This window comes from Grampus griseus (genome assembly GCF_964374135.1).
Source record: "Grampus griseus genome assembly, chromosome: 11".
In the NCBI taxonomy this organism is placed as follows: Eukaryota; Metazoa; Chordata; class Mammalia; order Artiodactyla; family Delphinidae; genus Grampus; species Grampus griseus.
In genome coordinates, this window is record NC_139005.1 from 68,508,962 (window position 1) to 68,581,050 (window position 72,089).

At 35.9% G+C, this 72,089-nt stretch overlaps 1 protein-coding gene across 1 annotated transcript; it reads right to left on the reverse strand.

Moving 5' to 3' along the window:
- Positions 1-18,953: 18,953 nt before the first annotated feature.
- On the reverse strand, positions 18,954-45,835 carry SLC6A15 (solute carrier family 6 member 15; the record flags this gene model as incomplete). Its single annotated transcript, XM_082666378.1, has 11 exons — positions 18,954-19,334; positions 20,447-20,609; positions 24,940-25,099; positions 27,951-28,143; positions 29,037-29,229; positions 29,328-29,569; positions 32,686-32,796; positions 39,665-39,846; positions 40,880-41,006; positions 41,373-41,530; positions 45,547-45,835. The coding sequence occupies 11 exons, from the start codon at positions 45,833-45,835 to the stop codon at positions 18,954-18,956; spliced, it is 2,199 nt and encodes a 732-aa protein (XP_082522504.1).
- Between the last annotated feature and the right edge of the window lie 26,254 nt (positions 45,836-72,089).

Sequence of the window (72,089 nt, forward strand, 5' to 3'; positions counted from 1 at the left end):
CCAAAATACATACCAAATCTATCTACTTTTCATCTACATCAAAGTCGCATGGGCTAAGCAGTCAGTTTCTCCCAGGAAACTGCCTCTTCACTCCTGCTTCCGCATTTCCTCACCACCACCAATCCAATCTACACTCAGAACACACAGTGTCGTTTTTAAAACATAAATCAGGTCATGTCAATTACCTGTTTTACAACTTTCGGGACTTTTTCTTTCTTTCACAATAAAAATTAAATGCCTTTGGACAGTGAAGCCCTGCAACATACAGCTCCTGCCTCCTTTTCAAGCCTCATCTGGTGCATACACACCCCTTCCCTCACTGTGCTAAGCCACGCAGCCATTCTGTCTCTGGCCCCCTTCTCTGTTTTAGTGCCTTAGCTTTTACTGTTTTCTCTCCCTGGTACACTCTTCCCTAGTGGGGTTTTTTTTTTTTTCACTTTTGATTTTAAAATAATTTCAAACATACATAAAAGTCATTGGATAGTATTAAGAGCTCCCATGTACCCTTTTTCCAGATTAGGACACTTGCTTTCATAACCCCAGGAAAATGATCACAATCAGGAAATTACTGTTGATCAAATATTGATTAAATATTACTATCTAATCCACAAACCTCACTCAAATTTCACTGATTGACCTAATGATATGCTGTAAAAGACTAAGATCCAATACAGAACTTTATGACGCACTTAATTGATATGTTTCATTAGGCTTTTTTAATCTAGAACAGGTCCTCAGCTTCTTCTTGTCTTTAATAGGTTTCAAGAATAGATTAGTTACTTCATAGAATGTTTTACATTAACTGTGTTCTCCTCAATACATTGTATTGGAAAGTACACCATAGATAATTGCTGTATTACTGGTGATATTGACTGTCATCATTTGGTTAAGATGGTGCCAGTCTTCTTTACTGCAGTTAATTACTTAATGTATTTATTAATAATAACTTTAAAGTATTTTGTAGAAATATACTTTGACTCTTCATGTTAATATTGTCATTAGCACTCTTCAGATTTATGTTCTTCAAGAATTTATGTATCCCCCAAATCAACTACCTGAAGATTTTTTTAAAATTATAAACTTAATATAAACTTATAAATATAAACTTATAAACTTAAAATTTTTTTAAATTTAAAAATTTTTTTTAAAATTATAAACTTATCAACTTAAAAGCACTGAAAAATATTGCATACTTGTGAGCAGATTATACGAAATGTGAGTAAATTTATGTTAGTAGACTATTTCAAAAAAGTACTATTTATTTTCTTAAGTAATTCATGGAATTCTACACACACTAATACACACACATGTAAAAAATGTCTAAACAGTGATGGAAAAATGGGCTAATATATTTTAACTGTTGTTATTTTAATAAAAGAAAAATATTTTACTAAAGTCCAAAATTGTTACTGGACTATCAATATATAATTTTCTTGATAATTGCTTTAATTTAGGAAAACAAGATTTTTTTAACATCTTTATTGGAGTATAATTGCTTTACAATGGTGTGTTAGTTGCTGCTGTATAACAAAGTGAATCAGCTATACATATACATATATCCCCATATCTCCTCCCTTTTGTATCTCCCTCCCACCCTCCCTATCCTACCCCTCTAGGTGGTCACAAAGTGGTCACAAAGCACGGAGCTGATCTCCTTGTGTTATGTGGCTGCTTCCCACTAGCTATCTATTTTACATTTGGTAGCGTATATATGTCCATGCCACTCTCTCACTTCACCCCAGCTTACCCTTCCCACTCCCTGTGTCCTCTTCCTCGAGTCCATTCTCTATGTCTCTATGTCTTTATTCCTGTCCTGCCCCTAGGTTCTTCAGAACCATTTTTTTTTTTTTAAGATTCCATATATATGTTTTAGCATACGGTATTTGTTTTTCTCTTTCTGACTTACTTCACTCTGTATGACAGACTCTAAGTCCATCCACCTCACTACAAATAATTCAATTTCATTTCTTTTTATGGCTAATATTCCATTGTATATATGTGCCACATCTTCTTTATCCATTCATCTGTCAATGGACACTTAGGTTGTTTCCATGTCCTGGCTACTGCAAATAGAGCTTCATTGAACATTGTGGTACATGACTCTTTTTGAATTATGGTTTTCTCAGGGTATATGCCCAGTAGTGGCATTGCTGGGTCCTATGGTAGTTTCACCTCACACTGGTCAGAATGGCCATCATCAAAAAAATCTACAAACAATAAATGCTGGAGAGGGTGTGGAGAAAAGGGAACCCTCTTGCACTGTTGGTGGGAATCTAAATTGATACAGCCACTATGGAGAGCAGTATGGAGGTTCCTTAAAAAACTGAAAACAAGATTTTTAATGATTGTTTATCTGTATTTTGTTTTGAAGAATCAATTATGTTGGTCTTTTTATATTCTTATAAAGGTTTTATTTCTATAAATTTTTTTTAATTTACATGGTAATAGAGGTATAAAAAAGAAAGCTTTAAGGCGTAAAAACAAGATTTTAACATAAACATATGCCTTCCAAAGCACCAATTATTACTGTCAATTTACTGGAAATAATGTGAATGAAAATAGTTGAAAACCTTCTACTGATATAGAAATGTACTACTGCCCCCTTATGGAAAATACTTTAATGACACTCAGTGGTTTTACACATCTCTTTTGAAGTGGAGAGAAATAGTAACAAGATTTTTTAAATGATTCAGTTCACAAAACAACACAATTTTTTTATTTGTATAATTTTTGCCTTAAACTAACCAATGTAGAATTTCTACAAATTCCCTTCTCACATAGTGTCCTTTGAATTTGTATCAGAATGACCGTAGTAGTATATTTAATGGAAAACTGAAATATAATAATTGACCATTTAATTTGGAAGGTGGATAAAAATACTCATTTTAATATTTAAACTATTATTGGTTAACATGTCTGGTTAATCTAGATGGAAAAACTGAATAAGAAAATGTTGAAAATAATAGTTAACACTATGTAACATGTACTATTTAATATGCATTAGTCGAGGTACAGAGCATTCTACATATATTAACTCACTATGTCCTCACATCAACTTTATGAGTTAGGTACTGTTATCATCCCTCATTTACAGATGAGAAAAAGGAGGTGTGGAGAAGTATGTGAATTACTCAGTCACTTGGATACTAAGTAGCAGAGCTGGTATTTGAACCAGGCAAACTGATTCCTTGTTTTTAACTACAAAACTCTACTGGTCTCAATGATCAAGATAATTTATTAAAACATTTTATACATTTATCCATGATCCCTGAAAAAAACCTAGAAATTGCCAGCTCATTATTTGTTGGATCTTTTTAGCAAATGGTCCTATTTAGTAAAAGTGCGGGTGTTTAGATATGACCCTGTTTATTCTCCTCTAATGCTTCTTCCTCCTTCACTATCTCCTTCTCACCTATTTCTCCTTCCTTAAAAAAAGAGGTGGGGGAAGGAAGAGGAGACAGAGAAGAAGGAGAGAAAGAAGAAGAAATTGCATGTCCATTCTGTACCAAGCACTATGTTAAGCCCTGGAAATACAATTCTAAATAAAACTAAACATCTAACATTTGGGAGTGTATAAGCTAAGGTGGAAAACAGAGAATCTGAATATTGTGTGATGATGTTACTCCAAAGATGACAGAGCACATAAGCAGGGCAAACAACTCCACAAAGAAAAATACCTTCTAAACTGAGAAATGAAAGATATGTTGATTCTAGCCAAAGATAAAGAGGAAAATGGGGAGGGATGGAGAGCAATCCAGATACATAGAATGGTGTGTGGAAAGAAATGGATTAGGAGGGATTCAGAACATTTGAAGTATAAATACATCAGTTACATGTGGCTGGGGTGTAGAACGTGCCAGGAAAGAGATGAGCCAGAGGCGAGGCAGAGACGTATTGCAGAAAACCAGGTCTGTCTGCCATCGTGAGCAGTCTGAACTTTATCCTGAGGGAAATGCAGAGCCTTAGACAGATTTTTAAGAGAATAATCAGAGCAGAATTATGCTTTTAAGTGCTCTACTTATCTGCCTTTTTCTCTAGAAATGAAGGAAAGTAGTGAAGTCTATACTTTGTTATTACTCTCAGCAGCATTAGATTTATATTCACCAGGGAAGCCGAACATAAATGAACACAGCTTCAGCCTCCTTCGTTGTGGGCTGAAGTGTGTTCTCCAGAAGTGTATGTTGAAGTCCTGACGCCTGGCACCTGTGAATGTGACATCTTCTAGAAATAGGGCTTCTGCAGATCAAATTAAGTTAAGATGAGATCATATTGGACCAAGGTGGGCTCTAATCCAATAAGACTGCTGTCCTTATAAAAAAAAAAAAAGAGGGGCTTCCCTGGTGGCGCAGTGGTTGAGAGTCTGCCTGCCGATGCAGGGGACACGGGTTCGTGCCCCGGTCCGGGAAGATCCCACATGCCGCGGAGCGGGTAGGCCCGTGAGCCATGGCCGCTGAGCCTGCGTGTCCGGAGACTGTGCTCTGCAACGGGAGAGGCCACAACAGTGAGAGGCCCACGTACCGCAAAAAAAAAGAAAAAAAGAAGAGACACAGACAGGTGAAGAGAGAACACCATGTGACCATGAAGGCAGAGATTGGAGTGAGGCATCTTTGCCCAGCACCACTGGAACTAACAAAAAGGCATGGAAAAGACACTCCTCTAGAACCTTCAGAGAGAGCATGGCTTGATTTCAGACTTGTAGCTTTCAGAACTGTGAGAGAATAGATTTCTGAGGTTTTAAGCCACCCAGTCTGTGGTACTTTGTTAGGGGAGTCCTACTTAGTTCTGCCCTTAGGCCTTCATATGGGGGTCACTACAGAGCACTACAGAATCCACCAAGTGATAGGCAGTTGGCTCATGAGAAAAGGCCATCATTATATTTGGCAAGACATTTTTCCATATTTTCCTCTCTCTAACTTTTCTATATGGGTATGTCTTTAGGTAAATGCAATTGTCTAAGCACCCAAGAAGTTTCCTAAGTTAAGTGTAGTGTCTTCTCATTCACCCGCCAAGATAATAGTGCATGAAGAAATACTCCCTGGGCAGGTGATTCCCAAGATTTTATATGGATGCCATGATGGTAGTAAGAACAAATGAGTTATTGCATGTGGATGTGGTAGCAGACTGGCAGCCTGTTAGCAGAATCTGGCTCTTAGAATGTGTTATTTCATTAGAACATATGTTTCTTAATTTTTTTAACAATCATTTTGAATGAATTTAGACGAGGAGCCCAGTTTCCAACATTCCCTCCTGCTCTCTAGATTCTCAAATACGTTTAACTTGAAGGATCTGAGTTTGTCACTATACACTGTCCATCTTGCTTTGCATATATGTACCTGCCATCTGACTATATTATGCTTATAGAGGGCAAGAAGGGTCTGCACTGATCTGGTTCTTCTAAGGCAATACAACAAACCATTGCTACCCCCATATGAAGGAGATTTGGGTATCCCTGTTCACAGTCAAATTTCTGGTCCCTCAGGCTTCATTCTTTCCTTTGCTTCTTAGTTCCCATTTCTTCCCTCAGTCCCTGACTCTTGACTTTTGGGCTACATTGTCTATATTCAGCCCTGCATTCATTGGTTGTATCTTATATTTGGCTGTAATCTACAAGAGGCATAAGTTTGGTAAATATATGTGGAATAGAACAGAAGTATATAATGTCTTGGCCATTTCTAAATCAAGAAGCGTAATTTGTCTTGGCATCTCAGGGCCAGTCTTACACACAGGAAATATAGGAAGTACTTATATGTGGCTTGATTTTTGTGGGTTCTGGAAAGCCTCAAGCTGGTAAAGAATCATCTTCAGCTTCTGGAAAATGCCTGATTATAATGTCCACTTAATATGGGCCAGCAACTGTGCTGAGCATTTTATCTCATTATCTTCTTTAATTCTCATAATACCCCTATATGGTAGATACTGTTATTAATCTCACTTTACAGATAAGGAAACTGAGCTCAGATTGGCTTGATAAATTATCTAGAGTCACATAGTATTAAGCGGTAGAGCTCATATGAAGAAAAAATTAAATCCAATTCCAGGACCAAAGTCTTCTTTTATATATATCAAAGAGAATATTTGCATATAGGTTCTTATAAACTTAGACTTCATTTTTTAATAAAATGTTACCCAACCTAAAAACGGAAAAAAAAAAAAAAAAAAAAAAAAAAAAAAAAAACGGAAAAAAGTGGTGCTGCTTTAGTTGAATAGAAAGGAGGGTGGAGTAAGTAAAAACCTGAAAAAAACCTAGAAATTGCCATTAAGGGTGGATTAAGGGTGGAATGGATTTAAGGCTGCACTCTCTATTAAATGGTGGCTGCCACAGAGGGTGGAGCTAAAGCCTAAAACTCCTACTAGTCATTCATTCCTTGACTAGTGGATATGAATTAAGGAGAAAAGCACAGAAAAGAGCAGAACACTGCAGCCAGAAATGGGCAAGGAGGGAGGAAAGAGCTGAGAGAACCTCGTTGACGTAAAGCTTAAGGCTACCCAGGTAAAATTTATAAACACCTAGCTTAAAGGGTGTTAATAAAGAGCAGGGATGCAATAGATAAATTCTCTATACCTAGCTGCCCAGACCTCAGTATTGGAGCTCTTAACAGAAATGATTACATTTCACTGTTTCAAAAGTTTGGACTCTAATTTTCAGTAGCCGAGTCTCCAGATTTTCAAATCCTAAAACATACTGTGCTTCTTAAAACATGAATAATGTGCGGAAACTACTTTTCTTTTTTTTTTTTTAATTAATTAATTAATTTTTTTGGCCACACTGTGAGTCATGTGGCATCTTAGTTCCCCAACCAGGGATCAAACCCTCACCCCCTGTACTGCAAGCACAGAGTCTCAACCACTGGACCACCAGGGAAGTCCCTGGAAGCTACTTTTCTAAAATTTCCATAGTTTATGCTAAGCAATGACCCTCTCCCAATTAGTTCCTTTGTGCTTTTTAAGATGCTGTTAGGGCTACATTCTAAGGTGAGAGTTCCTAGTATTTCCTTTGTGTGAAATCAACGAGACAAATCTGAAACCTGGACAGCACAAGGTTCCAAGTCAGCCTTGAGAGGTAATCAATAAGAGCAGGTGAGGCTGCCATGCCTGGCTGATCAGTGAAGGATATCACAACCTGGGAAAGGAACACAAGGTCCCACAGTCCACTCCTCTATCTAGTGCACACAAGTAAGCTCTTTCACCAGAAACATCTCCCTATTTTTTTCTGAACAGACCAGAATTGTTTTGCTTTCTTTAATGATATTACACAGGCAATGCCTTTTTTTTTTTCTGTTAAAAGACACAAACTCATTCACATATAAATTACTTTCCTTTCTGATGACTAGAATGATGATGTAAAGCAGAGATTTAGAATTTTATTCAGACTATTGTTAAATAATTATCGTCATCATTTTCATTCAGAAATAGGATCATTTAATGACAAAAATATTTTCTCTCTATCCCAAAAGCATTCTTAATGTCCTTGACATTACCTGAAATTATTTGGTCATAGTAAAGAAATACGTATGCCTTAATCATACACAACTATTGAATTCCTATGAAACAAACTACTTGTGAAAGTTCAGGTACTTTTTCATTTAATCATGACAAAATCAAGGCAAAATCTCTGAACTAGTGCTTGTCATCACTATATGCATTATAAAGTTTAGTTTTGTAATAAGAACACCAAAAAATGATGCTTCTATCTATCACCCCCATTCTAGAGGTTATGCTCACTCATCTGCCTGAAAATAGAGAACCAGTTTTAAAAGGCTTATTTGAAAAAGTTGGAAATGTGAAAAATTAAAAACTTTGAAAAATTCAAGTGTAGGATATGGACTACTGTATTTTTAAAAGAACACAGAAAGGTGTTCTGAAAGAACACCACAAAGTGATGACAAAAAGGGTGTGTTGTTTCTGCTATTGAAATTCAGCTGTAAAATTCAACAGGAAGGTAGCTTAATGTACTTGTTGGGGTTGGGATTTGTTTGAATATAAATCTTTTATGAAGAGTGGCAAAAAAATAAAAATGAAAAACTTTTGGATGAGAAAATGCTCTCTGTTTAGTGGATATGAGCTATGATTATGAGTTGAAAAGTAAAAATAAAATAGTAAATTTCATATAATGATACTACAGTGTATACTATGTAAATAAGTAGATTTATTCTACTGAATCTAAGTCCTAGAACCAGTTTATCAGTGACCTCACTTGGCTAAAGAAATGGGGAATAGCCGTTTCTATTTAGAATGGCTAGTTGGTTGTTCATTTAGTTGTCTACATCAACATTGCTGTACTTCATACAGTAACTCAGAAAAAAGGATTGAGATGATTAAATCTCATAGGATTGTTTATAAAAGGGCTGAATAAACATAATTCTACTTAAAAGTGTATTAAGTGGGATTAGGAACCAAGATGGCAGAGTAGAAGGACGAGCTGTCACTCCCTCTTGCGAGAACACCAGAATCACAACTAGCTGCCTGACAATCATTGAGAGGAAGACACTAGAGCTCACCAAAAAACACACCCCACATCCAAAGGCAAAGGAGAACTCACAATGAGACAGTAGGAGGGGTGCAATCACAGTAAAATGAAATCCTATAACTGGTGGGTGGGTGACTCACAGACTAGAGAACACTTACACCACAGAAGTCCACCCACTGGAGTGAAGGTTCTGAGTCCCACGTCATGCTTCCCAACCTGGGGGTCCGGCAATGGGAGGAGGAATTCCTAGAGAATCAGACTTTGAAGTCTAGTGGGATTTCATTGCAGGACTTCGACAGGACTGGGGGAAATTGAAACTCCACTCTTGGAGGGCACACAAAAAGTAGTGTGAGCATCAGGACCCAGGGGAAGGAGCAGTGACCCCAGGGGAGACTGAACCAGACCAACCTGCTAGTCTTAGAGGGTCTCCTGCAGATGTGGGGGGTGGCTGTGGCTCATCCTGGGGACAACGACGCTGGCAGCAGAAGTTCTGGGAAGCACTCCTTGGCCTGAGCCCTCCCAGAGTCGGCCATTAGCCCCACAAAAGAGCCCATGTAGGCTCCAGTGTTGGGTTGTCTCAGGCCAAACAAGCAACAGGGAGGGAACACAGCCCCACCCATCACCAGTCAAGCAGATTAAAGTTTTACTGAGCACTGCCCACCAGAGAAACAGTCAGCTCTACCCACCACCAGTCCCTCCCATCAGGAAACTTGCACAAGCCTCTAAGATAGCCTCATCCACCAGAGGGCAGACAGCAGAAGCAAGACGAACTACAATCCTAGAGCCTGTGGAACAAAAACCACATTCACAGAAAGATACACAAGATAAAAAGACAGAAGGCTATGTACCAGATGAAGGAATAAGATAAAACCCAAGAAAAACAACTAAATGAAGTGGAGATAGGCAACATTCCAGAAAAAGAATTCAGAATAATGATAGTGAAGATGATCCAGGACCTTGGAAAAAGAATAGAGGCAAAGATTGAGAAGATGCAAGAAATGTTTAACAAAGACCTGGAAGAATTAAAGAACAAACAAACAGAGATGAACAATACAATAATTTTGAAATGAAAACTACACTAGAAGGAATCAATACCAGAATAACTGATGCAGAAGGACGGATAAGTGACCTGGAAGACAGAATCGTGGAATTCACTGCTGCAGAACAGAATAAAGAAAAAAGAATAAAAAGAAATGAAGACAGACTAAGAGACCTCTGGGACAACATTAAATGCAACAACATTCGCATTATAGGGGTCCCAGAAGGAGAAGAGAGAGAGAAAGGACCAGAGAAAATATTTGAAGAGATTATAGTCGAAACTTCCCTAACATGGGAAAGGAAATAGCCACCCAAGTCCAGAAAGCTCAGCGAGTCCCATACAGGATAAACCCAAGGAGAAACACACCAAGACACATAGTAATCAAATTGGCAAAAATTAAAGACAAAGAAAAATTATTGAAAGCAGCAAGGGAAAAATGACAACATACAAGGGAACTCCTGTAAGGTTAACAGCTGATTTCTCAGCAGAAACCCTACAAGCCAGAAGGGAGTGGCATGATATGCTTAAAGTGAGGAAAGGGAAGAACCTACAACCAAGATTACTCTACCTGGCAAGGATCTCATTCAGATTGGACAGAGAAATCAAAAGCTTTACAGACAAGAAAAAGCTAAGAGAATTCAGCACCACCAAACCAGCTCTACAACAAATGATAAAGGAACTTCTCTAAGTGGGAAGCACAAGAGAAGAAAAGACCTACAAAAACAAAGCCAAAACAATTAAGAAAATGGTCATAGGAACATACATATCGATAATTACCTTAAAGTGAATGGATTAAATGCTCCAACCAAAAGACACAAGCTTGCTGAACGGGTACAAAAACAAGACCCATATATATGCTGTCTACAAGAGACCCACTTCAGATCTAGGGACACATACAGACTGAAAGTGAGGGGATGGAAAAAGATATCCCATGCAAATGGAAGTCAAAAGAAAGCTGGAGTAGCAATACTCATATCAGATAAAATAGACTTTAAAATAAAGAATGTTACAAGAGACAAGGAAGGACACTAAATAATGATCAAGGGATCAATCCTAGAAGAAGATATAGCAATTATAAATATATATGCACCCAACATAGGAGCACCTCAATACATAAGGCAACTGCCACCAGCTATAAAAGAGGAAATCGTCAGTAACACAACAATACTGGGGTACTTTAACACCTCACTTACACCAATGGACAGATCATCCAAAATGAAAATAAATAAGGAAACAGAAGCTTTAAATGACACAATAGACCAGATAGATTTAATTGATATTTATAGGACATTCCATCCAAAAACAGCAGATTACACTTTCTTGTCAAGTGCACATGCAACATTCTCCAGGAGAGATCACATCTTGGGTCACAAATCAAGCCTTAGTAAATTTAAGAAAATTGAAATCATATCAAGCATCTTTTCTGACCACAACGCTATGAGATTAGAAATGAATTACAGGGAAAACAACGTAAAAAACACACACACGTGGAGGCTAAACAGTACGTTACTAAATAACCAAGAGATCACTGAAGAAATCAAAGAGGAAATCAAAAAATACCTGGAGACAAATGACAGTGAAAACACAATGATCCAAAACCTATGGGATTCAGCAAAAGCAGTTCTAAGAGGGAAGTTTGTAGCTATACAAGCCTACCTCAAGAAACAACACAAATCTCAAATAAACAATCTAGCCTTACACCTAAAGGAACTAGTGAAAGAAGAAAAAACAAAACCCAAAGTTAGCAGAAGGAAAGAAATCATAAAGATCAGAGCAGAAATAAATGATATAGAAACAAAAACAATAGCAAATCTCAATAAAACTAAAAGCTGGTTCTTTGAGAAGATAAACAATAATTGATAAGCCATTAGCCAGACTCATCAAGAAAAAGAGGGAGAGGACTCAAATCAATAAATTTAGAAATGAAAAAGGAGAAGTTAAAACAGATACCACAGAAATACAAAGCATCCTAAAAGACTACAACAAGCAACTCTATGCCAATAAAATGGACAACCTGGAAGAAATGGACAAATTCTTAGAAAGTTATAACCTTCTGAGACTGAACCAGGAAGAAATAGAAAATATGAAGACCAATCACAAGTAATGAAACTGTGATGAAAAATCTTCCAACAAACAAAAGTCCAGGCAGATAGCTTCACAGGTGAATTCTATCAAACATTTAGAGAAGAGTTAACACCCATTCTTCTCAAACTCTTCCAAAAAATTGCAGAGGAAGGAACACTCCCAAACTCATTCAATGAGGCCACCATCACCCTGTTACCAAAACCAGACAAAGAATACTACTAAAAAAGAAAACTACAGACCAATATCACTGATGGATATAGATGCAAAAATCCTCAACAAAATACTAGCAAACAGAATCCAACAACACATTAAAAGGATCATACACCATGATCAACTGGGATTTATCCCAGGGATGCAAGGATTCTTCAATATATGTAAATCAATCAATGTGATAAAACATATTAACAAACTGAAGAATAAAAACCATATGATCATCTCAATAGATGCAGAAAAAGCTTTTGACAAAATTCAACACCCATTTATGATAAAAACACTCCAAAAAGTGGGCATAGAGGGAACCTACCTCAACATAATAAAGGTCATATATGACAAACTCACAGCAAACATCATTCTCAATGGTGAAAAACTGAAAGCATTTCCTCTAAGATCAGGAACAAGACAAGGATGTCCACTCTCACCACTATTATTCAACATAGTTTTGGAAGTCCTAGCCACGGCAGTCAGAGAAGAAAAAGAAATAAAAGGAATACAAATTGGAAAAGAAGATGTAAAACTGTCACTGTTTGCAGATGACATGATACTATACAAAGAGAATCCTAAAGATGCCACCAGAAAACTACTAGAGCTAATCAATGAATTTGGTAAATTAGCAGGATACAAAATTAATGCACAGAAATCTCTCGCATTCCTATACACCAACAACAAAAAACCTGAAAGAGAAATTAAGGAAACACTCCCATTTACCACTGCAACAAAAAGAATAAAATACCTAGGAATAAACCTACCTAGGGAGACAAAAGACCTGTATGCAGAAAACTATAAGACACTGATGAAAAAAGTTAAAGATGATACCAACAGATGGAGAGATATACCATGTACTTGGATTGGAAGAATCAATATTGTGAAAATGACTATACTACCCAAAGCAATCTACAGAATCAATGCAATCCCTATCAAATTACCAATGGCATTTTTTACAGAACTAGAACAAAAAATCTTAAAATTTGTATGGAGACACAAAAGACCCCAAATAGCCAAAGGAGTCTTGAGGGGGAAAAACGGAGCTGGAGGAATCAGACTCCTTGACTTCAGACTATACTACAAAGCTACAGTAATCAAGACAGTATGGTACTGGCACAAAAACAAACATAGATCAATGGAACAAGATAGAAAGCCGGGAGATAAACCCACACACCTATGGTCAATAAACTATGACAAAAGAGGCAAGGATATACAATGGAGAAAAGATGGTCTTTTTAATAAGTGGTTGAGAAAACTGGACAACTACATGTAAAAGAATGAAATTAGATCACTCCCTAACAGCATACACAAAAATAAACTCAAAATGGATTAGAGACCTAAATGTAAGACCAGACACTATAAAACTCTTAGAGGAAAACATAGGCAGAGCACTCTTTGACATAAATCACAGCAAGATCTTTTTTGACCCACCTCCTAGAGTAATGGAAATAAACACAAAAATAAACAAATGGGACCTAATGAAACTTAAAAGCTTTTGCACAGCAAAGGAAACCATAAACAAGATGAAAAGACAACTCTCAGAATGGGAGAAAGTATTTGCAAATGAACCAATGGACAAAGGATTAATCTCCAAAATATATAAACAGCTTATGCAGGTCAATATTATAAAAGGAAACAATCCAATCTAAAAATGGGCAGAAGACCTAAACTGACATTTCTCCAAAGAAGACATACAGATGGCCAAGAAGCACATGAAAAGCTGCTCAACATCACTAATTATTAGAGAAATGCAAATCAAAACTACAATGAGGTGTCACCTCACACCAGTTAGAATGGGCATCATCAGAAAATCCAAACAAATGCTGGAGAGGGTGTGGAGAAAAGGGAACCCTCTTGCACTGTTGGTGGGAATGTAAATTGATACAGCCACAATGGAGAACAGTATGGAGGTTCCTTAAAAAACTAAAAACAGAATTATCATATGATCCAGCAATCCCACTACTGGGCACATACCCAGATAAAACCATAATTCAAAAAGACACATGCACCCCAGTGTTCATTGCAGCACTGTTTACAATAGCCAGGTCATGGAAGCAACCTAAATGCCCATCAACAGATGAATGGATAAAGGAGAAGTGGTGCATATATACAATGGAATATTACTCAGCCATTAAAAGGAACGAAATTGGGTCATTTGTAGAGACGTGGATGCACATAGAGACTGTCATACAGAGTGAAGTAAGTCAGAAAGAGAAAAACAAATATCATATATTAACGCATATATGTGGAACCTAGAAAAATGGTACAGATGAACCAGTTTGCAGGGCAGAAATTGAGACACAGATGTAGAGAACAAAGGTATGGACACCAAGAGGGGAAAGCGGCAGGGAGGTGGGGGGGGGGTGGGGGGGTGAATTGGGAGATTGGGATTGACATGTATACACTGATGTGTTTAAAACTGATGACTAATAAGGACCTGCTGTATAAAAAATAAATTAAATAAAATTCAAAAGTTAGAAAAAGAAAAAAGAAAGTATATAGTGAAAATGAAGCATACAATGAAACTACCTGTGCTGAAATTTGGGGGATATTTAGGTCCTTTAAAAAAAACAAAAAGTATTAATAATCACTGACTACATCTATGATAAAAGTGCTTATTTTGGTTTACTTAGATAATGCTGCAGCTGGTGGAAATGATAAACGTTTAAAGTGTTAACACTCTGTGAATGTATTTGATTTAAGAGAATAAACATTTTACAAAAAGAAAAGAAAAAAAGAAAGCACATAGTGAACAAACTTCTAATTGATTTATTTAGCAGAGAGATTGGGCCATCCAGATCTCCTCTTGCTCAGAGAAAATATCTTGTTTGTTCAATCCTACCAGATATTGATATAACTGATCTCAAATGATCCCCTATTAGTACTTTTAATATTTACTCAGATTCAAGCAAAGCTTTAAAATGAAAGGGAAAACAGGCATATTCCTGACAAAAGAGACAGAGAGTATTCTGGGGGAATGAATATAAGCCAGGCATCTGCATCTTTGAATTCTGCTGACCTCATCAATAATGTGGGTAAATGCCAGTGATGACCAGATCAAATAAATGCCACATTGCTACCATGCTTGAAAATTTTCAAGGTTTATTCAATCTTTTCAGATTGGAGTACAGTGCTGTGTAGTGTTCTGCTTTGTTTGCTTTTTATAAGCATTCCTTTAAAGAACAGTGAAGTGACTATTGTTGCAACTCTTTTAATGGCTTTTTCCTGAGTAAATTATATTCTCAGAAATGTAAATATCAATCTCTTCTAAAGAACCTTTATCTTCCTTACTATGCAGTTGACTATCCCCTGAAAAGTTAATAAATAGAAAAGGAATAGCAGATGAGATATCATCATTAATCTACAAGGCATGTTTTCTTTTACTTACATGGCACCAAATATAGTATTGCATAGGCACCACAGGGCATGTTTCTTTTGCTATTCATGTAGATCAAGTGTTTTTGTTGTTGTGGTGGTGGTGGTGTGTGTGTGTGTGTGTGTGTGTGTGTGTGTTGATGGTGGTGCTGGGAATGACTGTGATGTTTTAAAGTAATAGTAGAATCCAAAGGGCTTTGGATTTAGGACAAGATACTGTCCCAGTTCCTTTTCTCTTTTTAACACCACATGATAGACATTCTTAAGGCAATGTTTTAGACGAGAATTATATTAGTACAACTAGAATTTTAGCCATTTTACAGTCAGTCATTTGAGGCAAAATAACATATGAAATATTTTACATCAGTCCTAACTTATGAAGGTAAAAATATTCTATACTCAATAATGGATAGCTTAGAGGAAATGTTATTTTTAATAGTTCCAATATTTACCTAGAGGTTTTTCCCTTTTTGTCAAAACTTTTTGTCTCAAAAAACCTACAACTAAAATTTATGGAAAAATCTATGTAATGGCTATAATTGATATTGATTTTATTCATATTTAGTTGACATAGATATGTATCTATTTTGGAAGTGTTCAGAAAACACAGTGACCAGAAAAAATGTCAAAGGGATAAAGATATTTTACTTTTTAAGGAATTTTTTTAAAATTATGAATTCCAAAATCTATCTACCCAAATTATTTTCCTCCCTAGATATCACAGATACTGAACTTTAGTTTTTATTCTGTTTGATTAAAGACAATTAGAGTTCATATTTTACTTGATTTCCTCTTAATCTTCTTCATATTCATAGTTCCTAACCAAGAATGCATATTAGAATAAGTTTTAAAAGAAATACTCATGTCCTGCTTCCAATCCTAAAAGGATTCAGATTCATTAAGTTAGAAATAAGGTTACAAGTGACTCAAATTCATAATTATTGTTAAGAAGCACTATATCTTGATTTTAAACATTCTGGAATCACATACCCATTTGGAGAGCCAATGAAAAAAATAACTTCTTCTTAAAATAATGCACATAAACACAAACATATGGAAATGAAAATGTACTTTCATAACATATACCCTAAAATGTCATTTCACCAAGATATTAGACTTCCTCATTATGACTCTAATACCTAAAAGTGAGTACATTTTCTCCCTCTTCCTTTTATTCCACTCTGAACACTTTACTAGCCCTCCTGTCACACTCCCCAGACTGCTTTCCACTTGAAGATAGACAGTCTTTGGTTATGTTACGTCTAGGTGCAAGTTTAGGCCAGAGTTTACAGAAATACTGGAAAGTAATACAAAGCAAATAGCCTCAAATTTTGGAGTATAGAGAAGGATACTTCATACTACTGTTTATTGATTAACTACTACACTGCCTGGGAAAAAAGCAGGTAAGGGCACTCCCAGACAAATGTGAGAAAGTTGGGAAAAGATGAATAGTTTACGCCTTAATTACAGTAGTGTCTGGGATAAGTGCTAAGAATAAGGCAGATTCTTGGTGAATAGATGCTGAAAGAATGGGTGAATAAATGAATGAACAGCTGAAGAACTGACTGAAAAAAGCAGAAAGGAAAGATTGTTCATTCCCTTTCACTTCTGTGGCCTTAGTTTCCTCATCTGCTACATGGGCGCATTAGAAGCTGTTCAGATTCTCTTCCATCTCAGACAATTCCTGTATTCTTCATATTACTCTGTGAATGGAAGGGAGAAGACCTATTCCCTAGTGCAAGGCAGGTATCCAGACTGTAAATTAACAGCCCTCATGGCAAGAGAGGGAGTGTAGAGGGATGGTGCTATTTGGCAATGTATTATCATGTTAAGCTAAAAGCTGGCAGGTAAAGTAAGTAAGTATTTGCTACAAACTTTCTAACATTGAGTAGCTTATGGAAGAAAATACTGCTTCAATGCAAAAATAAACAAAATTTATATTACCTCAACTTCTGGAATAAAGAGGCAGATTTATGTGCCTTCGTGTGAAACATGGTCCAAAATCAATTATTCCTCGAAATAAGTAAGATTGAGGAGAGAATACCAAATGCTGTCATTATGTAATGTGTATACATGGAAATGGGTGGCTAGGAGAAATTTTGAAAGGAAAATTTAATTTACACTGAATTGGGATAATTTTTGAGTTTGTATAATGTGCATATATTGCCTATCTATAAAATATTCTTAAACTTTAAAGTACTACAAAATATAATATTAATGAAGATGCAAAAAAAAAAAAAGCCTGAAAGTTTTAGTGGAATTATATTTTAAATGCTGTGATGCAGTCTGTTTAAACGTCCATAGCAGATGAAGAACATTTGGCCAAAAATAATCAATGGATACAGAGTGTATACTACCTCTCCTATTGTGCTGCTTTATCCACCATTATTTTTAAAGTGTGGCCGATATAGTGGTAGGACAGTTAAATGAGAGCTTTTTAACTAGGTGGCACTCAGTGGAGTTCTGCTTCATCCAATGTCATATATAGACCAGTTTCATAGAAATCATAATTTTTTACACTTCAGAGACAGTACTGACCCAGCAGGCAGTACACATGGTTTCCTGGGAGACGATAAGTATTTTTCCAAGAATTCTGGGACTACATTAGAACACCATTTAACCATAATACTATCTTTTTCCTTTGTCTCTAAAGTGGTGGTAACTCTATTAATCAGTTTATTAATCCCTCTTGGAATATGACGATTAATTATTATGAAATGCCTAAGTGCTGACAGAAGTGCAAGATAATCTAGTTCAGGTGGCACAAGAAAAGTCAGTGAGAAAAACAAACATCATTTTTTAACTTTGTTTATTTGTAGCTTAAAATGTAATGCCATACAATTTTAACAGTCACTTAAAAAAGGATTTATATTTGCAGAAAACAGAAGCAAAACAGAAAGATAAGAAATAAAATGCCATCTTGCTTCAAGTTTTCAAATCAGTACTTAGAGTACTAATATACATCTATATACATTGCAAGTATATTTTACAAATATACTATGAGTAATCTTGAAACCGCAATAAATACCAAGTAGGTTTTTAGGCACACGCATAAAAAAATGCGAAATCTGCATAATTCTTGAGAGTGCTGAGTGACTCATTCTTAGATCATTTTCACACATATATTTTACACAAAATATACAGCCATCACACACATGATCCCCAGTCACCTCAGAACCTCACCTTTCATCCCAGAATTAGTGCCTTCTTATTCTTTGATACTATTGCTCTATACAGCTATTACGTAAGAAAATATTTTGCAGTTTTCTTCAACTAATTGCCTAAGAAGGTATCAATGCTACCAAAATAAGTACAGCCTATCTACACAATATGTTCATGGAAGTGTGCTGAGTGGCACCAACTTACAGAACTGGTCATTGTAACCCTGGGGGTTACCCTGAAGGCAAACTTATAAATTTTGAAGTATACCATTTTTGAGTTGCCCATACCATGACATCCAGAAATTATTAGAAACTGAGGTAACACCTGTGGTTTTTAGAGATAGGAATCCTTGAAAAAAACACCAAAGGTATTTTTGAAAATTCTGACCAACATGGACCTCAGTTATTGTACACTGTGTCTGTGGCTCTTTCTGTGCAAATGTAAACCAGAGAATCCAAAGGAATGCTCATGTTGAATTTACATACACTGCTAGGATTAAAGATCACAGCCATGGAGCACCTGAGATCGCCCTCTGATAAGCGAAGTCTATCGCTTCTCTTAGTAGAGCCAATGTTCATTGACAAAAATGAACCAGATAAAATCCCACTGATTTTTGCCCCCCAGCTACAAGTCAGATTCTGGCATATCTGGCATATCTGGCATATCTGCCATCAAGTACCCTATTCCATATCGTCCATTGGGAGCAGTATCCAGAGTTGGTGATCCACTCTGTTTTCTATAAATATTTTTACCAAAATTTGGAGAGGACATCTCGCTTGATATCTTTCCATGAATGAGGCTTGCATCATCTCCCTCTAAGTTTATAGGCTCCTTCAGAACCCGTCCTCTCTTATAGGTCACAGATGCTAAATTACCAGAACTATCATCTATAAGGTTGCAGCGACGAATGATGAAGACAATTGGGACAGGCAATATTGCCAGGACCATCAGAGAGATACAGACAACCATTCCCCACGTTGGGTAGCTCAGAAATTCCTCTGATGCCTGTTAAAGCCAAAAAATAATTATTAATAATCTTTTTCTCTGCAGGGACATGAAAAAATATATATTTGTCTCAGGTTTATAAGAAAAGAATCTGGTCTAGTCTTATGATTTTGACTAATGAATTGCTGTGGAAGTGACAGTAAGCAACTTCCAGGGCAAAGCCTTAAAGGCCTTGCTGTTTCTGCCTTTGTGTCTTAGAATGCTACCCTGAGTCCATAATGCCTGGAAGAAACCAAGAATGAAAGCTCACATAGAGCCCAGGTCTCCAAGTTTAATCAACTGTATGAGTTAGCTCACACAAGATCCAAAGAAGAACCATCCAGCTCATCCACAGAACCCTAAGAAATAATAAATCATCACTGCTTTCAGTCATTAAGTTTGGGGGTCATATGTTACTAAGCGATAGTTACCTGTTACATGTGCCACATTATCTTTCTAAAATCTGAAATTAAATTTTGAACTACATCTGGCCCCAAGGGTTTTGGTAAGGGATAACAGACTTATTTGTTTAGAATAGTCTTGAATTTAGTTGTTATTATATTGAATTACTGACCATAGGATAAAGGTCAGAGGTATCTGATAAATAAGCATTCTGATTTTCTAACTGCTAATATGCACTTTAAGATTGCATTACTATATAGCTACAGCAACATGACATCAGAAATTGAAATAGTCGTGGCTAATATAAAACAGTTATAGCAAAACTTTACTTCAGTATTTACTTAAATTATGTATACATGGCTAATGAACAGTTTCATTGTTAGAGTATCTCAGATATAAGTTAGTAAATTTATACAGGAAAAAATATTTCTGGTGGTTTGATCAATATGTTTTCTAAAGTCAAAGGCCCAATTGGTTCATCTATGGTGACATGAATAAAATTACTTTAATGAGGACCAAGTCAGTACTTTTCATGTACTAATAAAGTCCACAACATATAAAAAAATCATACATATTTGGGGCCAAAAGAACATAAAAATCTCAAGATCCTCACATAAAAGCAACACCATTCATTTAACCGCAAACTATACTGTGAAAAAAGCAAAAAACAAAAACCTCTAAAATGACATTTTATGTATATTTTTATCTACCTTCCTTATTTTGCATTTTACCTTATCTTCAATCCATGCATTATAGCCAGGAGGACTTAATCCCATATTCACAATGCTAGCAATTAGCAGTGATAATAGCATTAGAGGAGAAATATATTTCCACATATAGTAGTAATATCTGTTGGGAGCAAAGCCCAGCATATCCTTTAAGTCTTCCATGAACCTAAATAGAACGAAGGAATTTAATTATTCCTCGAGTTAATATAGCTATATTAAAATATGGTAAATTACATGTCCTTTAAAATATGCATTATATCAATGGTTTGATGGGGGTTAACCATGATACCCTATGACATTTTACACTGAGTCTAAAAGTCATATTGGAAGATGACTTATAAATTAAGAACATTTATAAAGTAAAATGGAACCAGTTTACTGTAATTTTCATTTGGAGAAAGTCCCTGTAAGTCAATTACTGGAAAGTCTCCTCCAACTGATGATTTCCACTCTATGAACACAATATTTGCAATACATTAAAATTTCCTTGTTTCTTTTTTTTTTAATTAGCCATATGTTATATCATCCAATCCAATTGGTGTTTATATTATCTGACCTCTCATTTCTTTCGGTAGTCTGTTTTTTCAACTGAAAGAAGGTCCATACATTGCAGTTGATGTATGTGTTTCTCAGACCATTTTTCATCTCTAAGTTCCTCGTACATGTCTTCATCGTTTCCTCTATTTTTTGTTGAATCAGCTGATCACTTTGTCCCACAGTCTGTATTTGGCTGATTGCATTCCCACAGTTTTGCTTCAGAAGAGCATTTGATCCTCCTATTTCCCATGAATTAACACTTAGACCTAGTAATGATTAGACTTAACATGTTCTTTTTTTTAAGAGTCAGGTTACTGAGGTACTTTTTACCCGAAGTAAAATTCACCCTTTTTAATTGTATGATGTTAACACTGTCAGGAACATGTAGCCATTTCGTACTAGTCTACATCCCTTAATGTTTATCTCGAGATAAATATTTACTGCCCACCCACCAGCCCTTGTATTAATGTTTCTGCAGACTTCTTGGTTGTCTAAACCTAGTTCTCTCGTAGATTCTTCAAAAAGAGATCGTAGTAACTATATTTCCTAATTTCTTGCATGTTTCTAATTGTTTGTCTGTGGTCACTATACCTGAATGTCAGTTCAGCTGAATTTAAAACCTGTGGCTTACGTTTTTTCCTTGAGAATCATACATATGTCTAACTACATAATATTGTTACAAAAATTTTGTTAACTATTAGATTTTTCTCTCATAAATAATCTTCTTTGCTGTGTTTTGTTTTGTATTATTTTTGCCTGGATGCCCTTTTTCTTTGTCTTGTAGTAACAAGGCTATGTTAGCTAGGCTATGTCCTCGTGTTGGCCTTTATGTCTATTTCTCCAAGTATATTGTTTGCCCTTTCAACATTCAAATTAATTATTTCAGGCAAGTTTCTTCAATTATAGTTTTTAGCATTTGTTCTGGCTACTGTTTTTAGAGGCCTTCATTGTACCTATGCTGAACCATCTTTGCTTAACTACTGTGTTTATTTATTTCTCTTAAATCCTTTGTTATTTCTCCTTGATTTTCAAAAGCATCCCTCCTTTCTAGCTTCTAATTCTTCTGAAATTAGGCACTGTGCTTATCATTTTTGTTTTCTTTTTAATTTGATCTTCGTTTCTTAAGTGTTTTTCTTTTATTTACAATTATTTCCTGAGTTCTGTCACCTCTGTTTTCAAATCTTCCTTTTCTCTAATTATTATAATTCTCAATTTTAAAATAACTGATTTCTGCTCTTCTTTGGTGGCTTCTATCATTTTTAAACATTTATTTCACCTCATTTTGAAGTATTGTTAGTTTTCCATCTATTTTGCATGTGTGCTTTTGTTGTCTGCAGAGATTTTACTCTTTTTTTAAAAAAAAAGATTTTACTCTTTTTTTTTTAAAAAAAAGAAACTTTTCTTAAGATTTGGCCACAGTTAAGTGAAATGAATTTTCCTGTGTGTTTTAGGAGGGAGGGATGGGCCTTTCCTCTCTGTTTTTGCAAAGTAATCAAAAAAGGTGGCCTCAGAATTTCTCAGTTCTGTTTACCTCTGCTCTCCTCCTCATACTGACCTGGACTTTCTTTTCCATGGACCCTACTACCTCTCTCCTACTCAACTCAGGTTTTGCTCCCACCACTTTTTCTTCAGTGAAGAGCTTTATCTTGGAAGAGAACTTTGGGTTAATCATTTCAAGAGTTTTTAGAGACCAGCACTGATGATCTTACTGTATTTTGGTCCCTCTGCACTCCGCAAAATGTGGGCAAAGATCCTATAGAATTTCTCCCAGTTTAGCTCACTGTCTTCCGATCAGCCTGCCACACATTGCAGGGAGGACCTGGGGGTGACTGGAAAGCTGTCAGAAGCCCAGCTGCATATCCTCTACCATCTCCCACACGGAAGTGATATCACACAGGTCCTGTGGCTGCCAGTGGTTTGCCCCAACCTTTCGTATTTGAGGGTTCACAGGAATATCTTCTTGCCCGTGTTTATGGGTACTTAGTTCTGCTTTCTAGTCATTCTTTTTCTCTTTCATTTTTAAAAGGAGACTCAGGAAAATACAATCTACGCAGCCATCACTTTCAGCTTTACAGGATCTTCCTTCTCGTTTCCTCTCGTTCTTATTTCTTCCTAATCCCTAACTTGCTATGCTCCAATATTTCTTTTTCTGCATTTGAATTTACTGTCTCAAAGGTTTAGGTTTTGAAAGCCTTCTTTCTCTCAACTCTGTGTCTGGAAATGTAGGTAAATGTGGCAGAAGACAGAGAAGAGCTGAGCTCATGACACTGTTGAAGGTGAACAGGAAGAATATAAGGTTGCTACGACATTTAAAGGAGGGGAAAGTAAATAAATGAGAGCATTTTAGACAGGAGAATTCTAATTCTGCTCGTAGGACAAGATACGAGCTTTAGAAACCAACAGACCTGGTTGCGAATCATAGCTCCATCATCTTTTAATGTATATCTTAGTCCTTCTGAGCTTAATTTTTGGCATTTTCGAAAAAGATAATACCTGTCTTGGAGGATTATTGTTAGACTCATAGACAACATATGCAGAGCACACTACCTCACATACAGCAGAAATTTATAGATGCAAGTATTATTAGTAGTATTATTCTTCCTGTTGTTATAATGATTATTATTTAGGAACTACTAAAAAGAAATATTTACTACTCTGCCTATTGTAAATGTTGAACTGTCTGAATGGAAATCTAAATTATGATCTTATTGATCCATAGATCAGTCCAATAACAATGTCAAATACCAACACAGTGCAGGTTAGGAGTTGGGGGTAGCTTGGTATAGAAATATCTGGTTTTGAAATTAAAGTCCTGGCTCTGCAACTAACATACTGTGTCCTGTACAAGTAGGGCCAATTTTCCATCTAGGATATGGGTAATATTAGTTACCACAGATTGTTATAATGACTAACATTAAATGCGTGTCATACAGCTATTACTACTATTGCTATATAGTACATGATCATTAAATGTAAGTTCCCCTATCTTTCCTTGCCTGGAGCTTTTGCCAGTAATAAAAACGTTCTTTAAGTTTTGTCGCAAAGCTCACTCAATACCAATAAAGTTCTTTATGTTGTTTAAGAGGACTCTGGTCCTCAATTAACTTATTCCTACTTCACAGAGACCTCTAATAAGCTTGATGGTCTTATTACCTTTAGTTAATCCATATATGTTAACTAAAGACCACAACTTTAAAAAATATTGGACAAGGCCTCCAGAAACTTTTTTTATTCTGAGACTACTCTAATGCTTCATTTCACATCAAGTATATATACTTTTCAAACCGATCAGGTATATAATTCAAAGGTTTAAGCATCTCATGAAGTCATGACTCCACATAAATAAGAAGTTTATGTACAGCAAATGGCATATATATCCTGGAGCATCATATATATATGCCACTTCCCAAAATTGGCCTGCGACATAAAACATTGTGTAACATGATAAAATAAGGCATTTTATAGCATAACAAAATAAAATTCCTCTTGTAAAACAGGTTAGCAACGTAATTAGAAGTATAGTCTTTAGAGTTAAGCAAAAATGGCTATGAATCCCAGGTCTGCCTCTGTTCAGGTGTGTGACGAGCAAGTCACTTGGTGTCTCACGAAGCCCGCATTTTCTTATCTGTAACAATAGCTCAAAACAACTGAACGAGGTTCTTGGAACTTTGCCAACATGCTCTAAACCTTGGACGTTCCTATCTGATAGCCAGAATTAAATCAAAGCTCCAAAATCCTAAACTACATTACCATCAACACCATTCTATCTAATCACCTAATAAGGGAATATACTTCATTAAAATTATCGAATGAAGAGGAGCCTGCAAAAAATTTGATTTTTGTGGCGAGGAATTTTTCCCTCTAGTCACTTCCCTCCTCTTCTAAATGAGATATATATTAACAATTGGTCTTTCCAAGAGAGAGATGAAAAATGAATGCATAAGAGAGAATATACTTACTTATCTATGCCATAAACAAAGGATACAGCAATATTCTCCAAAATGACTACAATTAGCAGAGGCAGGGTAGCAGAGTAATCATCAAACATTGTAACAAAGTAATTCCCAGAGCGCTGCACAAATATCAGGCCAATACAAAATGCCAGAAGACAACAGATAACTGGACCAAAGGAATAAATAACAAAATTAAGCCCTACTCAGAGTCAAGTCTTTTAAACTTCATTATAAGTTATTATATGCAAACAATAATTTCGTTTCCACTTTTATAAGTTGTCAATGATACAAATAGGATACCTTTCCTGATACCATGGAATATAACATATTGGGAATTAGTTACCTGGATCTAGCCCCAGATTTAATATGAATTCATTGTAAGACAGTAACTCAACTCATCTCGAGTCTGTGGAAACGTGTTTACTAAACACAGATAACAAATGAGGCAAAACTGAGGATATATTAAAAGTATAAATCTCCATGCCCTTCTTCTCATTATTAATAGCAAAGTGACCTTTCCATGTAGCAAATGTTTGTGGGTCATTTCTACTTTTAAGGATGTTTTATAGTTTTGGAAGCAATACTGAATTTTGAAATTAATAATGAGATTAGTGTAGCTTATAATAAGACTATGATAACATGTATTTTTCTATCTGATTGAAATATGGTTATTGTTAAAGCATAACTGAAAAAAATCTGATGAGACCTTGCCTTAGCAGCAATCCATAGCTCTGTCCTGATAGTGCCCAAACAGATTAGTTGGGAATACATCTGTGACAGGGTTGGGCAACCTGATTCTCCAGGTAACTAAGAAGAACCATCTAAAAGGAGTTTCTGCAGCAGTACTGAAGAAAGATGCAGAAACTTCTGACCAGCTACCCTTAATATAGAAAGTTAGAATTCTGGAATCCATATGATATTCCCATATTTTTGTTAGACTCTTTATTCTCTCTTGCATGTTGGTAGAGAAGACCTCAAAAATAAAAGATGACTGTGTTCTCTTTCTCAAACAGCTTTTAGCAGAGGTGAGTAAAAGTGAAAGAAGTGGAGCAGGTAAGGGCAGTTCAGAAGGGGAGAAAAGACATCCTGGGGGTTCCATCTGATGGGGGTTCCCTAAAAATCTCAATAAGTATGGGTTAAATTAAGCCATTTCCTCCATCTTGTAAGCGCTATGCTAGTGGTATGAGTTACATCGTACATAAGTTCATATTATATATAAACATACCATGCAGAAAAGGAAAAGTAGCATTCACTTGGAGTCTAATGCATATTGAAATATTTGAATGCTTGTCACAGCAAATTGTACTCAAAGTCTCAGGATCCAAGTAACTAACAGAGCTTGTATTTGAACCACAGCCTGTGTCCCTCTCACTCTCTCCTAATTACCTTATAGTATAAGGTAGATAGGAAGATAGTGTATTCCAGGTGGTAAAGACACTGAGAGTTTTGCTGACGATGTGAGAGGAACAGATAATGAGTAAGTCATTTATCTAAGTCCTACTGTGCTATCGGAGGAGATGAAAACATCTGACAAAGGTGATGGGGGAACATTTCATCTAAGTATATAAAACATGACTCAAAGTAGAAGTATGATCCCAGAATACAGGTAACAGGCGTAGAGAGTATATTCCTCTTTACTCTGACCTAAAGGTCTTCCACTGGGAGTTACCAAATACTCACATGTGTGTTTCTCCCTCTACACTGTTGTTTTCCCTTTAATTTTGCAAACCCTCTTACCACAGGAGGGTTGGGATATGGGGCAAAGACGAGGAAAGCAGCAAAGATGACTGTTACTTAGTCTGCATGTCAGGCAGGGTATTGATAGCCTTAAAATAAATAGAAACTGCAGAAGTAGAGACTGCCTTTCAGGAAAAGACAGAGACATTTCTCATTTATGTTCAGCTGAATCAAAGATATTTAGATGTAAATATCTCACAAACTGCTGAAATTGTTTTATACACACACACTTAGCAGAACGTTGAGTGATAAAGATATATATGTATTTGAGAGTTATTTACACATAAATTATTACTAAATCTTTCAGAGCTAAAAACAGAGCCTTGGGGAGCTTGTGTACCACTGCCCAGCATTTAAGATCATCTATGTATTTTTTCCAATTAATTATTGCATCACTTACCAACACTGTTACTGCACTCTGGTCTGGCTGGCTTCCCCGCTGCTTCCTTTGTCTCTACTTGGCTATGTTTATGAACACTATCCTCTGACCCCTGAGAAGACCCCTCCCCTTTCGAATTCAATTTCCATGCCTTTCGCTGACAGTTCCCTCATATATTTAGATGACCTCTGCTGCGTCTTAATTCGTAGAACAGGTAAAGTCCCTATCATGCTATCAGTATATTACATGGTACAAGTCTTATCTACCCACCTTGATTTTAATTATCAGTCCTATTCTTTTTAGAGGAGAGGCTCTCCTATATCTCTGTATCTCTGTTGTAATTTCTCTTATATCCTGATATCCCTCAAATGTTAGGACCACGCAACACACAACCAGTACTTTAATAACTACTTGTAGATTGGACTTTTAACAACCATCAATATTGATAAATTGTGTTATTGTCTTTCCTACCTAGATGTATTAACTTCTATCAGGCTACAATTGCTCTTTTATATGAGAACTCAGTTTAGGTTTATCAATTTCAGCTATGCACTTTTGGAAAATCCAATGACCTGAACTACTATTTTTATAATTATCTGAGTTGAATACAAAATTATACATGAACATTCTGTGACTTTGTTCTAGCGTCAGTAATTCATGATAATGACATTATTACTAATAAAGAGTAATAGAATAAATGATCACTAATAATTAATAGAATCTGTATTAAGTATGTCATTTGCATATTATATAAATAAAGCCCTAAATAACAAATACTAGTATTATTAATAAGTAGACATTAATAATAAACACTTTTCCTATTTCCATCTCCGATCTCTCACCAAGGGTAAAACAGCCCGCCACATCAGTTCAATGAAAAGTCAAATACATAAAAACTAACCAGTGAGAATTTCTTTCCTCACTTTGAATGTGTCCACAATGGGTGTGATGATCCCTTCAATGGTTCCAAACATGCTGCCAAGCCCTAGATTTACCAGCATGAGGAAGAACATCACTGACCAGAAGGGAGATGCAGGGAAATGTGTCATTGCTTCTGTAAAGGCAATAAAAGCTAAACCAGTCCCCTGAACAGCCTGTAAGATACACAAAACAGCCACGTTAATACAGAGCAATATGAAGTGCTGGCTATATATACATCAGTTGCAAAGGGCAGGAGAGCTCTGAATAATGCATGGGAGTTACTGGAGATAAACACGCTGATACCATGTTGTCTCCTAAGAAACTGTGCCTCTAAATAAAATTCAAGGTGATCATGTTATCTCATAAAAACAGCAGGTAGACCAAAATTTTAAAAGAACTTTAAGAGTAAGTTAGTAATTAAATCTTTCCTTACAGAATTCGAGATTTTTATGTTAATGATGGCTTCATCCATAATTTCCTGCACGTGATTCTTTGTTTAGTCTCAAGTACAGTTAGCTATCATAAAGCAAGTGATTAACAGCCAATTTCTCCATTATATTTTCCTTTTTGCCAATGTAAAGAGAGGGTGACAATTAATGCAAGGCTATTTATTCATGTTCACCTATGTCGTGTTTATTAAAATGTATGACAGTGGCTAGAAAAAGGACTTAATCATGACTTATTGAACACAATTATTAAGATGAACAAATATCATTCATGTGTCCAAACAACCATACAATATGTAAATGATAATTGCAATTCAAGTTTTGTATTAAATATTATACCCGGAAAGGTACCAGACTAATTTCATTTTCTGGGATGAAAATCACCTAATTTATACCCATATTTTAAATTATTGTGGCTTAATCAGTGAAACTGCTTTTCAAAGTAAAACAAACATTTTTGATTTAAGAAAATATGTTCTCTGAAATAAAGAATGTGAATTTTGAAACAGCATGATCTTCCACAGGTATTTTAAAGATCATTTTCCTAAAAGAAGTCTTCTGGGTAATGCATATTTTAAGTTAATAAGAATTATTTTATCGCATAAACATAGCCTACTAACTTTATTTAGCTCATCTTCAATTTGACAGGAATTGAGTTGAAGAGAAGGAAACTCTTCTTCTTTCACTTTTTGAATGATGTCATAAACTAAGTGATAATCTTCCGCAGTAACAGCTGAAAAGTTGATATGATGGGGAATAATATCTTGACTAATGTTGCCCATTTTCACAAGTTTGATGACCATTTCCAAATTTCTGAAAAGGAAAACAACATTAGTGAACACATGGGTTTGGGAAGGAGATTTTTTAATATAATTATGCCATCAAAAGCTAAAGGAAATCAACAACCATACTCTGCAATGCATTTCTCATTTATGACATTTGCTTTGAAGCCCAGAACTGCAAACACCACCAATGTTGCCAGGATAGAAGTAAAAAAATTGATGAAGGACACCAGGACGGCATCAAAGTGGCAGTTGTTGTCTCTCTTGTTGTAGCTTGAAAAGGCAATGACGCCACCAAATCCCAGACCTAAGGCAAAGAACACCTGAGCTGCAGCTTCTCTCCAGACCTTGGGCTCCAGCATTATTTCAAGCTGTTTAAAATTAAACAGAATATAAGTCAGCTGCAAAAAAATATTTCAGAATAATCTACAAGGAATTGGTTCTATTGTTTAAATATATCATTATGCACCCAAAGATTATTTAAAACAGGGGGATAGTCTGTTCTTAAGTAGAAAGAACAAATTTTTCACTTAGGAATAATACAAGGAATATGAATAAGAAAGGCTACAGACTATTGAAACTTTAGACGGAGATGTTACTTAAATACACAGAGAAAATACGTATATGGGAATTTTTAAATATCTTTAAGACAAATCATCAAAGGAGTATTTGGGAGAGAAATGAACTATCTTCAGTTATTCTTATTTATTATCTTTGTTTTCTTTCCAAAGTAAAATAAATCAGTTAGCCATAAAAGTTAAATAATTATTTAACAAATACCCTAAGTTTTGTGTTTTCTGAAGTCTAACAGCCAAAGCAGATAATAATTATAAGCTGGGTAGAGCTGAACTATTTGTACTTTGCATATTCAGATAGGTATTATTCATTCATTGAGTAGTTTCCTGAAAGCCTTTTCTTTGAAAACAGAAGAAATTCAACCATATCATCACTAAGACCTTTTCAGATCCAAAGTTCTAAAGTTTGGAATCTGTGCTGAACATATATTTCAAGTAACTGTGCTTCACTTCTTAAACAATTATCACTGTATATAACCAGACCTTTTAAATGGAACTATTAATATTGGCCATACCTGGCACAGACCTCAATAAACAGTTAAGTCTGATTTCAGTAGCAGTAGTGTTTAAATTGGTATTTTATCTCTTTTCACCATTGCAGTGAAATTGCCTTTATTGGGAACAATGCCAAATGTGGTTAAGAACATGAGTTACATAGACACTTTCAGATCCTGATTCTGCCATTTAATAATCTAAAAATAGTGCAACCTAGGGCAGGTGGCCTGTCCACTCTGAGTTCAAGCTTTCTCAACTGAAAGATGAGAGTAACAAGACAGGTACTACTTATCACATTGCCTGCTGCCCTCGAAGTCCTCAATAATTGCTAACATATGGACTATAGTGGCAGGCAGACTGATAAGCACTTTATATGGATGATCTCATTTAATATTCACAACAATCAATGAAATTGTGGCTAATATTATCTGCATCTTAGAAGAGTTAAGTAACCTGCCTCAGGTTACACAGCACTTCTGGGGTAGAGCTGACATATGAACACAGGTAGATTTCAAAATGTGTAAGCTCTCAAACATTAGGATATGTTGTTCAATTAATTTTAGTGATTATTACTGAAATTTATGCAATGTTATCATGAAACATAATCATGGTTATATTTATAATTTATTTTCAATTAACTAAAACATGCATACTGTTTACTGACTATCGCTGCTACATTACCATTCTACGGTTGATGCCCATCTAGTAAAATACACTCATTCAACTGTCTATCTCTACTTTGCCCACTAGATGGCAGACAACACCTATGTAATAAAGACATTCTGATTATTTCCAATTCAGGAATTAAATCTCCATTCACTGGGAATATTTCGTGTGCTTAGGTACTTTCTCCCTTACATAAATAATGTAAATTAAAAAGTTATTGACAACTTCTTATCGTTATTATATTAACTATCATCCTACAGTGGCCTAATACAGAATCTTATCAACAGTCCATGAAAAGTGAGCTGAAGAAATAATTAACTCTATTTTAATAGTTATCTCCAGTTCTGGTTTAAAATGTTAACAATGCTGCAGCTTTAAATACGGGGACCGTGTAAAAGCATCATATCAAAGTATTTAGAGTCTAAAGTATCTATTTAAATTAAATATTTAGAATTATGTCACAAACAATTGCCAACACAGGGAAAGGTGATATTCCAGGAATTCACAACAAAGCTAGTTGTTTTTAACTCAGAGAACTTTTTTTTTTGATATTGCAAATATAAATATTTTGGTCACTAAGTACGGCCCATCTGAGGCTGATTTAAATTATAATGCAGCTGAAATTCATAAATCTGAAGTAATTTTTCACTGAGGAGTTCCAACAACTCTAAATGATAAACAGAACTTTAGAACTATTCGAGAAAACCAGATCACAGTGTCAACATTTTTGCTACTCGAGAATGAACACCACGTTGGAACCAGATACACAAAGAACACAGCCTCTGTGACACAGTATCAAGGCAGCTGCCAGGAGTGACAATTCCAAGGAGGCTAAAATCTTCTGCCCACATCTCTCGGCACCATGCTTGGCTGCACAGTCATCATTCAGACAACTTCCAATTTCTGAGCTAATTTTGAAATTGTGTTTTTATAACTCGTTGTCTGCCTATGATAGAGTTAGCAAACTAATGTGAAGTGTAATGTCAGTGTATAACCAAAATATATGTACACCTCAAACTTGATTTTTCCTGTCAAATCAATATAACAAGTCCACAAGGATTAATCAAGTCAGCTCTAAGTTAAACAACGGAGTCTAAGTTCCGAGCCTTTTAGGAAACCTAATGAGAATTTTCCTAAAATGCATATGCATTTATAAAAGTTACAGAACTTCCCAAATGCACTAATGTTAAGTACTATTCTAGAAAATACAAAACTGCAAAACGAAACAAAGTAAGAAACCTTGAATTTCTCTGAGACAGGATTTAGAGGGCAATAGGGTTCTTAACCTGGGTCCATGGATTTTAGGTGATCTGTCAACCTCCTGAGACACTAAGCAAATTAATATGTACTCTATTTGCTCTGGTAAGAAGATTCCATTATCAGGTTTTTTTCAAAGGGGTCCATGTCAAAAGGTTAAGAACCACTGAAATAGAGGAGGAAGAGTAAAGACTGAAAAGTTCTAAAATATACCAGTGTAAAAATGGGAAGTTAATTTATTATAAAATAGGAATTTTTGAAGTTTAAATAGTGAAACTCACTAATGGGGCCTTTAAAATTGGAGAGAGATGGATATAATTATAGATGTCCAAAAGCTCCGGTTTTACTAGGCTGGTTAACATAACAGCTATAATTTAATAGTCTAGTGCACATAGGTTAGAACAATTATCCCTTAAATCTAACTGTGGGAACATTTTAACAATAAACATAAGGCTTTTGTGATCATAAGCCTTAACTAGAAATACAGTACATACCTCAGGGGTAAACATGTGACGGATGCCATCAATTGAACCATTTAAAAGGAGTGCTCTGATTAGGAAGCATATAAGTACCACATACGGGAACAGAGAACTAAAATACATGATCTGCAAAGTAAGAAAGATTTAAAAAAAGTGAGACATCCTAACGACTATTTTCTTTTTCATAGTTAAGATTATGTGTTCTGTTCTATACCGTGAAAGTGGCACTTTTTATAATATGATAAATAATACTTTTAATACCTTGCATAGCCATCATATCAGAGTGGCTTAATAGCCTTGATTCAATGTGACTAGTTAAGATTCTATTTGAGATATAACAAAAAATAAAATTTTCCTTATTTAAACCCCTTTTAAATAGCCCATAGGTATGGTGTAATTTGAATAGTGTTGATTCCTTACAGTTCACAAAACAAGCAATATTTAAGAGAAATGAATGGACACTAACTCATTAACAAATTTCTACTTTATTGTTTGAGGTAGCAAAAAAAAAAGTCCTTTTTTTGTTTGTTTTTAATTAAGCAAAGTTCCATTATAATTCTTTAAAGCTTCTGGAGTAGAGAGTGGTCCTGTTAAAGTTCCTACAGAACTTGAATAATAGTGTAGAGATTTTATGTTCTACTTCAGAAGTTTCATCATTAAAGTTAAGCAAATGTTTATCATAGAAAAGCAGTTGTCCTAACCAGACATGTACTGCCTCCTTGACATCTCCATGTGGTATCCAAAACTTTCCCGATTTTCCCCCAAAGCTGTCCCCACCCAACTCCATCTCCCACCACCCATCCATTTGCTAAAGTCAAACATCCAGAAGTAGTTCTGCACTATTTGTAATATTCTAGTTTCCAAGCTACCACTCAGGTTATCTCATTCCCTGCTTAACCCACTCCAGGGATCTCTAATGCAGTTGGAGTAAAAGGCAAATTTCTCCCTCTGTCCTGCAAAGCCTTAGACTAGGCTGCCTACCTGCCTGCCCCACCACTCTTCCTCCAGCTGAGCTTCAGCCCCGAGGGAAACCAAGCTCTTTAGCTTCAGGGCCAGAGCAGGCTGTGCCCTCAGTCTGAGGTATTCATTTCCCTCATCTGTCCGAGACTCGCTCCTCTTTGTTATTTTACGTCTTATCTTCATTTTCTCAAGACTACCTAGAACACCCAGAATAAGGTGATGCCTTTTTCTCATCCAGTATACCTCCATCTGCCCTCCTCTATGCCCCATGAACCTTCAATATTATTTTGTTTTGTCTTGACAGCATTTAACACTGTTGAAATTATCTTGTTTATTTGTTAATTTTCAATCTCCCCTACTGGAATATAAGCTCTGTGAGGGCAAGGACTTCTTCTCTCCTGTTCACTACCAAATCTCAAATACCTAACAGAGTTCCTAACACATAGTACGTATATAATACTTATCTGAGGAGGAAGGAATGGAGGAAGGGTAGGAAGAATGGAGAAAAAAACTGCCATAGCAGAGGATGGCTCAGGCAGGTTAGAGATATGGAATCCTATAGTAACTGTAGACAAACAATAGGTAAGTCAACACAATAATTTGCCCCTCTTCTACTGTTCTGTATACCTTATAATTATATTAAGCATTCTAAGAAAAAAATTAATATTACAAATAAAATCTCAGCATAATTAGAAACCCATATTTTTTCTAAAAATAATTATATTTTAATTAGTTGTAAAGAAATATAATTTTTTGATCATTTCAAAATGGTATAATTTTTTAAATTTTTATTTATAAAAATGGTATAATTTTTAAATTGCATCCATTCATCCACATTTCTTGATTTCTTCTTATCAGAATGCTTTTAGATGGAGTACATTTTTTTCATTCTTTCTGCCCCCTTTTAGCATTCTTTAAATTTGTGGGTCTACTATATATCTATTCAAGTAGCCTTGATCTCACTTGATTACAGCTATTCCTTTTATGATTCTTCTTTACAAATCTTGGGGCTAACCAGAAGCATGGATTCACCTTTGCACAATTGCTTTGTTTTTTTTTTTTTTAACAGAACTCAAATTTGCTGCCTTATAAATGACTTAAAGGACTTCCATTAATGCATTTATTTTAAAAATGAAAATGAAGGCTGCACACTAAAATAATCTGGATAGTTTGATTATGATTTTTTCCAATAAATACAGTGTACCCTCAGTATACTTTTAATATAATTTCAAATTAGAAGCTAAAGGAAGAAATGATTCTTCCTGTATGTGTATTTGCCCAGGCTAAACAACTCTAACACACCTGAATATGGTTCTCTTCCCCACATCCCATAACAACTGACCAACAAGTCCAATTGACTCCAAATTTCATCTGTCCCTTCGTTTTCATCCTCAGTGATGTGTCACTTTTCACTATTAGCTTCCTCCTCATTTTGCCTCTTGATTTTCCCTGCCAGCTCTCCTCTTCATCCCTGAAATTCATCACCCACACTGCTACCAGAAAGATCTTTCTAAGGATCTGATGGTGTAATGAACTGCTAAAAATCTTCAAATATTTCACACCGTTTGTTAAGTAACAGCCAGTCATTTTTACCAGTGTCCATAGATACTTTAATACCTGCAGTCAACTTACATTTCCAGCCTCATTTCCCACAAGCTTCACAAATTGTATGTAAAAGTCACACGGGGTTACTCAGCAAACTTTGGGCTTTGCACATGCTGTTTTCCATGCCTCCAATGTCCTCTCTCTGAAGTTTCTGGTGAACTCTTCTTCAACTGTCAAACTCTAGCCCAAAAGTTACCTGCTTTGTGAAGCCCTCCCCCAATTCCAGGTTAACTTCAGTGGCTGCCTCTATGCTCTATACTGTCATACACTTTTTATTTGTACATCTTACTGCATTTATTCTGCTGTCATTATTTGTCTCACCCATTAAATTATGGGTTCCATGAGGATAAAGATGGTGGCCTATTAACCTTTGCACATTCTTAGATACTCAAAAATATTGTACATTAAGAGAGAATTCATAGGAAGTTTTCCTTTCTGTACACATTCCCTAAAAAAAAAAAAAGAAACAAACAAAAAACCCTCATCTTTATTTTACAGTATTTTAAAAATTAGGTACTAATTATATGATGAGACATTTCAAATTTCATTTATTAATTCAACACATATTTGAGTTCTTAATACGCATCTGGCTTCAGTGATAAGACTCTGATAAGATAAGGATAGCTTTGTCCAAAAAGGAACAGGACAATTTCATGTTGGATGCAACATGGAGAAAAGTAACAGTCAAGATTTTAAACACTTAAAAACTTAAGTAGTAATAGGTAGTGTTCACACCTGAATTTTTTTCTTCTGTGAGCAGGTAAAGGACAAATATTTAATCATTAAATTCTGAGATTTAAAGATGTGTCTTAGGTCAGCATTTTACAGAGGTATCCATGTTGTGCTTTTAAACACAAATTCATTTTATTTAATCATATGGGTCTCATAATAATAAAATTGTCAGTTGAATAATATTATTGAAAATAGTTTAAATTCTACCTGACTATATGTAAAATGCTACCCCAAACACTTTCTCCTTATTTTATATTTTGCATTGCTACCTGATATTATTTTATGATTTGTTTATTGTCTGCCTCTGCCACTAGAATGGACATTCCATGAAGACAGGTATTTTGTCTGCCTTGTTCACCACTGTACCTCCTGAGCTAGATCAGTGCCTGGCACATAGTAGGTGCTCAATAAATATGTGTTCAGTGAGTAGATGAATGACCCTTAAGTATTATTCTTAAGAACTTGGAAGTGAAACAATGAAATATGTTTCTCTGGCTGATTTTAAGACTCCCTGGGCCTTAAAAACTGACATGCCTTTCACAGTAAGTACATTCAGTAAGAGACATAAGTTTATCAATCAAAATGTTGCATGAAAATATTTTCATTTTACTCAACTATTAAAAAAAAGAAAATATATGAAATCATTTAGTTGTTTTTCTCTCTTACATATTAAAATGTTTATTTTAAACATACCTTCAGAAAGAGTCATTCTCTTTGAGGATTTCATAGCCTAGTTCTAACTTTGCCACTTATCAGTTGTTTAATTCTGGCCAATTATTTATTTTCCCTAAGCTTAACTTTGCAGTAAAATGGGGATAAGAACATGCAAATCATCTTGCTGCTAGAAAGATTAAACAAGCTAATGTATGTAGAGTACTTACTTAGCACAGTAGTAGTACTAATGGCAAAGTAGTGCTAGTAGAAGATATTAGAGTTAGAAGAAAGCCTAGAGCTTCTCATTTCTATCTTTCCCCTGGGGGCAGGCATCCCTTGCATAGAGGCTCCAACAAAGGGACATGCAACCATACCACCTCTGTTGGACCACCTCCAGTAGTGCTGAGCTCTCTACCACTGTGCAACTGATTTCATTGTTACTAGGCTTGATTCCTGAAAGGTATTCCTTTCCTTGAAGATTTACCACCATCCCGCCACTCTGCATAATTCCAAATATTTGATCATGGTCCTGTTCTCTGTGACCACACAGAATAAGGCTTATTCCTCTTTTTATTCAACTATTGGAAGACTGTGATCACAAAGCTGAGATGGCTCTTTTCCATAACAAAGTAGTAAAGATTTCAGTAAAATCCAGTATTACAGGTGTGGTTCAACTGGCATGTGCCTACCTGACCTAAAGGAGAATGACACTGTCATACTCCTGTCTTAATTCATGCAGTTTCAAATTAGCATTGTGTGTGTGTGTGTGTGTGTGTGTGTGTGTGTGTGTGTGTGTGTGTGTTTTGGCTAGGGATATCACAAGTTGACTTTTCTTTCAGCTGCTAAATTCTCTAAGTTTTTTTTTTCACATACTACCCTTAAACTTCATTACCCTTAAACCATATATCTCTACACTGCATTTGTGTGACTGTTTATTTGGAAGCTTTTTTGTTTGGCAGGCAAACAGAGCTTTACATTTATTCCTAATAAATTTCTTATTATATTTAGCTCATTGTCTCAGAATGAGGAATTGTCACAATTTAGATGTTCATAACTTTGTTCATATTACTTACAGCTTTGTCCCCATCTGTGCCTACTAAATTTTTTCTTCAAAGTCTGCTGAAAAGCTACCCTCTCCCTGAAGCCTTCTTGTTGAAATAATAAACTACATGTAGTCTATAAATTGTATTAAATTTTTCCAGATAAAGTTATATTACACGACATAAGAAAAACATCCCCAATGTTGTGGTAAGAAAAGGATGAATAGTTCTTTAAATGATAAGACACATACTCAGACAAAGAAGAAATAAAATGTGGTGGTAAGACGCGAGCAGAGGGATTTTTGGACTTCTTTGGCTGACCATAGTTGGTTCTCTTTCTATCAAATGACATCACCTTAGGAAGCACATAAATGTGGTTAGATTTGGCTTAGGAATCTAGTCCTTTATTTATAACTTGACTGTAATGGGGCCCTGACATAGTAGAAGACACACCAAATGGAACGAATTAATTGAACTTACTTAATCACAGAATACACTAACATTCACAGAATATGGTGTTATCTACCACATTCATTTCTACAAAGGAAAAATGGTATAGAAGTTCCATCAGGAAGGTAAATGTAAAATCAGCTGTGATTAACAAGTTTAAAAAAATTGTCAAACATTTCTAATTAAATATGAAGTAACAGGAAGCAAAGATGAATTAGACAGACTTCGCCTAAAAGAGTTCACTTTTTGTGGGAAAAAATATACCACAGTGAGAGACGTTATAGTGTTGCAATTAAATAACATGGGCTTTAGATTTAGACAGAGCTGGGTTTGATCCAGGTACTAGCATTTACTAACTGTGATTCTTTGAGCAAGTTACCTGTTTTCTCAAACTTGTTCTTTTATCTGTAAAGCAGGTCTGAGAGTAGCAATTACTTCTTAGAGTTGGTTTTTGTTTTCTTTTTTTTTTTTAAGATTTAATTGAGATAAAGTATATATAGCATTTATCACAGTGCCTAGAACAAAGTAAACAGGTAATAAATTTTGCCTTCTGTTATTGTTCTTGTTCTCATCATTATCAGAATCATCTCCATCATCATCATTTATTACCACTACTACTGCTGCTGCTACTACTACTACTATTCCCACTCTTACTAGTATATCATGGTAAGTGGCAATATGTTAGCCTGGAAAGATATATGATCAGATCTATGCTTTGGAAAGAAAAAACAGTAGAGATGGGTTGTTAAAGGGCAGAGAGAAGATGAACCAAGATTAATTCTTGCTATGGTCCAAACAAAAGAAGTAGAGAGCTTTAAAACAATGGCAATAATAATGGGAAAAAAATGTAATATGGAAGCAAAATAGTGAATAACAATTACTTTCCTAATGCATCCTTTTAAAAAATTATCTGATTGACTTCCTGGGGTATCTAGAATTGACTTACTGTCTTTCTCAAGCACAGCCTTATAAAATTTTCCATTTGCCCTGGCAGGCATGCCCTTTAGTCTTTTATATTACTCTGAATTCCTTGTTGAGATATATCATAACTACCTAATGTTCATATCTTTAAGAAACACTCCACACTAGACTATTTTAAAATCTTTTATGCAACTTTTCCCTAGAGCACCTGTAGTAGAGAAAAATGAATGATATAACACAAATAACCAAATTCTTTATTCTACCACTTTTCCCAATTTCCATGATTGGAACTAATCAGAGAACTAAAAACATTAAGGTCAGCTGAATACCAGCAACGAGAAAGGACTTTTAAGTATTGACAAAAAAGCTCAAAACAGATCTTGATAAAATAGGGAAAGATTATAAACAACTTTAGATTTCATTATAAAACACTTCTATCTTTATTTATGTCCTTTCCTTGATTTAAATACATTTTTTAAAGCACTGCTTTTTACCAATCTTTAATTAACTGCCGAGAGAGTAAAGTGCTACTTGCAGTTTGCCCACACAGGTTTATAGTGGGTGGGGGAGATAGTTCCCAGGAATGGTGTTGAGGTGATTAGCAGAAGCAGGAGGGGCTCTAACATACTAACTTTTCCAGAAGACTGAATGCCTTTGATCATAGCCAAGCACACCACAACCCAGGCAGCCAGCAAGCAGACGGTCATCTTCCAGTTTAAGCCCCCACTTTCAGAAATGGAACTGGAAATATTCAGTGCTTCTCTGTACCAATAATAGGTAGTGGCAGAACTTTTTTCGCACTCTGGCTCTACGACTGTAGAAAGAAAGGTAACACAGTCATTTCAGACTATAAAGAATAATGAGGCCATTTCCCCCCCAGTAAGCCTGTAAATCAATTCTTAACTTTTCCTAGAAAAGTACTACTATTCTACAGAAGTATTTAAATCCACAATGAAACCTCAACTGTGCAAAAATGTGAAAAAGTCAACAGACATGAATCCTCTTTGACATTTGTTATTACACATTTCTAAAATAGGAATATGTGAGATTTTTATCAAGGTGATTAAAATGTATCAGGTTTATAGCCCCTTCTGCCCCCAGAATTATCTGATTGACTTCCTGGGGGCAGAGCTGTCAAAAATGCTAGCTTCTAGCCATGTGTGACTTTTGAAATGGAGCTGGTTTAGAGTGACTAGTGCTGTAAATATAAAGTACAAAGGGGCTTTTAGAGACTTAGTATGAGAAAAACAGTGTAAATTATTACGTAACTAATGTTTATATTAATTATATGTTGGAATGTTAATATTTTGGATATATTGGATTAAATAAAATATTTCACCTGTCCCTTTTTACTTTCTGTAAATATGGCTACTAGGACATCTTAGACTACATATGTGAGTTGCATTCTATATTTACTGGACAGCGCTAGGGAATTGTTCTTTATATTCTAGGATATAAAAATAAATGATAAGAAAACCATAGAAAAACAACCCAAGACATAAAAACAATTCCTTCAATCTAAACTCTTTTTGTCCTCTTTTTTATTTTAATGAAACTGTAAGGCATCAATAAAGATATACAGAATAAAATATTGTCAAAATTTACAATTGAAGGCTTATAATTGTTTACCCTTAACATCATGGGGCACAATAAAATTACTTGGAAAGAGCTAGATAAATTAAATGATGCCAGACATCTATCTTTCTGAGTATGTCAAGGAAAGTTTGTTATAGTAACAATTTTGAAAGATTTTTCCACATTATTTAAAAAAAAGAATCTTGAAAGCTCCTGCCTTTACCAACTGTATGATCTTTAGATACAAAAACACTACATGGTACATGTCTTACAAGTGTGTGAAGCATTTTTCACCAAAGGACACTGATCCCAAGGTAGAGGTTGCTGAAAAGACTGAGAAAAATAAAACAAACTCCAGCCAATGATGACATTGTAGTAGAGAGCCACAAAAAAGCATACCTGCAAAATAAAATAGTGTGATTATATTAAACCTCTCATGCCCCTTCCTTTGAAACAATGAGATGAAATGCATAAAACCCATTTAATACTTTAAAAAAAACCTCCTTATTTTATTTTTATTTGAAAAGCATTATCTTTTCTAAAACGATGACTCTCATAGACCTTAAGAACATGTGTTAACAAGATTGAACTACATTTAAATTTACAGCTTGTTTTGTGTATTAGTGCAAGCTCCAGTAGTGTTTTTTTAAAACATGATTAAAGAGTTGAGTAGAAATACACACTCAAAGGTTTCATTTAAATTCAAACTATATAATTACAAACCCTGTAAAAATTATAAGGCATATACCATACCAGGAAACTTACTACACAACTTGCAAATCCAATCCCTCCCAGTTTAGGGCTTATGTAATTCCACACACCAATGCTTCCTCGCCGAATTCTTTGACCCACAGAAAGTTCCAGGAAAAAAAGGGGAATACCTATTACCAGAAGCAGTATTAAGTATGGCAAAAGATAGGCACCTACAGAAACAAGAACAAATAAAATAGATTATATTTTCAACAGTCACAGGAGAGAATACACTAATTCTGATTATCTCACGAAAGATGATATTTAAACTTCCATATAGTATAACTACAAAGGACTTTAAAGAAAATGCAATTTCATTACTTTAAGCTTTCTGGTATTTGAAACTTGAATTTGACTGCTACAAAGAGTTTCTGATAAAAAATAATTATGAAAAAAGTAAGGATACCAATGAATAGTTTTAGTTTCATTTTATTGAAATGGTAAACCAGCTTTATTTTTTGTAAAAATAATTGCTTCCTTAAAATTAATTATTTTCTCAAATAGGTTTCACAAACTCCTGGAAATCTTATTCATACGACGTTAATGAAGTCATTTATTAAATTTTATTCAAACTCATCTAAATCATGCATTTCAAATCTGATAAATCAAAATGAGTGAGATGTTATGGTATTAAAACTGACTCTTCCTAACTAACAACAGGGAAGAAGAAATGGCTGCTTAGACTGAAAGAGAAAAAAAAAAAAGGAAAAAGAACTTCTACCACAGACAAATGTCATTTTTTCCTATATATATATATATATATATATATATATGTCATATAAAAAGTTCACTTCAGGAAACAAGTAATTTTTTGCTTTCCAAAATTCTGTTAAGGGGTAGGGAGGACTGACTAAACTGAGCTATTTAATAGCTATTGTAAAATATATGTGCTATTTTCCTTGTAGTAAAATTTTCGTACTTGAAAAATATATATCTTATTTTACAGCTAAATTTCAATTTAAGACACATGATTAGTGACTTTAAAATGTACTAAACAGCTTGACAATGTTAATATTAGACTCTGTTAATTGATAAAGTCAAATGTGAAACCTGTACTCATTTCTACATGAGAATACATATGCAAATTATTCATTAAATGACTTCTAAAATGGACTTGCTACATTCAAATTTCCTGTCTGGAGTTTTGTCCAACCAGATACTGCCAAGTGGGTCATGTAATCGATGGTACTAATTCCCTTTATAAAGTGGCCATTTATTATATTTTCTCATTTAAAAAATGTGTTTAATGGTATTGAATAGATTTTGGAAACTATTCGAATTGTTATGGTACCTATTCTGCTGAAGAAGTAAATATTAATGATTTTATTTTCAAATCATTTATCTCAGTATCTATATATCTCTGAAATAATTATGATATACAGGAATTTCCCAGGACTTCCCTGGTGGTCCAGTGGCTAAGACTCCGCGCTCCCAGTGCAGGGGGCCCAGGTTCGATCCCTGGCCAGGGAACTAGATCCCATATGCTGCAACTAAGAGATCGAATGCCACAACTAAAGATCCCGCGTGCCGCAACTAAGACCCAGCGCAGACAAATAAATAAATAAATAAATGTTTTTTTAAAAAAGAAATTGAATTAAAAAAAAAATTTCCCTTAACATGGTGGTTGGTAGAAAATCTCTACTCTCTTACAGCTGATTTTCAGTCGTTGAGACATGAGTTGATCTACAAAGAGGTATGCAATGTAAAGCATCGATGCATGAGATTATAAAACAGAATTATCAAAATTCAAATTCTAAAATGATTAATAACATTCAGGCACTAATGACCTGAACATGTTTCCTGAAGGACCGAAAGTGCATTTTAACACGTCTCAAATCCTGGGGTGTGAATTGGTTTATGTGTGTGTGAATGACTAGGATGAAAAGAGAGAATGAATTAAGACTGGACTCATTGGGAGCATTTCCTCTGTTATGTGTTCATGACACACTATTAGATACCTGGCCTTTTCTTCTAACTCAAATTTCTCTAACACGAGCCTCCATAACAAAAATAGTCATAGCTAAACTACAGCTGAGAATTTACTATTTGCCAGGCACATTTCTATCCATGTTACATGTAGTTACTCATTTATTCCTCACAAGAATCCAATGGGGCAAGTACCAGTATTTTCCTCATTGTACAGGTGTGGGAATTCAGCCAGAAGAAATAGTTAACCTGTGAATGGTCACGTGGATAATGTGGGAAAGAGCCAGGCTTTATAGTCAAACTGACTTCAAAATTTGAGCTGGTAGCTTCTACATTATTAACACTTATTAAGCTTAACCATTGTGCTTTCAGTAATATCTTCAGACAAATCAACTTATATTGGTCTATTACTTTTTATTCTGTTATTCATAAAGTGCCTCAAATGATGAATAAGATTTAGGTAACCTGAGACTGTTTGACTAAACAGTCAAATACCTAGACAGTTCAATGCCATACTGCACGCTGAGTACTGCCTTTTGAACTCCAACAGCCATCTTGAAACGATAAAGCCCATTGGTGTTTTATAATGTCACTCTCTAGCATTTGTAATTAGAAGAGAGGAAACAATACTAGGAAGGGCATCTTGACTCTCTTTATATATGAAAGAAAGTAAAGAGGAGGAGCCATTTTTGCTAACAACTGATTACTATGAAATCCTTTAGAGCTCTCCACCAAGACAAATACTGTATTAAATGGAAAGCAACCTGAGTTTTCAGCCAAGATAGCGGTCTTCCTTAATAGTATTGCCAGTTAGGCTCATAAGGTGAAATGTCTGAAAATCAGAATTCATCTTTTGCCAGTCTTGCAAATGGGGATGATTTGTGAGAAACAGAAAGCAGGGCAGTACATAGCTGCTTGTAGCTGATTTAATAAATAATTCATCTGTGATGTTAAAGACTAGCTAGAGGAGCTTGCTGTTTCAGTGGAGCGATGGGTAGTGCATCACCAACTTCATGTGCTGATTCTTACCTCTCTGGCAGATTTGTCAGACAGGCTACTTTTCCCCAAACCTGTAGTTTTGTCCCTGGTTGAATTAACTAAGCAAGACCTTAAACATATTTTGTCATCATGACACCTTAGCTTTTTATCTATTAGTGACTGAAAAGAAACCATTTCATATATGAATGGTTTTATTATTTCATCTGATATATAGGTTGTAACTACATCAAAAATAAAATAAAACCATGTTTTTTTCCAGTCAGCAAAACTATCACAAACTGGAATCAAAGACCAAAATATTCAGTCTTTCCTTTATGTGCTGAAATGCTGCTTACAGAATATTTAGTGTTTAATCACACTTGTTTGAACAGCTTCCATATATGTATATGGTAAAGATAGTAATGGTAAAGAAAGTAAAGCTTAATATTAAAGTTATTTTAATTTAATAACCCAAATGTTAGTTAACTTAATGTTCAGTTTGACTTTGGTGTACTATTGAGCTTGTATCCTACATGAACAATGTACTCTCTTGTATATGGTTTTATTTTCTTGATTTTAAGACAATTTTCACTAAATAACACCTGGTAATTATATGCACAAATACAAAAAGCTAAATATCATGTTGATCTAGATAATATGTTTAAAATTAGGAATGGTAATTATCATCGTAAGGATGCTAATATCTGAGGATGAAGACTATCTGGCATTATATTAATTATCTGGTTAAATTCCTTCTACTAGGATATACAAAGTTCTGGTCAGCATTTGAAGACTATAATCATTCTAAATTATATGAAATTTTTGCTTTTTTGAAGAGGGAAACAACTTAAAATTCAGAGTTAATAAATTGTGGACAGAAAATTCTCTCTTGTCTTGTTCACCAATATCGTCTCATATCAAAAACTTGAGGACTTTTCTCCAAAGTGAATAACTGATAGGCACAAGGGATGAAACACTGGTTAGAAAAGTCAGTAATTTAGAGATGTTAATAGCATCCACAGAAAGAATTTGAGAATTTATGACCTTAAGCAATCCTTGAGTGTTCAAAGCAAGCCATCTGCTCCTATGGAAACCTAATCTGAAAACAGAGCTGAAATTCAGAGCTGAAATTACTTCCAGCAAAAGTGTCTCCCTAGTTTTACAGTGGAATTCATAGTTTCTAAAATAGTGAAACTACAGCAACAACAGGGGCTGTTTGACATAATCAACTGCAATTTGCTCAGCAATGTATCACTCAAAAAAAAAGCAGAAAACAGAAACTTACCACCCCCATTCTTCTGACAGAGGTATGGGAATCTCCACACGTTCCCTAATCCTACAGAAAATCCAACCTGGGCCAGGATGTATTGTAGTTTACTGTTCCAAGCTGGTCTTTCATCTTCGACTTCAGATCCTTCTTCAACATCTGTGTCTTTCTCTTCTTGGACGTCAACAATTAGTTCACTTTTCTTAAAGGCATCATCAGCTGAGTCTTCATTGGAAAGAAGGTCTTTGACAGACTCAATAACCTCATCATCTAATTCTCTTTTTACCACCTTGCTATTCTTAGGCATTGGAAAGTGCGGGCAGTGGTATTTTTTTAAATTCCCTTTTGGTAAGTTTGTTAATCCTTTTTAAAAATATGTTAGTTGATAGGAATAAAAGATGGAGGAGGATATCAAAGGAATCTTTGATTCAAGGTGATAAAGTCTTATGGATCCTGGATCTCTATGTCCAATATTCTGTGGGTACCTGTAAAATTTTAAGTTGAAAAACAGTAATATTTAATAAGGAAAAATATTTAAAATACCAAAGACCCTTTCTTATTAATTTTTAAGATGCAAACTCTTTCTACAGAGTGTAAAACATATGACTGTCCTTGACCTTTCAGAGCTTATTATTTCCAGAAGTATAAGAATTGTAAAGTACACAAGGGCTTCACACACATTTTCTTTTAGCTAACTTCTTCCTTCTTGCAAAAATCTACTTTGATCTCAGATATACCCCACTGCATAATGTTGACTCAGTTCATTCGTAAGTAAGTAGAATTTTGAGACCCTTTTTCTTAATTCTTCCTTTTTCCCCTCTCTGACTAAAGTACGTCCCTTATTTTATTGCTTATAGAATTATATACACAATTGCATGCCATCCCTGTAAATCTGTCTTATACAGAATTTCATCTGTTGGCATGTTCATCTATTTATTCATTTGATATTAAGGGAAAAGACATTAAGGGATATATTGGGGGAGGGGAAATTTTGCCTCTCCCCTCTTAGTTCTTTTGGTTGGTGATTAAAATGACATAAGACAGATTCACAGGAGAAAAAAAGTTTATTATTTTCATACAGCAAATCCACATAAATATGAAGAATTCCAAAGACAACAAGGCAAGGTGAGATATATATATATTATTCTGGACTAAGAAGGAGGTAGGGATCTGAGGTTTTAAGGGGAAGTAAAATAATTCAAAGGAAGATAAAAGGAGTTGTTTGGTAAACAAATGTTTGCGGGTCATCCAAAGACAATAGGACGCAGAGAGGACTTTGATCAAATGGGCTTGGCTAGGTTCCTTCCTGTCTAGCACACCTAATACTTGACTATAGTTATCAGTGGTGATAGCTCCTTCCTGGGACAGGCCTCCTATCTTAAATTCTTTTAGGCAGTAAGGGAGGAATTCAAAGGTTCTTCCTGAGTCTTTTGGGCTTTCATTTTTTCAGCTCAAAGTAATCTGCATGCTGGAGTGGCACATCTTGTGGCAACGTACCCTGAATCCCATCAGACACAAACATTAATGAAACATACAATATCTGCTTTTAACGAGCTTATATCTACTATAGAGATAGGTGCATCCCAAATAACTGCACCACGCTGCACAATGTAAATGACCCAACATCCTTACAATAGGAGAGACCAGGAACGTTGGATACAAGTGAACTTAGAGTTGAGCAGAAATGGAGTGGGCCACAACAAACATAAGGAAAAACATAAACAGATTCAGGAAGTGGTAAAAATTTGTGATATTTGTGTGTACATTCTCTCAAACAACTCAAGAACAACACTGCCATCACCTTGGCATTTTCCCCTTTCTCCATTTCTGTTTGCATTATATCTCATCTCCTTTCTCTATTCAGATACAGACCAAGTAAGTACACAAGGCATATCTACGAACCAATGAGACTATTCTTTTTTTTAATTGAAGTAGAGCTGATTTACAATATTGTTTTAGTTTTAGGTGTACAGCACAGTTGTTTGCTTTGTTTTGTTTTTGCAGATTATATTCCATTATGGGTTATTATAAGATATTGGGTGTAATTCCCTGTGCTATACAGTAAATCCTGGTTGCTTATCTATTTTATGTATAGTAGTTTGTTAATCCCATATGCCTAATTTGTCCCTCCGCGACTCCCCTTTGGTAACCATAAGTTTGTTTTCTATGTTTGTGAGTTTGTTTCTCTTCTGTATTCATTTGTATTATTTTTCAGATTCCACATATAAGTCATATCATTTGGTGTTTGTCTTTCTCTGTCTGGCTTACTTCACTAAGCATAATATTCTCTAGGTCCATCCATGTTGCTGCAAATGGCAATATTTCATTCCTTTTTACAGCTGAGTAATATAGTGTGTGTGTGTGTGTGTGTGTGTGTGTGTGTGTGTGTGTGTGTGTATACCACGTCTTCTTAAGCCAATTGTCTGTTGATGGGCACTTGGGTTTCTTCCATGTCTTGGCTACTGTAAATAGTACTGCTTTAAACATTGGGTTCATGTATCTTGTCAAAGTAGAGTTTTCCATTTTTCTGGATATATACCCAGGAGTAGAATTACTGGATCATATGTTAGCTCTATTTTTAGTTTTTTTAAGGAACGTCAATACTGTTTTCTACAGTGGCTGCACTAATTTACATCCCCACCAACAGAGTACAAGGGTTCCCTTTTTTTCCACATCCTCTGCAACATTTATTTGTAGACTTTTTGATAATAGCCATTGTGTCCAGTATGAAGTTGTCTATTTTAAAAAGTGACTAAACATATGAGAGCTTCTCCTCAAAATTGGATCAGGAAGCTTTAAAAATGATATCCCAAAAATTCTATCATTCACTGCTAGAAAAAAAATGGAATTCTTTGACGGAACTGCTGTTAGATTTACATTAAAAGTCAGAGAAAGAGTCTGTCATACTTTATCTTATAATCTTAATGAAAAAGACAGAGTGCTGGGTAACGCAATGAAAAGAAAAATTCTTTAACTTAACCATATAACTATTCATCATTTTTAGGTTTGTATGTGTTTCATTGTTTCCAAAATTAAAATATATACTCTAAGAAAATACACTCATTAAGATCTGGTGAAGATTAACAGGAAGACTGTGAAGGAAAGTCTGAAAGAGAAGCATTCCCAAAATATTCTGAATAGTAGACATATCGCTGGAATAACTGAAAAACTTCTCATGGTGACTATTTTGAAGAGGCCAACACGGGTTGGATACAGAAATAGTTTCATGCAGTTAGGGATTATGTATGTTTAATTTGTACTATTTCCCCCTAGAGCTCAGTAATTATTAGTTGAATAGATGAATAAATATAACCACTGAAAAACTGAAATAAGCTAATTTTCCAAATAGTTTTTGCTGGAAGAAAACAACCTGACATATAAGAAATTGTGATTTGTGAGACATGAATTATCTAAAGGTCTACATTTTTTGGATCATCTAATGATAAACTGTTTGCATAATAACTTTACTGATACATGGATAAGAGCATTTGTTTTAATCTGACAAGCTTGGAGTTATGCCATAGCTCTTTTACTTAGTTGTGTAACTTCTCATAGTTATATGACTCTTAACTTAGTTTCCTCAATAGACATTGGTCTGTTACTCCTTTTGCTTTTTTCCATGCAAATAGAAAGGTAAGGAATGTATTGAAGTTTAAAGATATTACAGTAAAATCACCCACCATTTCATGAAGAAAAAATTTAAAAGACAGTGTTATTCATGAGTCTCCCTCAAATTAATTATCTGAAAATTGTTGTATTTCTTCTACAGATTTCTAGTCTTTGCAGGAAAAAAATTAAAAATAACATCTTTGGCCACTGTTGCATATTTTTTACATATCCAATGAATAATCATACATAGGATATCTTTTGGCATAGTTTAGTTTAAAAATTCCTGTCAGACTACCCAAAGTTCACATTCTTATGAAAAAAAAAATCAATGTCTAATGGAAACAAAATTTAAATGCAACTTTCTATTTTAAATGCCTAAAATGTACTTAACTACATATACAGATTTATAATGCAATAATCTTAGGCAACCTTTACAAAATTTAAAACTTAAAAAGTGATGCTAAATATGTATTTGCATGCATTTAGAGTTCCTTTTCTATTATAAGCAAAAAAAAAGAAGTGATAGTACATTAATATTATCACAAGTAAAATCATTTACATTCTCTTATCTCACTTTGTTTCTCCCACCTCCTGCTCCTGTCTGGGATGGCTATAGGAAAATATTGGGTGGGGTTGCAGTAACATTGAAGTTTCCACAGTAACACGTAAGTCTTGGGGGAAAATGTATATCTCTTCTTCAATAGGCCATAAGCTCTACTTGGAGAATGACATTATCTTACCAATCTCACATTCTCAATGTTTAAATTTGTCTGTCAAATAAATGAACTGAAGTATGACAGAATAATATTGTATAATAACTACAAGTATTTTACATTATTACACGTTTGGTTGTTTTTTCGTTTTTTGCCTTTTACCCCAAGTCCCTATATTTACTGAGTCAGAGGCATATCTTTCTTATATAGCTGCTGCATATAGCCAAAAGATATAAATGCAGTTTCTGAGTAGATTTGTAAAAACCTAGTATATGAGACAATTTGAAAGCCAAATTAATTTCAAAATTTTCAAGATCCAACTTTTCTGAAAGAGAAATTTTTTAGGAATGCCAAAAGCTTGCCTGAAGAACTTAGCCCGTAAAAGTATGCCATAAACAAAGATTTAAAGGTGTAATCGACTATTGCCAAAAGTGTATTACTGTTACTACGAAGCAGGAATGTCCAGGGAGGATGTGAAGTAGTGGGTGATAAATTTTTCATATTCTACCAGTCACATGGGCAGTAGGATAATCAGAATCAATTAACTGCACAGTCCCTGCCAAGTTATCACCATCCACTCCTGGGAGAGTAAAGTTGGCAACAAGCTATCATATTGCTCTTCACCTGTACCTAGGAGTTGCGTTAGCTGTCCTCATCACTAACTGATAAGGGCCTCCTGTCTACAACGGAGTAACAGGTGAGAGCAGGGGTCAAGAAAATACTGCCCATGAATCTAATACAACCCACGGTCTGATTTTGTAAATAAAATTTTATTGGAACATAGTCATGCCCACACATTTACATATCTCCTATGGTTAATTTTGTGCTGCAACAACTGAATCACTTTGTATGGATTGCAAAACCTAAAATATTTACTATTGAAAAAATTTGACAACCACTGTTCCAGAGATTAAATCTGAATTGAAGATGCAGAGTGCCCCAGATCACTCCATCTATGTTTCATTTGCACGGCACTAATTTTTTTATTACATGGTGTGACAAGATAGACATCTCCCCATTCAAAAAGGAGATTATTTAGTAAGTAACTATGAGATTATAAGTAATTATGAGATTAATTGCTAAGAATGAAAAAGTTTTACATAGAAACAGGGAGATGGAGGGGTAGTAGTTGAGAGGGAAACAAAAGCAAAAGATAAATGTAGAATATATATCAGGAAACAGAATAGAATAAAACACAAAAGACTTGTATTATTTAATAATAATAAGACTTGTATTATTTAATAATAATAATAGGGCTTCCCTGGTGGCGCAGTGGTTGGGAGTCCGCCTGCCGATGCAGGGGACAGGAGTTCGTGCCCCGGTCCGGGAGGATCCCACATGCCGCGGAGCGGCTGGGCCCGTGAGCCATGGCCGCTGAGCCTGTGCGTCCGGAGCCTGTGCTCCTCAACGGGAGAGGCCACAACAGTGAGAGGCCTGCGTACCGCAAGGAAAAATAATAATAATAATAATAATAATAATAATGTAGAATGGTCAACACTGAGAAATTACTAGTATGGAGATTCCTAGGGATTTCAAGCAGAAGTAGAAAGGAGAAATAAGCCCAGGATATTCAATCACCTCTATAAAAACTAAGAGAAAAAAATACTTGATCTTCAGTTTTTATACTCAAGTACTTTGTATTCCAATTATAAATGTCGCAAATATTCTCATCCATAAAAGATCTGATGAGCCCTAATGGAGAGAAAGAGGGACAGGCTACATGATCATGAAATTTAGCCAATCGAGACAGAGACCCGTGTTAAACGACAGACGTGAACATTAATTTAAACAAGGAAATAAGGTTCAAAATCTATAAGAATTATGTTGAGGAGAAAAATATAAATTAAAATCCAAAGATAACCTGACTAACAAAATCAGGAATTTAAATGGGAGAAAGAAAGAAAGAAAGGTATGAGAACGTTCTCATCTTTCATAGCAGAAAGATGAGGATTAAACTGTAATGAGGATTAAATTGACAGTATCAATTTAGGATACAGTCTAAATATGAAACTCATAGTCCAAAAAAGGATAATGACCCCACTTCTTCATGTTTTTGTATAATCCTTCTTATTTACTTTTAATGAGATCTTGTAGGAATTAATATTTATTGCTGTGAAAAGATATGTGTTGGTGCCAAACATTTACTTATTTATTTATTTTTTTGGCTGCATTGGGTCTTCATTGCTGCGCGCAGGCTTTCTCTAGTTATGGCGAGCAGGGGCTACTCTTTGTTGCAGTGCACTGGCTTCTCAATGCAGTGGCTTCTCTTGTTGCGGAGCATGGGCTCTAGGTGCGTGGGCTTCAGTAGTTGTGGCACGTGGGCTCAGTAGTTGTGGTTCGCAGGCTCTAGAGCGCAGGCTCAGTAGTTGTGGCCCACGGACTTAGTTGCTCTGCGGCATGTGGGATCTTACCGGACTAGAGCTCGAACCCATGTCCCCTGCATTGGCAGGTAGATTCTTAACCACTGTGCCACCAGGGAAGGCCATGGTGCCAAACATTTACATCTAGGTTCTAGAGACAGACTGAGTTCAAATCCAAACTCTATCACTTATGGTTTTATGACCTTGGCTAAATTACTTAGTTATCTAATAATAAAGTGCTTGGATAAACGCAAACACATTGAGAGTACTCAATATATGTTTTCTTTTTACTATGATTATCGCCCTCTTACATTTGTATTATATTACAACTTCATTCAATTAAGGATACTGTGAGTCCAGAGCCAATGCTACATGTTTCAGGTGTCTTAACACCAGTTTTTTATAAAACCAGTTTTCTATCTCTGCATAATAAATTACCTCAAAATTTAATAGCTTAGCAAACAAAAACTGTATTTGCTCATGATTTTGTGGATTAGCAATTTGAGCTAGGCTTAAATGGTCAGTTGTTTTGCTTCTCTTGACTTGGGTCACTTCTGCTCTGCAGTCACCTGTCAACTCGAGTAGAGGAGGATGGCCTAAGAGGGTCTCAAATCACATTCTGGCAGGGACAGCCTATCAGCCAGAGCACTCTGGTCCTCCTACACGTAGTCTCTCCAAAATGCTAGCTCCAGCTTGTTCACATTATAAGCTTAGAGTTCCAACTCTAGCCCAAAGGGGTAAGCCCAACACACAAGTGCTAGTAAAGCCTGTTTGTGTCACATTTGCTGATGTCTCACTGACCAAAGCAAGTCACACAGCTAAGTCCAGATGACCCAAGAGTAAATAAACTCCATGTTTTGATGGAAGGAACAACAGTCAATTTGCTAAAGGTATGAGTAGAGGGAAGAGAGAAATACTGCCACCATTTTTGAGAATAATCTGCATTTGTCCAGTTAGATTTCCTCTCCCTGGATTTTGAACCTTGAGGAGAAGAACAAAGAGATCAAAAAGTTGGCATCTCATTTAATTCCAAAGGGATTATGCCCAGGCTGTAACGACTACCATAGTCATGGATCCTGGATCCAGTTTTCAGAACTGTTTTCATTCTTGCCCTTTTCCATCTTATTGCCAAGCACCCCATTGTTTCTTTGAGTCCTTGCAACCCTGCCAATATTTCTTTTTTTTTTCCTCATAGCCGGCATCAGTTTCTGCAGCTTGCAAAGAACCTTATTATACACCTATTATAAATGTAAACCAATTATAAATATAAAACAATTGGTGTCTTCCCATTTATCTATTCTATATAGGGAGTTACATACATTAAAAATGTTGAAAATGTTACATTATTTAAATTTGGACTTATCTTTATTTTTCTCATTCTCCCATTTTTGTATTGCTTTAATATCTTCATGAGTAACTTTTCAGAAAAAAAAATGTATTTTAAACACTTAAAGCTAGATTCAAAACCTTTTAAAATCAACATAATAAAATTTTAACTTGTGGTTCTCAAGCCTAACTATTTTTAATGTGTTTTTCCTTTCTTAAGATTGTTTCATTGCCTCTCCACATAAATTTTGAAATCAGCTTGTCAGTTTCTACCCAAAATAAAACAGTCTGCTGGAATTTTGAATGGGATTACATTGATTCTATAGACCCATTTGTGGAGCACTCACATCTTAAAAAATTGAGTTTTCCAATCTATGAACTTGGTATATCTTTCCATTTATTTGTATCTGCTTTAATTTCTCTCCAGAAAAAAGTGATTTTTTAAAATACAAGCTATATACCCTGCAACAATGCTAAATCAAGTTGTTATTTTTAAAGATTCCTTAGGATTTTTATATAGACAATATGTCATTGGTAAATAAAGATAGTTTAGCTTTCTCTAATTGTTTGCCTTTAATTTCTCTTTCTTGAGTTATTTTCTGGCTAGGACATCCACCAAAATTTTGAACAGAAGTGTTAAGAGCATATTTCTTCATCTATGCCCCAATGTTAGTGGGGAAGTACTCAATATTTTACTTTTAGGTACAATGTTAGTTATGGGTTTTTTCATCAGGTCCTTTTATCTGTTTAGAAGTTTCTTTTATTCCTAGTTCAGTGATTTTTTTTTGAATCATGAATACCTGTTGAATTTTGTCACATAATTTCCTGCTTTTATTAAGATAATCACATAACTTCTTAATCTGTTAATATAGAGTATTATATTGATTGATTGGTTTTGTATCTTTTATTATGGGATAAACCCCACTTACTCTAGATGTATTACCCTTTTAATATATCACTGAATTTATTTGCTAATATTTTGGTAAGGATTTTTTTTCAACTATATTCATGGGAACATGGATCTGTAAAATTTTTTTTCTTATATTTTACTTCTCTGGTTTTGGTGGACTCCTTAATAGAGTTCTGAAATGGCCTCTCTTTTATTTTCTGAGAGACTATATGTAGGATTGGTTTTATTTCTTCCTAAAATGTTTGGCAGCATTCACCAATAAAGCCATCTGGGCCTGGAGTTTTCTTTTATGGAATATTTTCAATTAAAAATTCAATTTATTTTATTGATATACAGCTACTTAGGTTTTCTTTTTCTTGCTGTGTTAGTTTTGGTAAGTTGTGCTTTTCAAGGAATTTATATCATCTAAATTGTCAAATTTATTGGCACAAAGTGATTCATAATAGTCCCTAGTGTTTTTTAACACCTGCAGGTTTTTAGTCTTATCTCATTTTTTATCCCTGCTATTGGTAATAGGTGTTTTCTCTGCTTTTGTCTTGATTATTCTTGCTAAAAATTTCACTATAGAGTTAACTCAAAATAGAAAGAATTCACTATAGAATTAACAGAGTTCTTACTCCATCTTTCCAGACTTTTAAACTACTATTGTTACAACATCTTTTGAAATTATGTTATATTAGACATTAATAAATGTTTCCAGTGAAAATATGCAAAACCCTAAAATAGCAGGCAGACACTTGCATCTTAGATATGAGAGATGACTCAAACAGACATGCCTGTGCTGGCTAATTACTAGCATTTTCCACAATCTTAATATTCTATAATAAAGAACTAAAACAACAGTAAATTATCTCCCTGACTTGGACAAATTCAAATTTTACTGAATAAAGTTTTCTTTAAATATGAACCAATTCTGAACATTGAATCTGAAATTCATTGTGAATTCAAATGAAATATATTTTTTCATAGTCTAATGTATAAGGTAAAAAGTAAAGACTATTTGAACAAAAATAAAATGTTGAACCATATTGAAATACCCAAGAAAAAAAAGGCACATGTTAAGAAGTTTATAGTTATGAAATAATCACCATAGAAAAAGACAAAATTTGGTAACATAATGAAATAATGATTTTAACAAATAATACAAAAAATATTCAACCATATAGAATTCCACCTAAGCATTTATTTTGCAAATTATATCTCTTTATATAAAATGTCTGCATTAAGCAAAAAGATAACAAAAAAAAATCACAGAATCAATCAAAAGGAGGAGAACATTTTTACAAGTGAAATACAAAGTCACAACTTACACTTGGTAACATACGTTTTGCCCAAAAATGTGGACTATAACACATCTATCAGAATGGCTAAAATAAATAGATAAATAAATAAATAAATAAATAATGACACCAAAAGTTGGTGAGGATGTGAAGAAACTAGATCAATCATACATTGCTGATAGAAATGTAAAATAGTATAGCCACTCTAAAAAATAGTTGGCAGTTACTTTTAACACTAATAATAGAGTTACCATTGTGACCATCATTTTGCACTCTTAGGCATATATCCCAGAGAAATAAAAACTTATTTTCAAGCAGAAACTTGTACATAGATGTTCATAAAAGCTTTATTCATAATAGCCCCAAACTGAAAACTACCCAAACGTCCTTCAATGGGTGAATGGTTAAACAAACCAGAGTACGTCCATATCATGCAATATCAGCCATAAAAAGGAAAGAACTATTGATACATGCAACAACCTGGATAAACTTTAAGGGAATGATGCTAAATGGGGGAGAGAAAGCCAGTTTGAAAAGGATACATATTTCATGATTCCATTTATATTACATTTGTGAAATTAGATAATGACATAGATGAACCACAGAACAGTGGTTGCTAGGAGTTATGGTACAGAAGGACAGGTGGGTGTGCTATAAAAAGGCAGCACAGGAGAATCTCGTGAGATGGTTACCATTTAGTATCTTCATTGTGATAAGGGTTGCATGAGGCTATACATGTGATAAAATTGCAAAGAACAATACATACATACACACACATACAGAAAAAATGACTGCATAATCTGGAAAAGCTCTATGAATTTTGCCAATATCAATATGCTGGTTTTGATATTGTACTGTATTTTTATATAAGATTATAAAGTGGGGGAGGCTAAGCGAAGGTTACCCAGGACCTCCCTTTGCACCTTCTTGTGAGCTTGCAATTATTTCAAAGTTAATTATAATTATACAGCAATTCCCAGAAATTGAAATGTATTTTTGTTGACTTCTATAAACCAAGGACAGATCTTAAATTTTATTTAACTAAGTCTTTCAAAAGGCCTTTTAAACATTTTGAAAATATACAAAAAGTCTTTTAAACATTTAAAATTTTATTGAGAACACCTCAGATTTAGGCACTGTATTCATTTCCTGAGGGTGCTGTAACAAATTCAGATTTAGTGGCTTGAAACAACAGAAATCTGATCTTTCAAAACTCTGGAAGCCAGAGATTTGAAATCTGTTTCAGTGAACCAAAATCAAGGTGTTGTCAGGTCTGCAGTCCCTCAGGAGGCCCTAGGGGAAAGTCTGTTCTTCGCCTCTTCTAGCTTCTGGGGCTGCCGGTGTTCCTTCACTCATAGCCGCATCACTCCAGTCCATACCTCCATAGTCACATTGCCTCCTCCTCTTCTATGTGTGTCTAATCTCCTCTGCCTCTTTCATATAAGGACATCTGAGATGGCATGGCATATAGGGCCCACCTGGACATTCTAGGATAACCTCTTCATCTGAAGATAATTTCTGCAACAAGTCTTTTTCCAACTAAGGTAACAGTCACAAGTGCTAGGAATTAAGAGGTAGACAAATCTTCAGGAGCTATTATTAGCCTCCTGCAGGCACATTCTATTGTATTACACTTATTTATATATTTGTATTATCATGCCTTATGGAAAAAATGAATTTGAAAGCATTTAACATGCTTCATTGTCATCATCATAGAATGTCAAGTATGATCTCTCTTAGATGTTTCCTACAATAGATAGCAAACACAAATGTTAACAATTCTTCCCAATGCTGTATTATCCCTGTTACTCATCTCATTAATAAGATGGAGTCTATTTCCCCTTCTTTTGATTCTGGGCTGGCCTTGAACTTCTTTGACCATTAGAATGCAGAAGTGACACTATGCAAATGTCACTAGGCCTCAGGAAGCCTGGCAGTTTCTGCTTTGACTCTTTTGGAAGCCAGACACAATATAAAAAATGTCCACCTGCTCTGTTAGAAATCCCACATGGAAAGTGAGAGAGACACTCTATCAGCCACCAGCTGTACCAGCCATCTGAGCTAAACCCACAGGAACAAGAACAAAGATGTTGACATTCTAGCCCCAGTTGAATAGCCAGCTAATACCAACTAGAAATATCAACTAGAACAGATGAAGCACCTAGCTGAGCCCAACCAACACAGAGGATAATGAAAAATAATAAATCATTATTGTTTAAAGTCACTACAATCCCAGGAAGGTAACAGAGGGTGAATGCTTCAATATAACATTGTTTCAAACCTACTAAAAAAAAAAACAAAAAATGGATAGTTTGTTATGTAGCATATGTACTAACTACCTAATGGGGGAGAGAAATTGAATAGTCACTGAATTTAGCTGAAAGTAAAAATACTTAATTAAATTTGAAATATTGTCCAAGGAACCATTCACAGTGGGGCTAGACCTGTGTAAAAAAAGGTGTGGTTTAGGTTTTTAAATCCATGCAGTGATTCTCTTGTAACCACAAGATAAATATTAGCCTTGAAAGACACGTTTAGTTACCCTAATGTAAAGCTCCATAAGGTCGATTTTACGCTTTTGTATATCATTTTATATATCAGAAATGAAACAAGGATTATAAGAAAACCTGCAGACATCAAAATGACCATAAAGAAATACTAGCAAAAACTGTACACACGTAAATCTTGACAACTTAGTTGAAATAGGCTAATTCCTTGAAAAACACAAACTACCACAACTTACCCAACATAAAACAGGTCATTTAATATCCATATAACTATTTAGAAACATGAATGCATTATTTTAAAACTCTCACAAAAGAAATCTCCAGGCCCAGATGGTTTCACTGGAGAATCCCACCTAACATTTAAGAAACAACACCAACTCTGCACAATCTCTTCCAGACAATAGAAGATGATAGAACACTTCGCAGTTCATTTTATTAAGTCAGTATTACTCTGAATCCAAAACCATACAAAGATAGTACCAGAATAAAACAAACAAAAAACTATATATCTATATCTTTTGTGAATAAAGACAAAAACTTCCTTAACACAATATTAGAAAACAGAATTCAGTGCTATATAATAAGAATTGTACCCCATGACCAAGTGAGTCTTATTCTAGGTACACAGGCTTGTTCAGTATTCAAAAACGAATAATGTAATATTTTCCCTGAAGCTCAGGAACAAGACAAGAATGTCTATTCACATACTTTTATTCAGTGTAGTACTGGAAGTTCTAGCCAGGGCAGTAAGGCAAGAAAAGGAAATATAAAGCATATAGATTGGAAAGGAAGAAAGAAAATTTTCCATATGTGCAGACATCCTGATTGTCTATATTGAAAATACCAAGGAATCTACAAAATATGAACAGTACTTTTATATTGAATACTTCAACTGATGAAAGAAATCTAAGAAGATCTAAATATATGGACAGACATACCATGTTCACGGACTGAAAGACTCAACACAGTAAATATGTCAATTCTCCCTAAATTGGTATACAGGTTTAAGACAATTCCTATAAAATCCCAGCAAAAATTTTTGTAGATATAGATTATTCTAAATTTATATAAAATGTCAAAAAACTAAGATAGCTACAACAATTTCAAAATGGAAGAATGAAGTAGGAGGAATCTTTCTACCTTATTTGAAGACTTATATAGTTACAGTGATAAAGACTGTGTGAGGTTGACAGAAGGACAGACAAATAGATCAATGAAACAGAAGAGAGTACCCATAAGTAGGTCCACACAAATACATCCAACTGATTTTTGACAAAGGTGCAAAAGCAATTTCAGTAGAGAAAGGATAGCCCTTTCAACAAATAGCTCTGGAACAATTGGGCATTCCCAAGCAAATATAGCCTGGACCTAAATTTCATACCTTATACAAAAACAACTCAAAATGAATCATGGACTTAAATGTAAAACATCAAACTATAAACCTTTTAAAAAGAAATCATCAGAAAAAATTTTGAGATCTAGAGCTAAGCGAAGAATTCTTAGACATGAAACCAAAAGCAGAACCCATCAAAGCGAAAATTGGTAAAATGGACTTCAAAATTTAAAAATTTGCTCTGTGAAAGAACCTATTAAGTGGATGAAAAAAATAAGCTAAAGACTGGGAGAAAACATTTGCAGACCACAACCCCAAGAAAAAAAACAGTATTTAGGATCTATAAGAACTCATAAACATCATCAATTAAAAATAATTTAGAAAATGGACAAAGGACATAAAGGGACATTTCCCTGAATAGGATGTCTGGATGGCAAATGAGCACATGAAATGAGGTTTGACATTATCAGCCATTAGCAATGGTAACTAAAACTACAATGCGATGTCACTACATACTTATCCGGATGGCTAAAATAGAAAGACAACCAAATTCTGGCAAGGATCTGGAGAAAACTGGATCATTCAAACATTGCTGGTGAGAATGTAAAATGGTACAGCTCTCCAGAAAACAAAACATGCAACTACCATATAATCCAGCAATTGCCCTCCGGGCATGTATGCTGTAGAAATGAAAATTTCGCTTCCATAAAACCTGTAAACAAGTTTCTATAGCAGCTTTATTCATAACAACCCTAAACTGGAAAGAACTCAGGTGTCATTCAATGGGTGAATGGTTAAACAGACTCTGGTAAATCCATACCATGGAGTACTACTCAGAAATAAAAACAAGCCACTAATACACACAACAGCTTAGATGAATCTATAGACAATTATGCTGAGTGGAAAAAGCCAATGCCAAAAGGTTGCACATTATATGATTCTACTTACATAACATTCTTAAAAAGACAAAACAACAAACATGAATAATAGGTTAGTGGTCACCACGATTTAAGGAGAGGCTGGGGACAGGACTGAAGTGGTTGTGCTTATGAAAGGGCCACACAGGGATCCTTATAGTGATGGAACTCTGTAACTTTGCTTTATCAATGTCAGTATTCTGATTATGATGTCATAGTATAGATTTGCAAAAGGTTACACTTGCAGAAAACTGCATAGAGGGCATGCAAGAACTCTGTGTTATTTCTTATAATTATATATTATCTTATATAATTATTTCTTAACAACTTCATATGAATCTATAACATCTCAAATTTTTTTAAAAAAAAACCTTAGTCAACTCACTAAAAAATGTGCATTTTTATGCTGATATAACCAGTTAATTTTAGTGAATCCACTAAATCTCATCTGCTGTTCTAATACAATTTTATTACTAAGAATATTCGATGTAGGAAACTTTCCTATAAATTCAGAAACTACAAAAATCATGGACCCAAAAGATCCATTGATTTTTTTTTTTTTTTTCGGTACGTGGTCCTCTCACTGTTGTGACCTCTCCCGTTGCGGAGTACAGGCTCTGTACGCGCAGGCTCAGCGGCCATGGCTCACAGGCCCAGCGGCTCTGCGGTATGTGGGATCTTTCCAGACCGGGGCACGGACCCGTGTCCCCTGCATCGGCAGGCGGACTCTCAACCACTGCGCCACCAGGGAAGCCCCTCCATTGACTTTTATACCTTACTCATTTGATGGCATCTGATGCCTGGCTACTGTTCTCCCAAGAGTACTTTTTATATACTACTGTTTTCACTTTAGAATATGTTTAAATTTATATTTAGAATAAATAATACAGTAATATGGGGGTATAGAGTGAAAAATATCTTCCCACTCTTTTTCCCCAGCACATCTAATCCCACCCCTATCTCTCTATAAGTCACCAAAATCCTCCACAGATATTTGGTATATATTCAAGCTAATATGTATGTTCAGGCTAATATGTGTTTTCTTTCCACCTTCCCAACCTTTTTCTTTTTACACCACTGTTACTATATACTATATGAAACATAATTCTGCATCTTGGTTTTTCACTTTAAAAATCTTTAAAACCTTTTGCTCTCAATACAATATTGTGTTTTTTTAAATGATCGTATGGGTATGTCATATATTACTGTGTTTTTTAAAATGATTGTATGAGTATGTCATATATCGGTCATTTCTGACACTTTGCTTCAATGTTCAAGCAACTCACTTTGTATATCTGACATTTACATATCTGTAGAATAAATTCCTAGAAGCGGAACTGCTTGATCAAAAGTTATGTGCTTTTATAATTTTGGTAAATATTGACAAATGACCCTTTATAAAAGCTGTCTCAATTTGTACTACCACAAGCAAAGTATGAAAGTGCCTGGTTCCCTCTGCCTTCTTCAATACAGTGAGCGATATATTTTTTTTAAATCTTTATTGGAGTATAATTGCTTTACAATGTCGTGTTAGTTGCTGCTATATAACAAAGTGAACCAGCTATATGTATACATATATCCCCATATCCCTTCCCTTTTGCATCTCCCTCCCACCCTCCCTATTCAGCCCCTCTAGGTGGACACAAAGCACTGAACTGATCTCCCTGTGCTATGCAGCTGCTTCCCACTAGCTATCTATTTTACATTTGGTAATGTATATATGTCCATGCCACTCTCTCACTTCGTCACAGCTTACCCTTCCCCCTCCCCGTGTCCTCAAGTCCATTCTCTACATCGTCTGCGTCTTTATCAGTGAGTAATATTTTTGATCTTTGCCAATCTGATAGGTGAAGAAGCTCCCAGGTTAAGCATTCTGTTCAAAGATAACAATCAATTAATCTTATGTGAAAGGATACCTTAGCGCGTCAATCGCAAGGAAATAAACTGAACTTCGAGACTGAAAACAGCTCTCTCCTATATCAAGTGGTACCGTGCATTTAATACCACCCTGTAGCCCAGTCTCTAGGGTTTGCTGTTCACCAAGAAATATGAGACAATCATTACTGGTCAAAGTTAATGTATAAGCAGATAAATTTGTTTATTAAAAAATTATTTACTCAATATATCCAGAAGAGTAGTTAGGACTTGTTTTAATTTATAGGGCAAACTGGAAATAAATCTAAAGATGCCTGCTATGTAACCTTGAATGCTTTCACGCATCAGACTACACCCATGGATTTTTGTTAATAATGCAATCTGCTCAGAAACTATTTTAAAATCGACTCTGCATAGGAATATATTATTACAGCCAATCATGCATATGTATGCAGTAATAAAGGGGTTAACACACTCTCCAAAGGAAGTTGAGAAGTAAATTGAGAAGTAAAAGCTTTCTGTGCTTTTGATCACCAACAGTCTCTTTCAGGTCTATCATTCTAAGTCAATGATATTTTAATTACCTGGATGATAACCCCAGAGTTCAAAGGAATGCAAAATTCTTACCAATTAAAACAAAAGTTTTGTCATGACAGGACAAGCATATTTTCTAACATGTACAAAATAAAATTTGAACTGTGATCACTGGGTAAACTAACGCTTATCAAGTTTAGGTTTTAGTAATTATTCTAACTTATTTTAAAATTTCAACTACTGACAACTAAGCATCTCACCTGATTATTGGTATCTCAAACAGCTATGATCCAATTTAAAAATTCTTTACTATTTGCTATGGTTTGAATGTTTGTGTCCTCCCCCCATCCCATATATGTTGAAATTCTAACCCCAAAGTGATGGTATTAGAAGTTGAGGCTTTGGGGGGTTAATATGAGATGCTAGAGAACTAGCCCCTTCGACCACGTGAGAACACAGTGAGAAAGCACCCTCTATGAACCGGGAAGCAGACTCCCACCAGACACGGAATCTGCTGGCACCTTGATCTTGGACCAGCCTCCAGAAGTGTGAGAAATACATTTCTGTTCATTATAATCCACCCAGTTTATGGTAATTTGTTATAGCAACCTGAACTAGACTGAGATAGTATTTCTTATTTACTTTATTAATTGGATAACAGAGCACTTATTTCCTAAAAACATGTGAACATCTTTCTTAACGCCATTAAAATACAATATCTTGAGTTACATATATTGGAATATAAAGTAATTCTTGAATCAAATATATAACGTGCAATCAGAAAAAGAAAACTTGTCAACAAATGATGACATTCTCTTCCTTTCACAACAACATTAATTCCTATCTTTCTGCAAAAAAAGAATACACTGAATTTTCTTTTCATTTGGAGGAAAATGGTCAACGAATTCAGTAATATACTGATAATATATTTTAAGCTAACAAATATACATGGATCGCTGGTCATGTAAGACACAAAGCTCACTCATTTTCGCAAAAATACAATAGACAATTTTGATGGTTGAATACTCCGAATTTAGTGAGAGAAATACACACACTCTTCGGTCCATCATCAAGTATTTATTAAATACCTACTACAAGTCAAATCCAATACTATGCGTTGAAGACAGAAGCAGGAGTGTATCTCAGCAGCATTCTTGCGGAACTGAGGCTGGGTGGGGTAAGGAGCTCTTCACTGGGTTGTTCGTCAGAGAATGATATTTCTTAAAGCAAACACATTGTTCCCTGTGTTTCGGGAAAGCAACCAGGCAATGACAGGTATAAAACAGCTTTAAAAACGGGGAGACGAGAAGCCCAAATGTAGCACAGAACGCAAACGCTTCGGTCCTCTTGTGTTTCTGGGCAGTGGACCAAACAAACGGTGCAGACTGAGACTGGGTCTACCTTTAAGACCTGGAGGGGAAACAGCCGGCCTAGGGGAAACGGTCGCAGTCTCATTTGCATAAGCACCCAAACACTGCTGACGTCACGGCGCCCAGTGCGGACCCCGCCCCTTCTTACTCCACTGTTTCCCCGCTAGGGAAGAGAACGGAAAGCGGAAAGAAGAGCTCAGCACCGGAGAGCGCGAACCTGTGGGCTTCCCTCTCCGCGAACGAGCAGCAAACGCCGCTTTTCCGCTTAACGGAAAAGCATTCCAGCCACTGCGGCCTCTGAGACCGGGTAGGTCATAACTGTCCCCAGGACAGCTCGAGCGTTTTTAATCCATTCGTATTTATAAGGCGCGTTACTGACTGAAAGTCTACCTCTATACTCAAAACGGTCCTCTACCCAGGCCACGCACAAACGAGCCGAGTTCATGAAACGTAGAAACGGTCTCCCATCCTCTCCTTAAAATCCCGGCGCCAACACCCTCACCACCACATCCTCAAATCCCTGGATGCGCAGAAACACACAGGCTGTGCTTTCTCCGAGAGCCGCGTGCCTTGTGCGGGAGAAAGGCCCACTTCAGGACCATTTAACGCAGGATACCTCAGGCAAAAGGGAACTGGGGTCACGTGAAAACACACCGCCTTGTGCAGTCGCCTTCGGCAGTTGCAAAAGCAACCAGAAGCGAACGAGGAATGAGGTTGGCTCCTCTCCCCGCCCCACCCTAACCTGTACGAGGATCAGCTTCCAACTCACCGAGAGCCCTGGAAGCATCTCGCTCCGTCCCGACCCTGGCAACTTTCCGACTTGCCGCAGGCGGACCCCGCCCTTCGGCCAACCCTGACTGGACTTGGAAACGACTAGTCTTTCGGGGATGCTGTGGTCACGGCAGGAAGGAAGAAGGATGGCGGCACGTTTCGACCCATGTGCTTCCCGTTACACACCGCTTCTAGGCCCCCCGATTGTGCACAGGTGCAGGACGCAGAGCCCGAAGGGTCGCCCGCTGAGCCCAGCTTCGCCCTCCTGGGTTTCTGGAGCCGCCCTACCTCCCCTCACCCCCAGACACAGCCTGAGCCCTTCCCGGGATCCATCCATCAATTCCGCTCCCTTCCCCGGCCCCGAGCTCCAGGGTGCCTCACGGTGAGCCCCACCCTACCTACACCGTGTCCTTAGCGGTAGAAGCATGTCCTCACCGTCAGGGTGTCTTGGCCGGCGCCTCTTGCTGTGTCCACGTCCCGACAGTAGCAGCAGTGGCCAAGGGGTCGGGTCCAGGTGACTGACCGAGGCCGCGGGGAGCTGTCTGCAGAGAAGCAGCTGCTGAGGGCGGGCGGGCCCTGGGGCAGGGTGCAGGGGGTCTCTGCCCTGCGGGCTGGCAGGGGACTACTCCTGAGCGCCTGTGTGTCCGCCAGGCGAAGAGCACGAGATGCAGGCGCGCGGGTGCGTGCGCGCGCGGGTGTGTGTCAGTGTGTGAGTGAGGGTGTGACGGAGGCGCCCACGTGCCCGGCCCGCCAGAGCTGCGGCCGCCAACAGGCTGCGGGGGAGGGGGAGGCTGCGGGCGCCTGGGGGACGCGAGCTAGGTCTCCAGGCCCGGCGCCGCACCTCCCCGCCCCGCCGCCCCTTGACGCAGAGGCCGCTGCGACTGCCTCGCTGCGTCCTCCCTGCGCTCCCGGCGGGGGACGGGAGGGACTCCGGGAAGCCGGCTTCAGAGCAAAACAAAACAAATCCCCCCGCGCCATCCCGTACTCCCCCAACCTACGCAACCGAAAGGATGGGCATCACTTGCCCGCCCCCACCACTGCCACCCCGCCTTTGTCCCAGCCGGGATAACAATAGAAATGGTCCTACCTTACACCCTTTGAATATTTTCCGAACGTCGGGGACCGAACTAGAAGCAGTGAATGACCCAGAGAACACTCTTCCCTAGCTTTCTTTCCCAGCCTGCCATTTACATCTCTCGCAAAAGGAAAGCACTCTGGGCATTTGCTTCTCCATCAAACGGTGGCCTGATAGCGCTCAGTGATTCTGGCCAAATGATGAAAGGCTCTTTTAAGGAGCCAGTCCTCACCCTATGTTGGTCCCTTAGCATCCCACTCGTCTCCAAGGGGTCTTATTACAAAATGAAGCCTGACTCACCTCTTGTAGCAATGAAGACATACTCATTAAGCCACGTGGAGAATTCCTTAAAATATACATCACGGAGCACAAAAGCTTAGCCTACTTTTGAAAATGGCTGAATCTTCCCCCAAACAGGGCATATGCTCTAGAGATTAAATTTTATGTCCTTGAAACTTTAAAAGAAATGCAAAATGAACGTAAAATATGTTATAGCAGAAAGGCTTAGTGACTTGGTGAAGGACGTTTTCACTTCTAGATGATTGATATTACCATTAAAAAAATACCTTTGTGCACTTTTAGGCCTTCCAACAATCCCTCAGATTTTGACGGTTTGTAGCCAATTAAGACTGAATTAAATAATAAGGCCATTGCAGACAGGTTTTTCATGCAGTGAAAAATCTCCTGGAAAGAAATCACAAGACCTAAATTTCAGGTCAGAACATTGCTACTAATCCCCAGCTTTTAATGCAGCCAAGAGAGCTTTTTCTCAGTCTCTTCCAAACCCACCTTTAAAAAAAATTTTTTTAAGAAAAAATTAAATTAGATTTGATCCTCTGGATGTCCTTCTCCTGGCATGGGTAAATAAATACTCTGATAGATGCCCCACAGGAAAAGCTAAAAACAGTTACAATAAAAGTCTTACAGAACATCTTGTCTAATTTACTTTTACTTCACGTATTTGTGACAGGCAAATATTTATGTTAATATATATCATTTTATATATATTGAAATTGAAACATAGTACAAATAATACCAATAACAACTGAGGAGAATTTAAGAAAATAAGTAGAGCTCTGTCCTCCATAATCAGGATTAGGCTTATCTGTGGGAAACCAAGTTTTCTGTATGCTTGCAGGAATTGTTTATAGTAGTACCAGGAAGGCCTTCTGGCCTACCAGTATTCCCCCCTCACACTTTTTCACTGATGTGTGACACCTGTCTCAAATGCATGTACAAAGGTACAAGTGACAAATATTTGTGGAGTAATGCCCTCAAAAATGATCGATACAATTTATGTCTTGATGCCAATGAGGAAAAATAAGATAAAGTAGCTACTGAGTTGCCCCCTAAGCACCTGGGGCTTTAAAATCGTTTATTTAATCTTCTCAACTAATTAATGATGCGATTTTCCTAAGTTAGAGATTAGATAGAGGTGATACCCAGAAAAAAAAAATGCAGGACTTCCCTGGTGGTGCAGTGGTTAAGAATCCGCCTGCTGATGCAGGGGACATGGGTTCAAGCCCTGGTCCGGGAAGATCCCATATGACGCAGAGCAACTAAGTCCATACGCCACAACTACCGAGCCCGCCTACCACAACTACTGAAGCCCGCACGCCTAGTACTGGTGCTCCGCAACAAGAGAAGCCACTGCAATCCATGGCACTGCAACGAAGAGTAGCCTCCACTCCATGCAACTAGAGAAAGTCCATGCGCAGCAACAAAGATGCAGTGCAACCAAAAATAAATAAATAAGTAAAAATTAAATTAAGTTAAAAATTTTTAAAAAGAGAAGAGAAAAGGAAAAAAAAATTGCAAACAGTCACACGGTGACGTTCAATGGCAGAATGGAGATTTAAACCCAGATCTGGCTGGCTTTTTTTTTTTTCCTCTATGCATTTTTGTAAGCCTTTAATGGATGTATAGATTTTAACAGATGGAAAGTGTAGAATTACCACCAGGACTAGGCACCTTAGAAGATAAGAAGTGGAGGAGGGTTGCAAAGGTCCTAAAAGGAGATCCTGGGTAATTCCAGTCATGGAGGTGAACAGTACCGTTTAAAATTTTTAACAACCAAATCTTTCAAAGATTGACTGTTCAACTGCTAACATCTTTTAGCTAGCAATTACTGAGTGCTTTCTCTGTCACACGGTAGGAAAATGGCCACCATGTGGTGGTGTTGGTGCAGCGGCACGAGGCAGCACACAGAAGGGAAGAGCAGAACTTGGAAGAAGATTTCTCCCTACAGGTAAAGGTAGACCCATCCTTATGCCCACGCTGTACTGATGTGTACTTACATATCAACAAGTATTGATGTGATGCTGAGTATGTGCCTTTGCAATGTGTGGAATAATCCATATGCTTGATTTTTCTTAACGCTTACACCAACCCTATGAGGTAGGTACACTGCAGAAGAAAAACCTGAGGCTTTGGTTGTCTAAATTCACACAGTCAGGAGGCATCTGTTAGATACAGTAATAAATACCTGCCTGTATCTAAATCACCTTCTGAATTTGACACCTACTTTTAAGCAATCAACATTATACTTCTCATTTTAAAAAAAAAAAGTAATAGAAGGGCTGAAAGAGAAAGTAAGTGAGTATTCCCTTAAGTGTGTGTGGCGTGTGTGTGGTGGGAGGAATCTTGACTTGCCAAGACTTTCTACCATAGTATTTTTTAAAACCAAATCCCTCAAAATGACAGTATTATGCAAAAACGCCCAGAGTTCAGAAAAACAATTCAAAGATTCTTTTAAAAAGGTTTAAATGCATGATGCTAAAGGAAAATATTGAAATCATTTCACATCATGAGATGATATTAATTCATGTTCAAAATTCTGCCTTTTGGCACTTCTGCATGCCAATTAACATAGGAACAGTTGTTTAATTAATCATTTAATTAAAATTTTAATAATTTAGAAGTCTTTCCAGTTCAAAGGATCCCATGCATTTTCCGGCCATTGATGAGTAGGATCTTAATAGCAACTCAAACCAATAAGCCTTTTTATGGCTTAACTAAGGATGTAAGAGGTGTCCCACAAGACAGTGCAAAGGATGCAGCTCTCATAAGATCCAGAAATTTCACTCCCAAGGATAGTCTGAGAAAGTAAAGGTCTTCATTATACAAGTGGAAACAACAATTCAAAGGAAAATATTGAAATAGATTTACATCATGAGATTATATTAATTCATTTTCCTATTGTTGGGGAGGAAGAAATTTTTCTCTACCCTTCTAGGTTCTTCTGGCTGGTCTAATAATTAAATTGACATGAGATCGATTAACAAGAGAAAATCGAACAAATTTTAATAATATGTATACATGAGCGAGACCCAGGAAAACTGAGTAACTTACCAAAATGGCCCAAGCCCTCACCTTAAGTACCATCCTCAGTTAAAGGCAAAAGAGGATGTTGAGGATGCTGAGAGTCATTATGGGAGGTGACCAGGAAAAGCACAGTAAACAAGGGTGATTGTGATGCATATTTAAGTCTTTGCCTTCTCCACTGAAGAGTTTCTAGAGATTTGGTCATCTTCCTCTTCCATAGACAGAGCGGGAGACACACATACAAATGGAGATGTCCCTCATAAATGTAAATGTTTCCTACAAAAGGGCAACTCCTAGTGGTTTTTAGAGCCCTTTCCATGTCTGCTGTTTCTCAGGGGGAAAAAAAATATTTTTAAACAGCTTAAATTCACTAATATGACAGAGACCTGTTTTAGGGTGGCAAATTCTGCTTCCCGACACCATAATATTCAGCATATTGTGGAGATTCTATTTTTCATTCCAGTAAAAATTTTTATTATATCACCCTCCATACCAAATGTTATGTTATATAAACAAATGTTATTTGATACATAGTCTCAAAATGTTTCTAAAATAAAGTCTGCGCAATCCCCAAATACCTAGTGAATATTCTGTTGATCCTGTATATTCGTGACTGATGAAGGACTGAGAGGTAAAAGCAAGGCAATTAACCATGTTGTCTGATCTCTGTATAAGCAGACAATGGGTTAACTGAATAGATAGATGTCAAAGCAATCAAATCAAATTTTTAAACAATTGACTAAGATAGCGAAGCATTCAAAACAGTAGACAAGGATCAAATCTGCTAGTGTTTCTGCATTTTGTAGATAAAGCCATAATGGCTCTGATACGTGAAAATACGAACAAAAGTGATAACTTTTTAAAATTTTTTGGCTGAGCCACACAGTATGTGGTATCTTAGTTCCCACGTCCCCTGCAGTGGAAGTGCCCAGTCTTAACCACTGGACCACCAGGGAAGTCCCTTAAGTTACTTTTTAATTATAAATTTCTTTTATATAATAATAGATTATGCTTCTAAAATACTTTATATATGTGGACAAAGAACATCACCTACCATTTTAGTAAACAAAGAATATTGCCTGCTAATACAATAAACAACATGTTACCCACCATCAAGCCATCAGCCACTGCAGCAGCTCCCCAAGTGGTGCACCCTGAGGGGAATTCAGGATGGAGAAAAACTGGAAACATTCTGTGCTAGATACTGGCTCTAGTAGTTAAGATGCATATCTGAGGAATAATTTCAATGATCCCAGACTCCTGCATCCTCCCATACTTAGAAAAGCACTAAAATCATTCACTTGAGATGTCTGTATTTTGTGATTAGCAGTAATCTTTTGATGTTTGACTACATGGTTTTTTTTCAGCAAAAACTCCTCTATATTATAGCTCCTCCCTTACCCCTTTGAAACAGTTCTTCAGTGCTATCTGAGAGGTGTCTCCCAGGCTATAGTGCTCTGTATGGTCCCTGAATAAAACATAACTCACAATTTTTAGGTTGTGCATTTTTCTTCAGTTGACATATATGTCAGGTACTGTGCCCAAGCATTAATCTGGGTCTACAGCTATGTAGAGACGTAAAGACAAAACGTTTTATAGTATATGTTTTGCATGTCATGCCTTTTCTGCTTTTTCTTTGATTCATTTCAAAATCTCATTACCGATTTATTCAAGTTCCATAGACTCCATAATCTAATCTAAATTCTAAATTATTATTTTAATACAACAGTGATACCTACTCATTGAATAAATGTCAAAGTATGAACTTGTACATGGTAAGAAGTTAAAAAGTTAAAGTCCCTGTGTTTAAGTTTCTTTGCCTTTCTGTCAATTCTACAAGCTAATTTTTAATAGTTAAATATTGTTAACTATTTTATATGTATTCTTACAAAGTTTCCTTTCCTTGTCTCGCTTTCTCTTCCTCTCTCTCTATATATGTCTATATATATATACAATATACAAATATATAGTTTTGTTTGTTTTTATTAGTGTTGTTTTATAAAATGTTACAAATGACTGCTTTTCTCATTGAAGCATAACCAGAATGACTCAAGAAAACTAGGTTGATACTGGGATTCTATTAAATTAAGATGATAGTTAAGTACTTATGGCACCTATAGGCCTTCTAGGATGCAATCAGTGGTTGTCTTTTATAAAAGTAAATGCCTACAGTTTTCTTCTGAAGTCTTAACAACCCCTTATCCATCTTCTTTATAAATGTTGATGGCTTTAGGGTTCTGTCCTTGGTCCTTATATCTTTTTTCTTTCCATACTCTCCCTGGGTGATTTCATTCACCTACATTTTCTTTCATGTTTGATTCAAATAATGGTGATATTAAAATATTTAATTTTATGTAAATAATAATCTATAATTGGCACTGACCAAAGGAAATTGATCATAGAGAAAGCCAGGGTTCCATGAAGGGAGCAAGGGTGACTGAAGTAGCAGAAAAGAGGCACTTGGGGGACTCAGGGCACAAGTATTTCTCCAGAAGTAAAAAATATTTCCATTTTCCTTCAACTGATACAGCTGAATAATGTGGGATAAGTTAAAATTATTCTGTACATTGAAGTGGTTTTTTGGACATATACTATTTGTCATGTTAAAGCAATTCCTTTTCATTACTAAGTTTTTAAATCATGAATTATTTCATTCA